The sequence below is a fragment of the Elephas maximus genome, chromosome 6 (assembly GCF_024166365.1).
Source record: "Elephas maximus indicus isolate mEleMax1 chromosome 6, mEleMax1 primary haplotype, whole genome shotgun sequence".
Classification (NCBI taxonomy): domain Eukaryota; kingdom Metazoa; phylum Chordata; class Mammalia; order Proboscidea; family Elephantidae; genus Elephas; species Elephas maximus.
This window is the reverse complement of record NC_064824.1, coordinates 41,015,276-41,087,364: the sequence shown is the minus strand read 5'-3', so window position 1 is coordinate 41,087,364 and position 72,089 is coordinate 41,015,276. Positions and strand designations below refer to the sequence as shown.

Here is a 72,089-nt window from a genome sequence, read left to right as displayed (position 1 = left end):
CTGTTTGGAGATCGCTACAAAATCTGCATGCAGCTGAACTCATTTGAGACAGAGCATTCACACAATTTGAACGTGGTGCAAGTAATATAATAAGTGGAGCACAATCTTCTGGGTAATACCAAAGTTTACTTAAACAGATTGATAACGTCCTCACCCAAAAACTAGCAGACATAGTTTTCACAGTTTGTTCCCTTCTCTATGACTTACCCATGAAGCTAGATAGCACAATTACGGAACTGCATTGTAAATGCCAGGACCCCCTGATGCGCTCTCCTAGGAAATCATCCAGTGATAGCAATGGCATTTCTCCCTGTATCACATAGCTTTTGTGGCTTGTCAGAAAATATATACACTTCATTAAAATTGAGAAATAAAGGGGATGCAGGTAGAGGAAACCAGGTTTAAAAAAAAAAAAAGATGAAGCACTTGATTATTTTCTCCAGCCTTAATTTTTTTACTTGTCCCCACAAATTTCTATACCAATCCTTCACTTAATACTCACTGATAAACCTGTTTAATTGAAATGTTGTAATCAGAAGTAACTGGTCCCGCAGAACCCAACATGACTTCCAAAGTTCTAGCTGTGACCTTTCACTTTTCCTTTTCAGTTCCAGAGCTGACTTAGTGGCCATTCAAATCATGAAAGTGTTAAGTGGAAATTGTCATAAATCAGTGTTTTAAAATCTGTTGCCAGCATCAACTCTCTATTTTTAAAAAAGCGAGGGAGGGGTTAAGACTACACTCAATAAAGCTTTACAGTTATTAAATTCAGCTTTTTGGTGATCTGGTAACTCTGAAATATTAAGGTCTTTTGCTGAAGTTGGCTATCCAAACATACAGGATACACTTATATACTCATACACTCAGGAATATTGGAAATAACAAGCATAAAGTGAGATACATTCAGAGTAAAATATCCTGAAATGAAAACCGTTTACATGTAATCCAAAACCAAAACCCATTGCCACTGGATTGATTCCAACTCATATTTAAATGCAACCAAACCCTACCAAAACCATTGCTGTGAAGTCCATTCCGACTCATAGCAACCCTATAGGACAGAGTGGAACTGTCCCATAGAGTTTCCAAGGAGTACCTCATGGATTTGAACTGCCAACCTTTTGGTTAGCAGTCGTAGCTCTGAACTACTACTCTACCAGGCTTTCCATTTAAAAGTATAGGACATTTAAATATAAAATTTTAGTTTAAAACACTCTACATTTTTGCTATATAAAATTATACATCAATGCCTTCACTTCTCTAATTATTGAAATTGGAAACAATAACAAAAACCAGAGGGATAGATCAAATTCACTTGTGACTTGCACAATCAGGTGAAACTCATTCATGCATTTCTTTGATGAATGCAAAATGTTTAAGAACATGTGTTCTGTGAAGACCCAATGTTCGTAGTACAAAGCTTGAAATAAATTAAAATGTGACTGCGTCTCCATGCAAATGAGTTTGGAATAATTTTTTTTTAAGTTAATTTGGCCAAATGGATAGTTTAGTAATTGGATATTTCCAAAACAATCAGTTCCTTAAATGAAGTCTACTTTTTTGGAGGACACACTTTATATTCTGTTTCAGCCAGTAGGAATAAGGAGCCAGATTATGGTGTCTATCACATTTTCAGACACACACACTGTTGAACATGGCAAACATTTTCAAAAACAGGGCTGGTCAGACATTTAGTAGAAAAGGCAGCCATCTACATGATGTGCACTGAGAAATACTGGAGTGCATCCCTGTCAAAAAATATCTGCTTCATTCCCAATGTTCTTATTGCCATTTTTCCTGTAGCATTTAGAATTCTAAGCACTAGCGATTATTTTTGCTCAAGTCATTAAAAATCTTTAACTGAAAGCAAACATTATGTAAGAAGCTACTACTAAGTCATTAGCGCCTTACCTTGAATTAAATCAATGAGATCGTACATAGTTTACTTAAAGGCCCTGGGGAAGCGTAACACCAAACAGGTAATTTTGATGAGGGTAGAGATTAAAAAATGTTGGGTCATTTTACCAGCAGGCCCCCAGAACACTTAGCAATGTGTCAGGGGAGGAAGAACTGCAGAGGGTCATACCTGCAAAGGTTAAAGGAGATGTGGAAGGGAGAAAAAAAATGACATCAATTCTCTCCAAACCAACAAATATAAAACCTTAGTGTGACTGGCAGCTTTGAAACGTGTGATTTGTACTCCTACTCTGAATAATATGGGCTGCAGTGACAGCTCTCAGCTCTGGGTTACTATTGATAATTTTGAGTGAGCTATATAATTTTCAGCACTAGTAGGTACCTGATCTCAGTCTGAACCAAAATATGTTGTTGTTAGTTGTCCTTGAGTTGCTTCCAACTCGTGGTGACCTTAGGTAGAACAAAACAAAAATGTTGTCCTGTCCTACACCATCTTCATGATCATTGGTGCGCTTGAGTCCATTGTGGCCACTATGTAGCTTGAGTTCCTTCCAACCTACGAAGCTTATCTAACAGCACTTTATCAGACAATATTCTACTATGAACCATAAAGTTTTCACTGGCCAATTTTCAGAAGTAGATCACCAGGCTTTTCTTCTTAGTCTGGGAACTCCACTGAAACCTGTCCACCATGGGTGATCTCTCTAATATTTGAAATACTGTTGGCTTAGCTTTCAGCATTACAGAAATACGCAAGCACCACAGTCCAACAAACTGGCAGGCGGATGGTAGAGACAAAGTATAGGGACTCAGTAAACATATCTTAACATTTTACAGTGAGACACAGGCTAAGTGTAAGGCTTGCATACAACTCTTTTGGACACATTATTCGTGAAAATCATATGGTCAATTATTGAATTAGTAAAGCTATATCCACATAAACCTAAGACAAGTGATTAATGTCATTTCCAGTGTGGGGGAAGGGAGTAGAACTTGACATAATTGATGTCTTGACGGAAGTGACTGAGTCAGGCAGGTGATCCGACAATCCTGACAGGTAATCCTGCTTAGACATATAGTCACACTCTCACTCATAGCTGCATGTTCAGAATCCCCAAGTCCTTTAGACTATTGGCCTATAATCACATACTTTGCTCTTATACTCAAAAGAAACTTCAAAATAAGAACATTTTATTGAAAATTACATGAGTGGAAATTCTCTGAAGTAAATTAACGATAAAAGAATAAAGCTGTTAAATGAATATATTTTTCATGCTTCGGGGCTATGTGTTTAACAGTTTTCTAACTGTTCATTCATTTATAAAAAATACTTCAGTTATTATCTCCTTGAGTTGAAATTAGATATTTAATTGACTGGAGGGAATGAAAGTCGCTCACTTTTAAATAAGGCAACTATTTTAAAATATTTCCATAAAATGCTTCATAAGACCACCATCAGCCCAAATTCTTGGCAAACGTTCTTGTGTGTCTATATAGTTGTTTTTATAAATGTCATGCTGCAAGAGCTAACTCCTTCAGAAACATGTTTATCTTAATTAGGAAAGTCAACAGACTTCTAATGGGAAGAAATGGGTATTTTTCTCTGTGGTATCGAAAGCATCAAAGGCCCAGTTCTCCTGCCAAACCAATCTTCCTTCCTGCCTGCCTTTCAAACCCAGGTGATTGCAGACAGCTGAGCAGGCATTTTCCCCAAAGCCTCTGTTGACCTGGCTCCAGTCTTTGCTCTGTCTCCCCATCTCTGTCTCTCTCTCTCTCTCTCTGTCATTCTTTCTGTGTGTTTTTTTGTAGTTTTGCCTCAGGAAACCTAGGGATAGTCATGGCACTGAGGCAAATAATGTGGAATTAAAAACTAAATTCTTGAGGCCTTATCCTAGCAACAAGACCATCACCATCTGTTCGGAGGACAAGCCTGCCATTATCTGCCGCATTCTTTATACAAACTCCATCACCTGTGAGGGGAAAAACACTGCCCTGTTCCTGAGTTCTCTCTTTGTCACAACAGAAAGTGGCCTATTTCCCTCTGATGCACTAAAGCTTAAAGAAAGCAAATACAATGAGCGAAGGCGCAGCAAATCTAAAGAGCTATATCACAAGGCCTTAAATGGGCATTCCAAAAGAAACCTGATCACTAAAATAGGTGCATAATAAAACCACGCAAAAATATATTGTTGTTCTCTCTCTCAGTAGCCATTATAATTTGTAAATTATTTAAAAAAACAAATGGAGTGCTTGTATCTGTATTTTTGGTGATCAAATCACGGTCATATTCTTTCTTTTTTTTTTTTAACTTCAAAATTTTTATTCATCTTTCAAAACCACATCAAAATTTATATTTTGAAAGTAGCATTAAGATGTACGTCAGTCAGTGACTTTGAGGTGAGAATTACTCTGTTTAGGCATCCAGTTTACCCCAGGATAAAAACTGTTTTCTTGGCAAAATGTTTAAAACAGTAAAGACAGTGGCTAAGTTATATTCTATGCAGTAAAATTTGTATTATTAGGAATAAACAAGGTCTGTTTCCTCTCCCAAAATAGTTCAGTACAAAGGAAGTGAGTATCTGTAGATAGAGCATTTGAAAACCCCAGACAGATTCTGATGTTCAGATAAGGAAAAATGTCAGACAGTTCTGGAATATTTTCTTCCTAGAAGGAAATACATATGGAGATGGGATTCAATAAATTAAGAAAGATTTTATGTACTGAATATCTACTATGCACCACATAATACAATGTGCTGGTGAGCAATCTTAAAAATTGACATGATTTTTAATAAAATACACTTTAAAGAGGAGCCCTGATGGTACAGTGGTTAAGGGCTTGGCTGCTAACCGAAAGGTCAGCAGTTCAAATGTACCAGCAGCGGCTCCATGGAAACCCTATAGCGCCCCTCAAAAAAGCATTCTAGAAGATATTACACAGCTCTATAACTGATATTTGGTTATATTTCATTTGGTGTTTATTATTATAAAAGTACTTTTCCGGACATTCTGTCGTTTGATCCTGATGAATTTCCAGCAAGGTGGACTGAGCAATCATCACTGTCACTCAGTCAAAGATGAGGAAACCCAATTTCAGAGAGATCCATGGCTCCCCAGACTAAGAACCTAAAACCTACTTAGTCCAAATTTGACTTTTAACTCTGGTTTTAAGAAAAGATATTATTTATATGTGGCCCATCGAACAGTAAATATTAATGAATGAAAAGACTCTAACTCAAGCAACAATAGCTCTTTATTTTCTTGGGCAGATTACTGACATATCTGTTGGCTGATGTTCAAAAATATCATTTGTATCCTACACAGGCCCCTCTTTTCATGAGTCAATGTGCCTAGAATTATTTGCAAGTATGAACTGAAGTGACCCATGTGGCTGTTAATTACCTTCCTTATTAGATTGCACCTTCTATTACTATCTTCTGATATTGGACACTAACATTTTTCTACATATTTCCCACATGAATTTTGCTGAAATTTGCCTAGCCACAGTCTCAGTTGAAAGTCCTTGCCAATGAGATAGGAATTCCGAGAAACAGCTCAATCATTCTCTCATCCCCCGTCTGTGAATATGCTTGATCTGGAGGTGATAAAGCCCCAGGGAGAATGTTTGGCTAATGTTAATAATAAAAAGGATACATCTATATGGTTACACCAAATAGAGTAGGAGAAGAGCATGCACAGAAACGGTAACTAACACTTGCCTTTGAATTGATTCTGACTCATAACAACCCCACAGGGCAGAGAATACTGCCCCATAGGGCTTCCAAGGAACCCCTGGTGGATTCGAACTGTCAAACTCTGAGTTAGCAGCCCAGCTCTTCACCACTGCGTCACCAGGACTCCAAATGGGAACTAAAAAAACCCATTGCTGCGTCCAGTCCATTCCAACTTACAGAGACCCTGTACAACAGTGTAAAAATGCCCTATAGATTTCCAAGGAACACCTGGTGGATTCAAACTGCTGACCTTTTGATTAACACCCCTAACACTTAACCACTATGCCACTTAGATAAGATACATTGTGAGATTATGGGAAGGGAACCTCTCATAAAAGGAAAACTCTCATGCCAGAATAATTGTCTGTACCCAGTTAAGGCTACTTGGTTATAAGAAAACATTATAAAATAAAATATTTACCAAGATCTTATTCAAAGATACTAGCAGGACTGTGGTTCCACAGATCTGAAAAGTGCCATGAGAACTCAGTGACATTATCTTTGGCAATGCAGTCAACTCCGTTTCAAGCCTAAAACAAAACAATTTTGCAGAAGATTAATTTTTTCCCAGCAAGATATAACTATTACAAACACCAAAACAATTACGCAGAAATCATTATTCCCAACTCTCATTTTCAGATTAACTTAAAGTAGGTGTTAGTGAAACCAATAGATGTGTTCTGATCCCCATATGGCCTTTGGCTGTATCCTCTCTGTTCTCTGAAAGCAGAACACAGCCTTACCTTCATGGTCCTTTATAAGCATGTGCTGGTGGTCACAAAGAGAAACAAATCGGGGCTGAAGAGGGAGATGGGATGTATCAGGAAACTAATGAAATCTATTTGTACTCTTCTATTGTAAAAAAAAAATGAACATGAGGCATAAATAACTTGTAAGTTAAAGGATTCCTTTAGCTAGGGTGACAAACCATCCTGGTTTGCCTGGACTAATGGGGTACCCAGGACACAGAACTTGCAGTGCTAAAACTGGAAAATTTTTTAAGAAAACCCAGATGAGTTGGCCACCCTACTTACCTATGAGGTAAGTTGGTTTTCAATTTAATTTGCTACCATGATTCTCCGAATCAACTTGACAACAACAGGTACTATGATTCTCAGGTCTTAACATTTCTTCATAAAAATTTTTGGGAAAATAGGACTCAAAAGAACTGGGTTTCTATTTTGAGAACCAGAACCAAGAGCTCCAAAATACAGCAGAGCAGCAGGAATTTGGAGTTCCACACATCTTAATTTATGCAAGCGATTTTTTGTGATTTTCCCAGTACCAAGACCACTGCCCTCCTTTCCCCATTGACTCACCTTGTGCTACAAACTGAAGCCCGTTTGGCCTTCCTCATCTTACACTTGTCTTTTGCCTACTGTTGAATCCTTCATTGATTCGTCTATACCTCAACTCCCATTCCCTAAGCAGGAATGCCTGATAATTGGTTAATAATGGAAATAACAACCAAACTAACCACATTCCACTGTTCATTTAAATAGCATGGACATGCTGCAGTACTATTCAGGGGTAGAAATAAGATTCAATGAATTGCATCAAAGGTTGCCAGGGTGCCAATTTATTACTCCGAAAAATGAATTTTTAAAGGGGTGAGGAGGAAACATAGTAAGAAGTTATCCTGCCTTTCCCATATCAACTGGTCTTTAAGATAACCAAATAATTGATAAGGAAAAGTTCTTCTTTTAGAAGAATTCTAACTAATGCACACAAAAAGTATGAAGGAATTAAAAAATCTCATCATGTTGCAACCCTGAACAAAATGACAGTTACAGGCAATGATCATCAATGAATATTAAAATCATTAGATGGAAAGTTGTCAGAGACCACCATCCAAACCCACTGGTCAAGCTCAGAATCATTTAAAGTAGAACAACCAGACATTATATGTCTCATGCAATGACTCAATAGGACGTACACAGAACCACATATGAAATGTTCTAACCTCAAACAAAACAACACAAAAAAACCCTGAAACTGATAGGAGCAGGTCCCCATGGTACACACACTTCACATCCCTCTACCCAGCTCCAATCTCTGCTGCCGTTCTGGGGAATAGTTACAACTCACTGAATGTATGCAGCAGCTAGCAGGTTTCAACCAAAAAGAAATGGGAGCCAGGGGATACATTTGTGAGTTATTCTCTAAGCTTCTCAGAGGTCTCTAGGGAATTCAGCCTTGCTGTCTACAGTTGTCATTTTGACAAAACAAAACAAAAACCCATTGCCATCTAGTCGATTCTGCCTCATAGCAACCCTATACGACCCACTCTTAAATGGACTTTTCGTCCTCTACTGTCTCACTCTACTTTCTCATTCCTGTCCTGTGGACCTTCCAAGTAAAGGACCTGCAATGGGACCCTTGGATCTAGTCCTGCTTTCATAAAAATTTTAGCTAAGTCATGAATCAAAAAAAAAAAAACAAAACCCAAACTCACTGCTGTCCACTCTAATAAGACGCACAGCAACTCTATAGGGCAGGGTAGAACTCCCCCACAGAGTTTCCAAGGAGCGCCTGGTGGATTCAAACTGCTGACCTTTTGGTTAGCAGTCATAGCTCTTAACCACTATACCACCAGGGTTTCCAAGTCACAAATCAAGCCCAGATCTAATTACCAATTCCAGGAAATGCAGGAGATAGAAGGACAAGCTAACTGAAAGCTCAAGGGAAGGGAAACCTCTCAGGACAAATGACTGGTGTTTGCAACAAAGTAATAACATGAAAAAAAAGAGAGAGAGAGAAAGAAATGTAAGGAGTGAGAGAGGAAGGGAGAGACAGAACATAAAAGTCTTTTATAGGATAAGAAATAACTAAGACACAGAAAACCAAGTGTAATACCTTGCTTGAATGCCTTTTTTAAATCCCAGTTTGAACTAACCAACAGTAAAAAAGACATCTTGAAGAAATTTAAATGTAAATTGGATATTTTTGTTAATTTTGTTAGATACAATAACAATAAAATGGTTATTTAAAAAATAAAATCCTTATCAGAAAAAATGCCTACTGACATATCAATGGATGAATAACATTTCATCTGGAATTATTTAAAAATACTCCCGCAAAACAAACAAACAAAAAATTAAGAATACATTAAACAAGACTATCAAAATGTTGATAAATGTTGAAGGTGGTATTAGTAATATGGAATTTTACCATTATACTTTTCTCTCTACTTTTGTTTATGTGTGAAATTTTCTTTAATAAAAATTTAGAAAAAAAAGATGCCATGGATGGTAAAACCATGTCCTAAATCTAAATGCATAAAATAAGATCAACTCTAATTGAGTTGACTCAATCAACTAATTGGGGTGTGGGAGGGAGGCAGTGCAGTGATCACAATCATTTCATTACTGGTTAGCACACTCTGTGGGTCTTCTCAATCTCTGTATACTCAAGAAATCTATGCTTATCTAAACATTAGCTGCAGTTAGATATAATTACGAAACCATAAAAGAAATATTACTTCAGGTCACCGTGAGTTGGATTCGACTTGTTGGCAACTAACAACAACAACATATTTGTGTTTATATTTTGAAAGTGATTTCAAGCTCATTATCTGTTGATAATTAAAGAGTCCCTATGAGTAAGAAGCCATATAATGCACACCAAAGTCAAATGAGTAAGTGAATATATGAGCACAGAGTTAACCAAACTTGGGAACATCACAACTTCTTGAGGGAAGGGTTTTTTTATCTTTTTTTTTTTTTTAACATTCATTTTTTTTAATTCCTACACCATAAAGAACATTCAGCACATTATAGGTACTCAATAAATATTAATGCTTGAATGCCTGTAAATTCTCTACTGAAGTGATAATTTGGCCACTGTCTGCTTTTCTCATTGTCACTGCCACTGAGTCAGTCAAAACTAGCATTTTTGCTGTTTTCTAGACATTCTGACTTGTCTCCTTGCATCCAATACCAATTACCAATTACCAGTGCCAATCGCCAATACCAATTACATTACAGGTAGAGTATTTTATAAATATGATCACATGAAAACACCCTACCCATCCACATATACCCAAAAACTTTTCAATTACATTCTAGGCTCTAAGGCTATTATTACTACTTAAATACGTTATTATACATTTATAATAATTCTTTCATTAATATACATCTTTGATTATACTCAAATTAATGAATCTTTTTTGTTTGCTAGCCAATCATTACAGCACCTGTAAAATTGCAGCACTGAAATTGTCATGGATTTCATTTTACTAGGACTTCATTTCACTTGGTTCCACAATCAATGCCCACGGAAGCAGCAGTCAATAAATCAAAGGACATGTTGCATTGGGCAAACCTGCTACAAAAGACCTGTTTAAAGCATTTAAAAGCAAAGATGTCACTTTGAGGACTAAGGTGCACTTGAACTAAGCCATGTTATTTTCAGTTGCCTCATATGCATGTGAAAGCTGCATAATGAATAAGGAAGACTGAAGAAGAATTGACACCTTTGAAAAATGCTATTGGTGAAGAATATTGAATATGCCACGGGCTGCCAGAAGAACAAACACATCTGTCCTGGAAGAAGTGCAGATAGAATGCTCCTTAAAAGTGATGATGGCAAAACTTCATCTCAGGTACTTTGGACATGTCATCAGGAGGGACCAATCTCTGGTGAAAGACATCATGCTTGGTAAGGAAAAGGGCCAGTGAAAAAAGAGGAAGGCCTAACAACAAGATTGCAAATGACTATTAACAAAAAAGTGGTAGCTAATTATTCACAATAGCCAAAATGTGGAAAAACCAAAATGTACATCAACAGACGAATAAACAAAATGCATACGTGTAAAAATGGTTGGATTAGCAAATCTTTTTTTTCTATACATATTTTTACGATTTTAAAAAGGCAACAACTGTATCTCCTTTCTGAAGAGTGTTCCTATCTGTCAATTCAAGGGAGGCCATGAGAGAAAGCCATAACCCTGCCTTTACCTCTAATGGTTATATAAAAATTGAAACTATAGTTGACAGCTTTCAGGAGCACAGACAATTCTACATGAGCAGCAGTCAGTAAGTGGAAGCAGTAAAAATCCTCTTTCTATTCCAAATTTGAAAGAAGAGTCATTTGATTTTTAGCTCTTTGGCAAAATCCACCATATAGAAAAATATACAGAAAACTCGAACTTACTACCAATAAATTTCAGTATATTGGAAAAACAGAGGAACTTAGGAAAGTATTCTTAACCTGCTTCCTTTTAATGTCAAGCCCTAAAGTATCTTAAAGGTCACCATACAACCTGTATGTTGTATGCTGTGATCTAATTTATAAAAAATCAGTGTACACTGAAGATTTCTGGGGCAACATCCGTTGCGTCAAGAAAATGGCACCAATGCATATGGATCAAAGATAGCTAGTTGCCTTTGAGTTGATTATGACTCATGGCACCCTTATGTGTGTCAGAGTAAAACTGATGGCTGATTTTTCGAAGGTAGATTGCCAAGGCTTTCTTTAGAATCATGTCTGGATAGGCTCAAACCTCCAACCTTTCAGTTAGCAGCCAAGCACGTTAAACGTTTGCACTACTCAAGGACTTCATGGAAGAAAGATGGCAGGCTAAAAAAAAAAGAAAAAACAGGCCCACTCAGGCTAAATGAAATGGTGAAAGAGGCTGAGTTTTCTTTGGAGAACCTCTCCCATGTTAGCGCCTCTCCCATGTTAGCGACTCTGAGCTCCAAGCTGGTACTTTCTCAGCTCACCCCCGACATCCTTGCTTCCTGCTGATTAACGTTTGATGTGTTTTACCTGCATGTATTACTGTAATGAAAGATATAAAGCATTTGATTAAACTTTATCATTTCAAAGTAAAACCTTATTTATACGAAATGTTATCAAATTATAGTAATTTAAGACATGGTGATGAAAAAGAATCTTTGAAAAGTTTTCACTATCTATAAAAAGAATAGTTCTGCTTAAGATTCATAGAATATTACAACAGGGAAGGCCTGCAGATTTCTGGCTTAACATCCTTAGACTCAGAGAGGTTAAAAGATTTCCTTAATTAGCTAATTTTGTTTTTTTTGTTTATTGAGTTTCTCCTATACATGGCACTGGGCAAGGCCCTAGAAACGCAAACGTGAAGACTGAGTTGTTCACAATGAGTTCTCAGTGTAGTAAGGCATATAACCTCTGAAATGAGGGATATTGTGGCTATGTCTTCTGCATGTATAGGAGATATCTGTAGAATCTCAGTATTTAGAGAAAATGTGACTTCTCAATGATCATCCTGATGAGCACATTAGTATTCATGGGGTCCTCATGTCTCTCCATAGGTACCATTGTTCTGGAGTGTATTTTATCTGAAGAGAAATAACCTCCTGAAGGGAGCACATTTTAAATCTAAACAGTACCCTTTCTTTTTGAAATTTTAATTTTTGGAACTTAATATAAACTCTAATGTTACCAGAATGGCCACATCCACCAAAAATCATCATAAAGTAGCTGTAGAATCCCAAAAGGCTAATGAGTTCTTCCAGAGTTTCCCTAGTTATGGAGAGGAAATCATTAGTAACTTAAGACAGAAATAAAGAAATCATCTAATTAATGTATTCAGAGATGAATCTTAATGTCCAATTATTCTCTTGATTTGGCACAACCTAGTAACAACATAACATAGTCAGCAACATTGTATTAATATTGGAAGAATTAGAGCAAAGGTAGCCAAAAGGGAGGAGGGAGAGGTTTTTTAATCTTTTTTTTTTTTTTAATTTTCTAGCATACTATAAGTAAATCTCCAGCTTAAGTTTATCATATGTGAAGAAAAACAAAGAAGTAAACCCACAGAATTAACCTGAAAAACATACTGTGTTCAAAACTCTGAATTCTATTATAATTAAAGCTTATAAATATCATATAAACAAAGGTTTGTTCAATTCATTAAATACTAAGAAATTATTTTTCTATCATTCAACGTAGTCTTAGTTCAGCTTCATTGACTGATAAACCAACGTCTATTTAAACACATATGATTTCCATATTTTATAATTGGTTCAATATTAAATGATACTCACACAGGGCAAAAAAGTTGAAAGTGCCAATATTATCATACTCCACATTCATGCTTCCATTTCTTGAAGGGATGAAAATCAAGGAAGATGTTTTTTCAATATTTTAGTGTTTTTATTAAATAATTCATGCTAGTGGTTAAAAAAAAAAAACAACAGTATACAAAAGTATTAGAGCAAAAACCTGTACCATCTCAACCCCCAGTCTCCCAGTTCCTCTCTACGAAGAAAAAAATTTAAATAAAGAAAAAATCCACTTTCCAGTTGTTTTCAATTCTTCCAAAATGAAAAGGCCACATCTCTTAAATAGCAATAATTTATAAAATAAAAATAAGATTGTCATAATCAATAGCTAAATATATGTCAAGATCATTTAACCACATTCTACTTCCCCCCCCCATTAAAACATAACAGAATCAAATAAATGTTTTAAGCAAAAAAATTTCAAAATAGGAATATGGATACAGTTTTAACTTTTTTTCAAAAGTGAACATAATTTTATTCTTTGGCTATTTTGAAATTCAGCATAGTTCCATTGTTCTAGAAGATATTGTTGAATTGCTTTGTTAAATAATTCCTTTTTATGGTTTCCCATTTTTTGGACACTTTCATTTTTTCTTCCTCTCCCATTGGTAAAGTTTTAAAGAAATGCCTACCTGCTTTGCTCTTATAAGTCAGATAAAAGCTTTTCTGTATAATATGAAGTTCTCTGACTATCCAGAGCTAAAGGTGTGTTTGAAATGAATGATGTGTAAGCAAATATCATCAGAAATATTTTGCACTTGCAAGATAAACAAGAACCTATCCTAGAAACTAGATTAGATACCCAGAATTGCAACTTCACCCCCAAGTATAATTAAGACGTAGAACCTGACCTCAAGGAATATAGACCCTAATTGAAGACATACAGTACGTGCAGATGATATACACAGGGCACTGTCATTAGTAATCATTTGGATACAAACACATTTAGGAATTCAAAGGAGAGAAAATAACCGCTATAGGTCAATTGTCAGAAAGGTCTTCTTGTTCTTTTTCTTTTAAATAGGATTTACACAAGGCCTTGAAATATATGTGATTCATACTTTAAAAAAAGGGAAAGGAAAGACAGAACAGTGTGGCCAAGGCATAAGGACGGAAAGGACAGTGAGTGAGCAGTCTGGTTAGAGTGAAAGATTGATACACGGGGCAATGGGTAATCAAGTTAGAAAAATGTTTGGGATTGCATTATAATAGTCCCCCCCCTTATCCATGGAGGATACGTTCCAAAACCCCCAATGGATGCCTGAAACCACAGATAGTACCAAACCCTATACATAGTGTGTTTATATAACATACATATATATATATGTATATACATATAACATACCTATGATAAAGTTCAATTTGTAAATTAGGCACAGTAAGAAATTAACAATAACTAATAATAAAACAATTATAACAATATATTGTAGTAAAAGTTATGTGAAGGTGGTCTCTAAAATATCTTATCGTTCTATACTTACCCTTCTTGTGATGATGTAGAGAACTTTCACCATTTCACTTAAAAGAAGCACTTTACAGCTTCTTTTTGGCATATTCGAATTGCCGCCATTACTACTCTTACACTTTGGGGACATTATCAAGTAAAATAAGGGTTACTGGAACACAAGCACTGTGATACCTTGATAGTTGATATGATAACTGAAACAGCTCCTAAGCGATAAGTGGAGGGGGCGGGGGGTGGCGTATAGAGCGTGCATATGCTAGACAAAGAGATGATTCACGTCCTGTGCAGACAGAGTGAGACAGCACAAGATTTCATCACACTGCTCATTTAACATTTTCTGACCGTAGTTGAATGGGGGCGACTGAAACCGCAGAAGGCAAAACCATGGATAAGGGAGGACTACTGCATAGACAACTTAGAAATTCAAGTTAAAGAATGTCATCATTATGTGTTAGCAAGGTAGAGGTAATGATTTTTGACGAAAAAAAATGACATGATTAGAAATAACACTTTGGAAAGATTGATCTGGAGGCTCCATTTTCTTCTATTCGTTTATGCCTTCATTTATTCAATAAACATTGCCCACTCTCAAGGTGTTTTTATTCTAGGGACAGAAAGATAGTAAAGCAGTAAGTGCCATTTAGTGATATGTAGAATCCCTTGCTGGCACAGTTAAGCACTTGACTACTAGCCAAAAGTTTGGCAGTTCGAACCCCTCAAGAGGCACCTCAGAAAACAGGCCTGGTGATCTGCTTCCAAAAAGTCACAGCCTTGAAAACCCCATGAGCAGTGCTACCGATGCACACATGCAGTCACCATGAGTCAGAATCTACACAACAGCAACTAACAACTGTATATGATATGCGGCATGGTGTAGCACCACCCTGAATGCGATGGCAGTAGAAAAGAAAGACAGTCAGGTAATACTGATGATCAGGGGATAATTCCTAGCAGGGCTACTTCTGGAACTGAAACTTGAGGGATCATATAACTTAAGGATATGAATTGGGAGAAGGTGAGACATATTAGTACATGGGAATAATTCATGAAAAGCACAGAAGCATAGGGCAGTATGACCATTCTTTCATGTTCACTGCCATGTCCCTTGGCCCATCAGTGATTTCAGCTACAGCTGTGATACCCAGTTCTGTGCAAGTTCAGAGTCAGCATCCCACTCAAGCACTTCTCACTTCAAGCACTTCTCTGAAGTTCTTGAAGCACACTAGCCCCTGCACAAATACAGCTTGGAAGTGTTGAGTGTTATACCCAAAGCCATCCTTCAACCAGTGGGGATGATAGATGAACACCTCAGCTTCCTATCCTTCTGCCGATCCTGGTGGTACTACAGGTTCCTCAGAGGTTTCAAAGAATGACGCTCTATTGCCCGTTGTAGGAACTTCAGTAACATACTCTGACAAGAACATACCTTATCTTCTCTATTCCTTTCTATCATCACCCAAATAAACTGCAACCGTATCCTTGCCTCGGGCTCTGCTTTTGTTAGAACTCAGACTAAGACAAACAGTAACGTATTCGGGGTGACTGTAGAGAAATGTGTGGTGGTAATGAGAGGTGTCAGGGTGTATGTTGTTGTTGTGTGCCATCAAGTTGATTCCAAATCATAGTAACACTATAATGTAATCTTTACGGGAGCGGATCACCAGGTCTTTTCTCCCACAGAGTCTCTGGGTGGGTTCGCATCACTGACTTTTAGGTTGGCAGATGAGTCCTAACCATTGTGCCACCAGGGTTCCTTCAGTGTGTATATATAAAAAAAAACTAAACCCACTGCTGTCGAGTTGATTCAGACTCATAGCAACCCTATAGGCCAGAGTAGAACTGCCTCATAGAGTTTCCAAGAAGCACCTGGTGGATTCAAACTGCTGACTTTTTGGTTGGCATCTGTAGTGATTAACCACTACACCATCAGGGTTTCCTCAGTGTGTATAGAGAAGAGTAATAAATATTGAAACCAGAGAGAGCTTGAGTATCATGCTAAAAAGTTTGAATTTTGTCCGGTAGGTTATAGGAACCTTTGAATGATTTGGAACAGAATAACATGAACAGATTTTTATTTTTAAAAAGATCCCCCCGTGTAAGGAGTATGAATTGCAACATCCTAGACTGAGAAAAAGGAGCCCTGGTAGTGCAGTGGTTTACCACTGGGCTGCTAACTGAAAGGTCAAACCTATCAGCCATTCCATGGGAGAAAGATGTGGCAGTCTGCTCTTGTAAAGATTACAGCCTTGGAAACCCTGTGGGGCAATTCTGCTCTTACAGGGTCACTGTAAGTCAGAATTGACTGTATGGCCATGGCTTGGTTTTAATCTTTTTTTTTTTTTTTTTTAAGACTGAAAACTGGGAGGTTGATTTAGAAATGACTGTGATGCAAGCAAGGTATTTGAGTTTTAATTAAGGCATTGACTGTAACAATGAATATAAGAGGCAAAATCCACTGGCTCTCAGTGCTTGGTTGGATGTGAGAAGTGAGAAATAAAAGTTTCTGACTGAGGACGTATTTGAGTAGCAATGTCATTCATCCAGAGATTAGAATACAGGAGAGGTAGGTTGGGGGGTGAAGGGAGAGGATGAGTTCATTTTCAGCTTGTTGATACATAGGGCTTGGGGAAAAAACTAACACGGAGGAATCAGGTAGAAAGTTATTTTTTATATCTCTCGGTAGAGCTTTGGATTGTAGATATAAACATATGTTGAATTGGTTTGTGTCAGACCCTGCAATTAGTTCTTCCAAATATCCATTACATCACTCAACCTTCATAGAAATTCTAAAACATGAGAATTATTCTCATAATTTTGCATTTAAAAAAATAGTTTCAGAAAGGTCATTTAATTTGTTTAGGATCACAAGCGAATACTGGTGATGGAATTTGAACCCAGGTCTGATAGACTGAATACTGTCCTTTATACTATACCACTCTGCTACCTTCATACTCCCGGTAACATCACCTTAGTCTTGAAATAGCCGAATATTGCAAAGCTAAAGTTTTCAACTATAGCATATACTAAAGCTAACTGGTCCCACAAGGCTCGTACCTGAAAATATGAATACTTGACATTGCAATAAACCATTGAGATAACCTACTACTCTACCTGCAATGCAACTCTCTCTTCATGTAGGTGTCATATTGTTATAAATGGCTTTACCTAATATGTTGGACGTCCCTTTGTGAAGTATAATTTTTATGAGTTTATAAAGCATGTCACCAGTTATAATTTAAAAGCAAAGAAAGAACAAAAGTACTCGTCTTAAATAATACACTCAAGATCAACAGGATGAGGGTGAAAAGATAACTGTATAACAGCACAAGGTGGTAGGTGGTTATTGTCACTGGAATGCTTCACAGAACAGATGGACTCCTAAGAGTAAAAGGGTGAGGTATCCTGTGGTGTGTTCAAGAAAAGGCAGTTCCGGGTATAGAGTGATGACTTGGAAGAACACACGTGCAGTTCTGAGTGGGCGAAGATTCAAGGCCATGATTGTACTAAAAAAAAAAATGAGATATAATTGTGCTAATAACCAAGATTTAATAAGGAATAAGGAGAATAAATAAATGCATGGAGTAAAATTGGAAAGACCCATATATATCTTGTTGTTGTTTTTGTTAGTTCAGTTCTGACTCATGGTGACCCCATAAGTGCAGAACAGAACTGCTCCATAAGGTTTTCAAGGCTATACCTTTTCAGAAGCAAATTGCCAGGTCTGTCTCCCAAGGTACCACTAGGTGGGTTCAAACCACCAAACTTTCAGCTGGTAGTCGAGTATTTCATCATTTGGATCACCCAGAGAGAGAGAGATTATATGAATACATGCAGACTCCCAAAGATAGAATCACAAAGTATTTAAATTGGAAGAGATCTAAGAGAGCACTATCCCTCCCAAACCACCATCTCCACCTTCATATCGTAAAAGAAGAAACACATGGAAAGTTTCAGTGATTCTTTTCAAGGTTTAATTCCACTAATTAAAAAAAAATCATTGCTGTCTAGTTGATTCGGAGTTATAGCGACTGTATATGACAGAGTAGAACTACCCCATAAAAAAAAGGTTTCCAAAAAGCAGCTGGTAGATTCGAACAGCCAACCTTTTGGTTAGCAGCCAAGCTCTTATTAAACATTTATTTACCTACCACCATAGTAGACTCAAGATTATGGCATAAGTAGGATGGTGACCTTTCCTTCCTTATAATACACAAATCTATTTTAAAGGATGGTCCTGGTCTATTCATGAAACAAATGGGCTCACTGAAGAGATGTAGCAAGAGCCATGGGATTTGTAAGATTTTCATTAGGCATTTTTAATAAATCATGTGAAATTAGTCCATGCTCTATACTCCTTGGCTACAAACCTAAAGAAGAAGTATTTATGGAAGCTTTGAAAATCTGTGTAATTCTAACTTTCTTAAATGAAAGTATCCTCTTATTTTGCAATCATTTTGGATATAAGGCAAGATTTTATTACTAGTTGAAAAGATTTTAATTTTTCCATTCATCTGGTGGTTCTCAAACTTTAAAAAGCACCAGAATCATCTAGAGGGCTTGTTCAAACAAAGATCACTGGGCTCCACCCCAGGGTTTCCGATTTAGTAGGTCTGGGATGTGACCTAAAAAAAATCTGCGTTTCTCACAAGTTCCCCGGTGATGCCGACGCTGCTGGTACAGGGGTCCACTTTTAGACCATAAACACCTCTTGGGCAGCAGAGGCAGATGACCCAGCAAACAAGGTAAGCATGGGCTTACTTGTGCTTACTGACTAATCTGTAGATTGTTCACTACAGGTTAGTCAGTAAGTACAAGTAAGCCCGTGCTTACCGTGCTTACTGGGTCACCCGCCCATGTCAGGGATTATAAATTTGAAAAGAGACTGATTCTGTAGGAAGGTGCTGTGGACTTGGGAGAGAGACAGATGCTAGCCATACCTAGAAGCAGAGTCTTTGATGTGGTGAAAAAAAAAAAAAAGTGAAATTTTTCACTACAGATTAGTAAGTAAACACAAGTAATTATATCTAACTGATTTCTGTATTCTAACTGTCTACCTTATAGTGAAATCTCAACAAATGTTTATAGGGATGAGTAAATGGTCATATGAATGATGTAGCTAAAAACTATAGCTAAATTGCATTATTAACTGCCCAGTTCAAGAGTCTTCTTGTTACTCCTACTTATAAAGAAATTAATAAATCAAGAAAATATTAAGTAATTGCTGTCCCATTTGCTGAAAATGGAAAAGCTGAACTCTATGTTGTCATGGATACCGTATTCTATTTTCAGTACTAGTCGTGTCCTACTTGTTAATGACTGTTACAGTAACCAATAGGAAAATAACATTTCACTCACTACATTTCATTAAATTTAACACCTCATATTAAGCTTAATGGGACAATAAGAACAAAGTTCTGCTTGACAATTGTTGACAGAATTCTACCATTTCCGTGTAGTTAGTGACTTACAGAGCATCAATCTTTATGAACAGCTCCCAAAATAAAAAGGAGATAGGAAAATAAAAGCTTTCTATTTGACTTAATAATAATGACCTCTGGGCCGGACATTTCCTGACATTTAACCAATAGTTGAATTAAAAGACTCTTCTGTCTTTGATTCAGGATCTCTGCTTCTCTCATAGATTATTACCTCGCAGGAAATGCCCTTGCTTTCCAACATTATAGCTTTAATAGCACAGAAAACAGAATAATATGAATCCTAAGCAGAGGACCTTCAAATCCTAACATTTTACAGTGGTAAATAAAAAAAAAAAAAAAAAATTGGTGGAGAGTAGCCAAAATCCTTTAACTTGAGTGAAACTATTCACAGTTTGATCTTGATGCCAATCACAATGAAATAATCACCTCCACTTTTGAAACCTGGAGTCATGTTACTTTATTTCCAAAAAGACTGAACCATGAGGATAAAAAGCTTAATAATTCATAGGAGATATGACAGACTTATAAACAAACAGTTCAGACTCCAGAAGAAAAAAATATATATAATTAAATACATTTAATGATGCACACATCTGAAAAAAAGATCAAGGAAATATGGGAAAATACAACATCATTTAGAAGTCAAGGGAAATAAATGGGGAAGGAGAAAAGGACAGATAACTCAGAGGGACTGAATAAATCTCAGATAGGATATAAAAGACTGGAAACAGATGTTTATATTAAACTGCCAATGGAGTGATGAAACCATACAGATTGTGGTACCAATTTAACTGGAAAAAGCTATGGCGAGCAGACAGAGATTTGAGTTGGAGCTCTATTTTCCACCAGTCAACTAAAAGAGGTGGCTGCTGCCGCTACTGCTAATGATGAATACCATATGCTTGCAAGAGACATAGCCAGTGTGCTCTGCTGTGTGTGTTGGTTGGTGAAGATATGTGTAATATCTTTATCTGATACAAAATTAGTGCAACTTCGAATAACTGCATGTAAAATGTCTGAGGAAGAGTCCATACTGTTTTCCACTGAAAAAGTCAAGAGTGAGTCTTTTTTTTTTTAATTTTATCTCACTTCAATAACTTAAAGAAATTCTACGTAATTTAGCCATGATATTGCCCTAGTTGCATATTTTATGTTTATAGTGAAGAGGGAGCTTATAAAGAGAAAAAACCAGTAGACAGTCAATGAGATAAAAAATACTTCATTGCTTATGGTCTTCTTTAAATGAATATATACTTTTCTCCATACATATACTAAACAGTTTAGTTTATCAGCAAAGAAAGGATCCAGACCTCATGTTCTAGACATAAATTCTTTTACTAAAAAATGTCAATTGTTCAGTTTAAAAAAAGAAAAATATTAGAATTGGTAATTTGGGGTTGGTTGGTTTGCTTGCTTGCCTGCTTACTTGTTGCTTTTTTAAGAAAATGCTGAGATCCAAATTCAAGTTTAAAGTAACTTGGTCAAAGCAGAAGAAAATAAAAGGATAATGAAGAGAATCGGTATTTAAATCATCTTGTTTTATTTTTTAAACCAGTTGTAACTGCCTTAATTCTGAGGCAAAACCAAAACAAAGGCCATTGTCATCGAGTCAATTGTGACTCATACTGACCCTATAATACAGAGTCGAATTGCCCCATAGTGTTTCCAAGAAGTGGCTGGTGGATTCGAACTGCTGTCCTTTTGGTTAGCAGCTGTAGCTCTTAACCACTGTGCCAATTCTGATACAAGTACCTAGTTAACCTGATCAGTTCAGCCCGGGGGGGGGGGGGGAGGCTTTTTTTTTTAAAGAAAGAAATGCCTGGTTATTTCATTTTTCAGACAAACAAAATGACTGTTTATCCAAAATTTTTATGCCTCCATCATTATATTAATGTTATGTAGACATAGCCTAAATGTTCACTTTTTTTTTTTTCTCCAAAACTCATTAAAATATGGAGAAGAGAAAGGGAGAGCCACAAAATTACTGCTTAAAAATATTTTGGTAGTCCTCATTAAAAAGAGTTTAAGTACCTTGGATTTTATTTTATTACATGGTAATAAAATTCAGCCGGAGGAGAGATATTCAATCTGGAACTCAAAAGCCAAATATAAGTGTAGCTAACTCATAACCAATGAGTCTTTGACCGAGTAGACTCGCAGCTGAGAAAGCCTGTTGCCCCAGAAAAACCATCTGCAGTATTTAAGCTACTACATTTTTTTTAATGCTCTCTGCCCTACCAGCTGAAGTTCCTTTTACACCCATTAGTAAGAGAAGAACAAACAAATCTGTCTTAGAAGAAGTACAGGCGAAATTCTCCTTGAAAGTAAGGATGGTGAGACTTGTCTCCCATACTTTGGATGTGTTATCAGAAAAGATCAGTCCCTGGAGAAGAACATCATGCTTGGTAAAATAGAGAGGGTCTGTGAAAAGAGGAAAATCCTCCACGAGATGGACTGACACAGTGGCTGCAACAATAGGCTCAAACATAACAAGTATAAGGATGGCGCAGGTCCAGGTAGTGTTTCCTTCTGTTGTACATGGAGTTGCTATGAGTCAGAACCAACTTGACGGCACATAACAACAACAGCAGTACAGAAAGGAAAAAAAGGGGGGGGGACTTCTAACAGAATGTGAACCTCTTAAATATTATCAGATAAACTTTAATATGATATGTTTCCTGATCTATTTCTTGCCTGAAAAATGAAATAAAAAGACAAACACAAAGTAAGAGAGAAAACTGAGGGAAATAGTCAAAGGAAAGTAAGTGCAGTGGAGATAGATTAGGCTCCCTTACAAGTTACTGCCATTTCATCGCTTTTTATAGGCCAGGGACTTATTTTCACTTCTGAAATAGCCTTTTGGATCTCTGCTATCAGAGACAAACATGTATTACTTGAGAGTTTTCCAAACTTGTCTGTTGTGGAAGTTTTAAACCATCCTGTTCTGTCTTCTGCTCCTGTTCTAATGCTGTCACGCATCACAAGCCTAACCGTGTAGCCCCTTGAAGAGACTGTGCGTGATCAATCCCAGAGGCTCCAGAGAGTTCATCGTCAGAACACCCCTGAGGCATGAATCCCCTTAAAATTCATAGCAAAGGTTTACATTCCTAGCTAGGAAAGGCAATTGCTCTTTCCAAAGAACTTTGAAAATGTTGCCTGAACTAACAAGGGACCTAGGGGCTTGCTTGAGGAAGACAGGCAAACACCAAGCATTCCTCCATCCTCCTTTATACTGCTTGGGTTCCAAGAACCAACAATGAAAGACAGTGTGGAAAGAAATTAGAATTGTAGAAGTGCCAAAGGTATCCCTTGGAGCTGTGTGTATATTGTGTTGTCATGTAAAAGAGCCCTTGAAAGATAAAAGAACTAAGTCCAATTATACTGCTGGTTCCACGTTCAGCTGAATCGCTGTCTACCTTCAGACTTCGAACGATATCGTAGTGCCTGCAATAATTAATTCACATCTTACTTCCAAAAACATGTTGGAAAATTAATTCCCAATGCTAAAATGAATTTGGCAGTGGAACATATTACAATTTTGTAGGTTACCTGGCAATCGTTTTGAACCGTTGTCTTCAGTAAAATGTACCTTTGTATCTTCCCCACAGATGCAGTCTGTCTGATCTGTGGGCTTTACTTCTCATTCGTTAAAGGAAACATATCCCTATTTGGTGTTTTTGTAAAAGAATGCAAGTTATCTTTCATAAACCTTTGTACAGGTGCTAAAACATATTTTAAGAGCAACAATACAAATTCTTAATTGTAAATAAGCAAGGATAAATATTTACTTACATGAAAACCAATTAAAATTAAACCTCATGAGTAAATTTTGTTGTTATGGTACTGTCACGGGAGGTACCTATGTAAAAATTTAATCTCAGCTTGAGGGCAGCCAACACTCCAGTGAATTAATGTGCTTTAGTCAGAACATACATTCCTTGATTTCTATCTCAGAAGCTAGGAACGGCCATTTAGACACCAGCAAAATCTCAATCTGTAATTTGTAGGTCTGTCAACACCTGAGAAAATCCCTTGAGACATAAAGATAGTTACAGAGTTTGAAATACTAGGTATAATCAAGTTGAAGTACAGCTTCATCATTTTAAAGAGGAGCCCTGGTGGTACAGTGGTTAAGTAATATGGCTGCTAACCAAAAGGCTGGCAGTTCAAATCCACCAGCTGTGCTTTGGAAACCCTATGGGTCAGTTCTATTCTGTCCTATAGGGTTGCTAAGGGTCAGAATCGACTCCATGGCAACAGGTTTGGTTTTTGTTTTTTACTAATAAGAGAGGCTTCAGAAAGCACCAACTTCGAGGGAACCCAGATTCTCTTTGATAGGCTCCCGACTGGACCACTCCAGTCCAAAAGAAGAGATTATTTTTATGAACATTGCAGTAGGGAAAAAAAAAAAAAAACCAGCACAGCTGGCTACTCTTTCCTTTGGCAAAGAACAGCAGTGGTCTTACCATCCTTCTGTTTATGGCAACACAAACGATGTTATTTGAAAAGTCACTCATTTCTATGATTGCAGTGGACATGTTTTCATCAACAGAGTGGTTCAGGAGGAAAAAATTATTTTATTAGCTAATTTTCCTTTCATGAATTAGGGATTTTTCTCTGCACAGAGAAAACTTCAAACCCCTCCAGAAATGGAAGCATGCCCATGGATTGACTACTACAGATCAAGTTTCCAGTGGGCTAATAACCTGCTCCAGTGAAAACATATTTTTAATTTGCTTTTAGAGTTATTTATTTTTTTTATTATTACGCTAAGGGTTTATAATTTAATGTCAAACATAATTCTGCACGAATTATGTGACTGTACTATGATGCAGTAGATAAGCTCAGTGCGCCTGGTTGGCATGGTCTCAAACGATGTTTTTAAGAAAATGGATCACCATTTGGCAGGTTGCCATTCCATAAACTGCTCGGTACAACTTTCAAAGGAAGAAGTTGCAAAGAATTTTTGTGTTTAGCAAAAAAATGTTCCTAGTGATATTAGAAGCAGAAAAAAATAATTACCCTCTTACTGCTTTCTACCAGATATAACATAAATTGTATGAAGCTAATTAAGAAATTAAAAGGTTTCCAATTAGAAATTGCAGTCATATTTATTGTAAATTGTCAACCAGCCATGTGGAATAAAATTTTCAAATGGGATTATTTGTTTAAAAATATAGTAGCCATCATAGTGTCTCCAAGCTTTATGATCAGTTTCATAAACATTTAGGAACATCTATGTTGAGCCAAGTAGAAGACGAGATACAAAAATAAAAACTATATTGCCACTGTTCTCAAGAAGCTCACTGTCTAGTGCAGGAGACAAACAGAGACACAGCATGTGGATGGAACATGGTAAATGCTATAATGCAGTTAAGTAGAAACTTCTCTGGAGCTTACATAAGCATTTGGCCAAGATTTAGGGGTGGGTGAAAGGTTAGGAAATGTCTCCAAGAGGAAGCTGGGGAACAGATTTAGGTTCAAAGTTGGAAAACAGAGCCTAGAATATTGGCTTGCCCAAATAAATGGTTATTTGTTTATATATCCTTCTATGATTTTAAATAAACATAGCATTTGTATATGATTAAGAAAATATCATTAAGTTATTTGCATAAGCTTTGACTAGTGTGATCCTTACAATAACTCTATGAGTTTAAGTATGGAGGATATTAGTATCTTCACTCTACAGATAAGGAAAATAAAGCACAGAACAGTTATGTGGTCCATCCAGTGTCACTCAGATAACAAACATATTCATAATAAAACCAAAAACCGAAAGCTGTCAAGTCAATTCCAACTCATCCATAATAAAACCAAAAAACCAAACCCATTGCCATCGAGTTGATTCCGACTCACAGTGACACTATAGGACAGAGGAGCACTGCCCCATATGGTTTCCAAGGAACAGCTGGTGGATTTGAACTGCCGACCTTTTGGTTAGCAGCCCAGGAGTAAATCACAGGTTGCTATGATGCAGAACAGAATTCGGCAGAGCTTTCAGGCTAAGACACTAGGAAAAAAGGCCTGGCAATTAATTCCTAAAACCAGTCAATGAATACCCTGTAGATCACAACAGTCCAACCTGTAACCAATCACGGGGATGGCTCAGGACAAGACAGCATTAAGTTCCATTGTACACGGGGTCACCATGGGTCAGGGGCCAAACCAAGAGCAGCTAACAACAACAATAGAACTAAATCCCGACTTCCAGTCCAGTAGTCTTCCTGGTACTCTACTTCTGCCGTTACTCAGTTCATTTATCATATCATCACTAACAAAATAACAACTAAACCTCTAGGCATAGAAATGTATAATTAAAGAATAATTTGAAATATCATTTTTGGCCTTTCCAATTAAAACAAAAACTTCATCAAATTAACTTAATAGATAAGCATACCACATACATGTTAAATGCCATCCATTTTCCAATCACAAACTCTAAATCAGATCATACAGAACATGAAATCAAAACTTAAATTCGCATCTGTGCCTCCACACTACCAAACAAACATTTTGGCAGAGAAGTAAGTGAAGTATATGGAGTCAAAGACATTCCACTATGCAACTAGCCTACTGGACATAGTAGCAATGCAAGCTATCCAATGAATTATAGGGCAATTGCTGAGCAGTTGATTGGATTTCTGGGTCATTGTTCTGATTTTGTCATTGCGGTAAGTGAAATAATTGAATTGTGAGACTTTCATGAATCATTTTTTGTAAATTCAGTTGTGTTTGTACAGTCTTCATGTAGTATACAGTTGTACTCTTGTATTTCCATTCTTACTTTAAAATAGTTATTCTGACAATATAAGAGATGTAGATCCTGAATTGAACAGAACATTAACCTGACCTGGTATGATAAGATTTGTCCTGTGGTTTTTTTTTTTTTTTTTCATCCTTATTGAAGAGTTTTATATTAAGCGTAGACTGGTCTGAATCAGTCTTAAATCCCGCAGGAAAATGTTCCGTGTGACAAAACATTTGCTTAAAAATGTTAGGGGTAGGGGGTCAGGAACTCGTCTATAAATACAACCAGAGAACTAACAACTAGTCACATGACTTTTCCTATTAGTTGCCTGCTTAGATTAGCTAGATAATCTGGGGCATCTCTTCTTCATATTTTCTAGTTACCTAAATCCTTTCCATGTAAAAAATGAGATTTCTCCAAAGACTGCATATATTAGACGTGCTAGGTTAAGTCATGCCACAGTAACAAACATACCCCAAAATCTCAGCTGAACTCATAAAGGTTTAATGATGTCTTGTACAAGGCCTTCTATGAGTCTGGTGGCTTCTAGCTGATATTGCAGGGATCCAGGCTGCTCATATCTTATAATCATGTCAACAGAAACATTTAGCTTTCAGGTCACTGCATCACGGAAAGACAGCTAGAAGGGCAAACTAAAAAAACAGCTAATAAATGCTTTTGCTGGAAGGGACCCATACTACTTCCCCTCCCAGCCCATTGGCCAGAAGTCAGGTGGCACTGCCTAACTGCAAGAGGGGTGGGAAATGCAGAAAGGTGAAAGCACTGGAGTATTCTATGAGCTAAATTTCTCTGCTACCCTGGGCATGGTTCTAGAGGTACTTACATTTCCAATATCCTCAGAAACTCTGACAAAGTCCCCCAAACGCACCACCACTTGTATTATGCATCTAGAGCTAGATGAGATCAGAAGTTAAATAACTAAGGAGATAATATTTTACTAATAGTGGTAAGAATAAAATTAAACAATTGCTTAAAACCAATTGGGTAGAAAGGAACCTAACTTTTCTGACTATTTTGTTATATATTCCCTAACTAAATCTTGCAGAAATTCTGTAACTTTGGTAAAGGAAGGTTCAGAGAGATTGTAAAATCTGCCTGAAATGCTGCCACTGCACGTTCTGGAACCAGGATTTGATCCTCGTTTATTTTGATTCTACTATCTATGCACGTTGATGCTTAGTCATACTGACTCCCCAAGTATAAGTCTGTCAGGAAAATGATCACTCTCTCCAAAATAACCCATGTGAAGAAGGAGCCACTTATACAAGTGCCAGGAATCTCCTGGAGGGAAACAAAGTTAGAGGTGGATTTAAAGGTAAGGAATCAGACTGCTAATTCAAGAAAACTAAATGAAGAATGGAAGTTTACCCACGATGCCAATTAGTAGTAAAACTGAAGAAGGCTAATGAAATAGGACGGTTTGAAAAGGGAGAGGGAGTTAAGGCTAGACACTTGTAACATAGGCTAATGAAATGACTAAGAACAGGCTTTGGCATCAGCCTGGCCTGGGTTGTATCCTGACCAGGCCACTTGTAAAGAGTGTGAACTTGTGCAATTTGCTTAACCTTTTCATGCCTCAATTTCATTTTTCTATAAAATGGGAACAATGCCTACTTGGACTCCTTGAGTAGAGCAAATGGTTAAGTGCTTGGCTACTAACGAAAAGGTCGGCAGTTCAACACCATGCAGAGGGACCTTATAAGAAAGGCCTGGTGATCTACTTCTGAAATAAAAACTCTATGGAACACAGTTGTACCCTGCACACATGGGGTCACCAGGAGTCAGATACAACAGCGAGTGTCTTTTGGTTTGGTTTGGTTTGGTTTGGTTTGGTTTGGTTTGGTTTGGTTTGGTTTGGTTTGGTTTGGTTTGGTTTGGTTTGGTTTGGTTTGGTTTGGTTTGGTTTGGTTTGGTTTGGTTTGGTTTGGTTTGGTTTGGTTTTGCAGGATTATTATGAAGATTATATTAAATGAATTTGTATTTGAAGTGTTGATCACTGTGATGGCTAAGATTGTGTGTCAGCTTGGCTGGGCCATGATTCTCAGTGTTTATATGCAATCACTCCCCTGGTGGGATCTGCTGTGAGTAGCTAAACAGTTGAAAGGGAGTTTCCTTGGGGGTGTGGCCCGCATCTGAATATAAGCAGACTTTCTGGCTTTTTGCTCCCTCTGGATGTCATGGTTGCCTCTTATTCACCTGACCTTGGGTTCTTAGAACTTGAGCTATCAGCTTATCTGCTGATCTTAGGATTCGTAGATCTTCACAACCCGTGAGGGGAGTCCTGCTCTTCAATCTGCCAATCTTAGGTTCACCAGCCCCTGAAGGTATGTGAATCACGAGAGGCCTTGTAGTCTTGCCTGCCAATATTGGGATGCGTCTATATTCACAGTCTATGAGCAAGAGCCTTGCTTTCTGACCTGCTGACCTTAGGTTCACCAGCCTCTGCAGCTATGTGAATCAGGAGAAGCCTCTATCCAAATACATGGACTTGGGACATTCCAGCCTCTACAATCACATGAGCTGTACTGGTTTTCCTTCTCTAGAGAACCCAGCCTGAGACAATCACCAAGTATGACAATGCTTTTTCCTGGAAGAAGAAAGGCCTGGAAGGGTCTCAAATTATGTATCTACTATTGTGAATAATACCCAAGCCACTGTGAGACTGCTTACAACAGTTTTATATGTGACTTACTGGATCTTTTATGTGGATTTGTTGGTCCTGAAATGAGAAAGCACAGTATTTCAGAATGCAATGTGCCATATGAAACCTGCATGGCATTAAAAACATATTCTAGAATAGCACAACTATATAAAGTAGTATCAGCATACCTCGCAAAATAGATAAGCACTCAAAAGTTATTGACATAAACTCCATAGGACAAAATTACAACTGATCTCATTTTCTACTATCTTCACTAAAAAATTGCCCCATTCTCTTGTCATAGTTGCTTATCACTCTGTAGATCATTAAGATGGGTAAAATAATTCATGCCTCCAACATGTGACTAAAATTATAGCTTCAGGATATTAATTCAACTTAAATAATTTGGGTGACTTCAATAGTTTGGTTTTTCATAACACCATTCAGCGCATTAATCACTGTTCATCTATTCTCTTAGTGTAAATAGCCAGGTACCCTGGTTTATATTTTCTACATATTCAACCAATTTTTTTGATATCATGTCAACATGAAATTAAGTGATACAACTGAACCCAAAATTGGTTGCATAACGCCTAGTAAAATTTCAGAATTGCGTGTCTACCCTATCTATAGACTTCTTATTTTTAGCAGTTGACACTTAAATAATTTTTCCATTGTTTTTCAGTTCTAGGAATATGAAATTTTGTGTTAATTCATTTTAGGCGCTAAACTGGAAACTCAACTTTACCATTCATCCTATGGAGGTACCAAAAAACAAAACCAAACCCAGTGCCGTCGAGTCAATTCTGACTCATAGCGACCCTATAGGACAGAGTAGAACTGCCCCATAGAGTTTCCAAGGAGCACCTGGTGGATTCAAACTGCCAACCCTTTGGTTAGCAGCCATAGCACTTAACCACTACACCACCAGGGTTTCCCCTATGGAGATAGACCCTGGGTAATAAAGTTATGGCAATTTTATCAGTGAGCTGCGGTGTCTGGCCACCTCAAAGTGTGCTGATGAAACCATGCTTGATGGCAACCTCAAGACATTCAGCATCCTCTAAAGTACCGAGTGGCCAAGAATGATATAAAATGTAAACTGAGATGAGGGAAATATTCAGGAATAACCCAAATAGGAGCATCAAGACTGTAAAGAAGACTCTTTTGTTACTAAACATTAAATCTTCCTTTAATATGAATTTATAGTCAAACAATTGGTCCTAATATTATGGACATTATCTAAAGTGCTTGAATACCCCTAGTATGCAGCCCATGTGTCTTTTGAAAATAGCATTCGATATTAGAAATTTTCATACTGTGCATAGTTAAATAGATGTTTCATTCATTCCTCAACTAAATAAGAAATGGAAAGAGAAGCAGTGTATCACAGCACCTAAAGTCAAGAGTCCTAAATTAAAGTTACAGCTCTAGCCATTTTAGCAAATCATTTAACTTCTCTGAACTTCACTTATATCACTCTTTTTTAAAGAAGAAGTTTGCATGAGATAATCCTGTGTGCCCCAACTCTTTCCTTCCATGTAAATCTCAGTTTAGACCAGTATGTCTTTCCACTGTGTACAAGATGTTTCCCAAAATATAGTAAACACCAATTACACAGCCTATAAAAAAAAAGTCTAAAGGAAGGATATACCTTAAGAAAGAACTACACCATACCCCTACCCGTTGCCGTCCAGTCAATTCTGACTCATAGTGACCCTATAGGACAGAGTAGAACTGCCCCATAGAGTTTCCAAGGAGTGCTTGGTGGATTTGAACTGCTGACCTTTTGATTAGCAGCCGTAGCAGTTAACCACTGTGCCACCAGAGTTTCCACAGAACTACACACTATGGATAAATTGATAACAGTCCAACATTGTCCAATGATAGCCATCTTAAATCTAGTCTATGTCTAATCACTCATACCAAATTCAACCAACCACTTTAAATAGAAATATTTTGAATTGCTTTGACTTCACAGAATGGCCATTTCCTATTTCAAAAAAAAAGGCTAGGAACTTTGTAGGAGCCTTGGAGGTAGACAGTTTCAGACCTAAAACAATTCTAATTGCACTAGTTATTTTCTTGAATCCTTACTAAATGTCAGTAGTGTGTTAAGAAATGGAATTATCATATGTAATCCTGTCAACAATCCTAGGTGGTGGTGGTGTTGGGTGCCATCAGTCGGTTCTGACTCATATTGACCCTACGCACAACAGAAAGAAACACAGCCCAGTCCTGTGCCATCCTTACAATCGTTGTTATACTTGAGCTCATTGTTGCAGCCACTGTGTCAATCCACCTCATTGAGGGTCTTCCTCTTTTTCGCTGACCCTCTACTTTACCAAGCATGATGTCCTTCACCAGGGACTGATCCCTCCCAACAACATGTCCAAAGTATGCAAGATGCAGTCTCGCCATCCTTGCCTCTAAGGAGCATTCTGGTTCTGCTTTTTCCAAGACAGATTTGTTCATTCTTTTGGCAGTCCGTGGTATAGTCAATATTCTTCACCAATATCACAATTCAAAGGCATCAATTCTTCTTCAGTCTTCCATATTCATTGTCCAAAGCAGTAGGTAATGTTATTCACATTTTACAAAAGGAAAAATAGCTGTATAGGTTTCCCCCAAGGTCATGTTATTGGTATATATGAGCTAAGATTTGAATGCAATTCTATCTCATTCTATGCCTATCTTCCTAACTATTGTCTTATACATACCTTTCATGTCTGAACCATAGACTGGATTCTATAGTGATCTAAAAGACTATTTTATTTTAGGAGCAGAAGCCACGGAGGAATATATATAATTCTGTTGTTGTGCATGGGTTATTTTTTACAGCCATGCACCTTTAGCCAGGACATTCTATTTGCCGTTTTGAAAGTAAAAGAAAAAAAAAAAAGAGCAGAAGCCAGGGAGGAATATATATAATTCTGTTGTTGTGCATGGGTTATTTTTTACAGCCATGCACCTTTAGCCAGGACATTCTATTTGCCGTTTTGAAAGTAAAAGAAGAGTTATATTATTTGATAAAAGGGGACTAATTCACTGAAGGATTCTAAAAGAAAGGCGAATAAATGTGATGACATATCTCTTCCAAAATATTCCAAACTTAAATATATTTGCAATTTAATTCAAACTTCAGATTGTAATTCTTAAAACTGCCTTAAATAGAGGTAGATTTAAATGTAAGAATTATGATAGGTATTTCTGGCTTGTATATTTTTTTTCTGTAGAAAAACACACATCTACATTCAGCTTTAAAGTAAAAGCTTTCTGAGCAAAATTTTCTCTCCTAAATTTCTTTTTCACAGTATGGCCCTTCACCAATTCTAACACATAACCCACAAATCTAATTAAGAATATTTCAGCCAGTAAGGGAACTGTGTAGGTGATTTTCTCCCGCAGTTTTCCTTTTCATATATACAGACACTATTTCTTTTTCAATATAGTCAGAAAATCTTTATCCTTAAAAAAAAGTGTCATATTCTAGAAATGTTCACAAACTAATTATACGCTTGTTTTCAATGAGCTCAACTAGGATTTCATCATGGCAGGAAACACAATTGTACCTCTTGTGGCTCGTAAGGGTAATGGTACGCTTCTGCATCATTGCTTTGACAATCTGCCACTGATTCTTGTGGTCTTCGTCTTGGTCTCCAAACACTTAAAAACAGCTGGCAATCTTGATGGAGAATTACATTCTCACTTGTTGGTCCTTGAGCTTCCTAACAACTTTAACTATTGTCATAATGATGTGGCCATGCCCTTGGGCCTCAATCTGATACAGACACCACAGTCAGTGGCTAGAGGGTCTGAGTATGATCCTGAAATATTTCTTAGATTTTTAATCACCTCTGCCAAGAAATCTGTTATTTTGGGGATATTTATGTTCACATAGCAAAATATACTTATAAACAATGGGGGTAAGGAAAATTACCACCAGCAACCAAAACAAAAACAAGCCTGTGATTTTTTTATGAATGTTCTTTTGTGTCACACCTTGAGAATTGTCACACATAGTGAAAATATATGGCACTGTCACAGTTAGAGTGTTATAAAATAAAATTGTATTGAAGTAAATAATATGAATAAACACGGGTGAGGGAAATAGTAAAAGAGAACAGTAAATGAGGAGGTAATTTGAGAATATTGTGCAGAAAACTGGAGCAAGGAAAACAAAATCCCCAATTTAGATAAACAACACCAAAAACCAAAAAAAAAAGTAATTAAAAAAACTATCATATATGGTAGAAGATTGTAGATTATTATAGGACTCTGCTGAATTAAATTACAGCACTACGATACCGGGATAAAATGATGAGTCTACCACAGTTGTATGAGTCAGTTTAAAAAAGGCCAAAATCATTATGTGAGTTTCAAAACCTGGGATATAACTTGTGGTCTGTGGGTTATTTTGCCTGAGTGAGTGGTTCTAACCTTATTGGTGTAAAGCATACATTTTTTAAAAAATAAAACAGAACTTTATTGCTATTTTTAGAATTTACTATTATATTGTTGTTGCTCATAAAATCAAGGTTGGCTTCTTAAACTCCTTTTTCCCTAAATCCAGAAGCAAATAGGTATAACACTGGTTGATTTTGTTGAAATGCTGTTGACGGTGAAAAGAGATGATAACATTAATGACCAAGATTATACTTTCCGTAACAACTGGTTTAACAAAAGTATTTTAAAATATCCTAAAAATTAGCTGGCTTTTCTCTTGACATCTGATTTATGGATTATAGTAATCTCAATGTTCAGTCACAGAGTTCCAGTAGCACTAAGTTGAAATGAAAAACTAGACTTGACTCATCAAGTCAAGAACTTATTCCCTTTAACATTGCTCTAAATAAAATCCTTATTGTTTCTAGTAAATTGACAAACCTACAATTCTTGGTATTGCAGAACACGTGACTATTGTGTGAATACTATAGGAATATGAAATGAAAAATTCAAGTACTTCTACATTACTAGATTTGAAATGGTAAAGGCTTATACCAATGAAAAGAAGAAATGATTTACTTAACATTTGATGTGCCAAAAATTAACATAAATTATTCTTCTTAAGTGGTTTTTATTAATACTGGACTACTATTAGCATTCACACCTGTCTTTCCATGTTATAAGCCTAAGAGCAATTATTACTCTTGGAAAAAAAAAATTATTGGGCTTTGTTTTCAGAAGTAGAGACGCTAATAAGAAATGGTTGCTGTGGAGTTGATTCTGATTCATGGCAACCTCACGTGTGTTAGAGTAGAACTGTGCTCCATAGGGTTTTCAGTGGTTGATTTTTCAGAAGTAAATCACTAGACCTTTCTTCTAAATCTCCTCTGGCTGGACCAGAACCTCCAGTCTTGTGGTTAGCAGCCAAGGGTATTAACCATTTGCGCCACCCAGGAACTCCGTAAGAAATTGTAAGGTATGAAAAAGAGAAAGGAGAGAGAGAGAAGCAACATAAGAGACCATAGTCTGCATCCTAGAAAAAAAGCTGTAATATATAGAATGGGGAAAGCACACCATAACTTAGAAAGGAGAACAACTCATAGGGAGCACTATGAACGTAAGTTTTTTTAGTATTTTCCATAGTCCTTAAACAATGAGATCGCAACCATATCTTTCTACCAAAGCTGTTCTAGTACAAGAGCACAAGATTTATTTTTCCTCATAGAACCCTCTGATGAAGAAGACGAGTGCTTGTTTTGGACACAGCTTTTTGTAGCCTCTAACCACAGTATTGAGACTTACTGAAATTATTTACCCCTAAAATTAGAACAGTAACAACAAAGCAAAATTAATTTTTCCATACAATTTATTTACGTATCATTTTTTCTTGAGTTTTGTTTGAAAATAAGCCAGAATTTGAAATTCATTTAATTTGCCGGCTCTTCTATCTTTTTTTTTTTAACCCAGGATGTTGTTTTCAATGTCCCTTTTTTGGGTACAAATAGATGAAAAAGGCTTTCTCTACCCTGACCGTGAGGGTTTCTGTTCTCTACAAATGGACAGCTAAGGATAGCCAAGGGTGGCATGGTGGCCTGCCTAATAAGCAATATTAACCCCACACAAAATATTAAGTTAATGCTCTCAGGCCTATCTCTTTTCCAAAGAGTAAGAATAAGACACTAATAAGCATTGCTCCCATCCCTCTCTCATCTGCTCTTGCTTTAATTTCTTCAATGACCTCCTCATCACTGGACTCACCAGTTCATCTAATGTACCTTATCTTAAAAAGAAAAAAAAAAAGGACTCAACTTTGCTTTTCTGTTAAACTTTCATTATATTCTTTCCCTTGAGCCCCCAAATTTCTTGAAAGAGTAAACTGCCTCCTCAAAGCAGATACCAGGTTACACTGAAATAATCTAGATGTGTGTCTTGTGCCTTCCAGATAGCAAACTCTCCGAAAGCAAGGCCTATGTCCTGTTGATCTTTGTAACTCCAGCAGCTAAAACAGTTTCTCATTATACAGTAGGTGTCCAATAACTAATACATGAACTGCACTGAATACGTCACTCACATACTTGTTGTTGTGTGCCTTCAAGGCAATTTTTGATTCATAATGACCCCATGTGACATAGTAGAACCGCCCCATAGGGTTTTCTAGGCTGTAATCTTAACTGCAGCTTATTCCCAGGTCTTTCTCCCAAGGAGCCGCTAGGTGGGTTTGAACCGCTAACCTTGCAGTTAGCAGTCCAGTGCTTAATTGTTGCACCCCCAGGGCTCCTTAACTCACATATTGTGTTTTATTTTCATAAACTATGGCTCTGCTCACACAACTCTACTGGAGGTCAACAAACCAAACAGCTCTTTTCCCTACTCTTACATGATTCAACCAAAAGCATCAACTTTGGAGTAGAACAGACCTGACTACAAATTGCAGCTCAGCTATTTGCTGGTTGTGTAACCTTGGGCGCATGACCTAGCGTCTCTGAAAATCAATTTCTGTCTTTGTAAAATTAGGGTAAGAATACATATCTAATAGAATGTCTGGAAAGACTAGATGAAATTGTGTACATCCAGGTCTGACATGTAGTTGATGCCCTGTGTATGCCAGTTCCTTTCTCCCTTCCTCTTCTACTCTGTTTTCTACAATGCTGCAAGGAATGGTACTCCTCCTTCCTTACGTTATACTTTTTGTAGCTTCTCAAGCTCTTCCTTTCACCCACTAATATGGACTCCAACTATCTGTTCTTGCTCCTCATTCTTTCATCCTCTGCATTCTATCCAGTCCTTTGGATTTAACCATTGCCTTTACCCTTGTTTGGTTGACTTCAAATCCCTATCCAGCCTTCCCTGTCTCATGATCCCCTTCTAAGAAACTAGTCATCTGAAGGATGTCCATAAATTCAAGCGTTGTGTTTTCCACACTAAATTTTCCAATTTCCATTCTCCAAGCCTGCTCGTCCTCTTGTGTTTCCCATTTTGTTTATGATACTGCCACTTATGCAGTCAAAGAACCCAGGAATCTGGGAACCTTCTCTGACTCCCTCACCTCCTAAAACACAACTCTGACATTGTAAGCTCCCCTGATCAATGACTTTCAGTAGTTCCACGTAGCCTACACTCCTTAGCTTGGCATTTAAGACTCTGTAGCCTAGTTCTTATTTGCCATTTTAACCACCTTTTCTAAACTCTCATGGGTTCATCTATGCTTCAACTAAATTGAACTAGTCTCAGCATTTTGTTAATGACGCGAAATATTCCTGCCTCCCTCTCATTTCTCCATGCCTTCCTGAATGTTTATCCCCCATTTCCTATACTTCCAAACCTTACTTATCCCTTTAGGCTCAACAATAGTGTCCCCTCTCCATAAAGATTTCCTTGGGTTCCGGAGCTCAGAACTATCTTTCCCTCTTGTAAATAGTTGAGACAATTTAGCTATTTTTCTTTTAGAATATTTACTATTGTCTTTCAAATAGTATTGCTATCTATGTATATTTATTTTAAGCCTGCTAAATTTCCTTTCCTTCTCCCTTCCCAAAGCATTTTCACCCTCTCCCTATCCTCACCTCCCACTATAACCTAGGAAAGAATTTCAAGTGTCTTAAAGAACCCAGACACCAAGATATATGAAATAAGCAATCTTAAATGTCTGTGCAAAATTAATTCAATAATCCTTCCATGGGATATTCAAACACCTCCAACAAAGAAAGTTGTTCCTGCATGGCCAAGGTTTTGAGAGGTACAGTTCCAGGATCTCAGCTGTATTCTGTGTGGCAAAGATTGCTGGAAATCTGACCGCCAGATAAGTGGAGTGTTACTGTATAACCAAAGGCTTCTTGCCAAAGATTTATAATTAGCAACAGAATCAGCTGGCACTACTAAACTATATTTCATTTCTTTAATCTCCTTTTCCTCCCTTTTGTTTTCCTTCTCCCTGTTTGTGCCTGATACAGCCAGATGATCAATATTCTCTCTTTCACCAACTCTGATCATCATCTTTGCTACTGCCTAGATGCTATTATTCACTTTAATACATTAATCCTTGGGTTGAAATTCTTAAACCACAGTCCTTTATTAAAGGACCATCTTGGCATCGACGTGCTGATAGCAGCTTGTCTGATGTTTCAAAAAATAAACCTGAATGAAGCTTCCCTCTCCCCGCCACCAAAAAAAAAAAAAAAACTACAGGGAGAGAAAGATTTCAGCTCATTGACACCATCAAAGATATGAAAAGAAAATGGAATATTATTACATAAATTAGAGAAGAGGAAAGTTTCACCTTGGGGTTACAATTAGATGTCAAAGTGTCATTTTGTGACAGAGCACTGGGAAATATTGTGGCATTTTATTGAATCTTACGCTGGTTATTATTACAAGGAGAAATAGAACACACACCGTACTGGTTAGCAAACTCTACCTTGGTATGATCGCTGTAACTTTTGGTGGAGCCCAGTGATTTTTGTTCCTTTTCCGAAAAGACATTAAAGTGACAGTGTGGCAGGCCATTTTTTTTCCACCACACACACTAAAGCTAGTGTGCGTGCAGCGGATCCCTGCCAAAGCACGTTGCATTCATACAAAGATCCATACAGATCTTAATCATAAAATAATCCATTCTGTCCTCTGTTTTTATGACATTTATATGAATCTGGCCACAGCCTCATCAAGCAGTTCACAGAGGAAAATTGTTCTATTTATGTGGCCGAGACAGGGTGGACTTGATTTTCAGGCAGAGAGAAAAAGAAAGGAATGCCCATTTTTTTTGTAGTCACAAATCTGGGACTCAAAAGAACTATTTTACGCCATTGTGTAACTATATTTGTAACAGAGGGTCACAAGAGACGAGATTCTCTTTCTTTGTCCCCTGTCAGTAGGAAAGTCATATATCGATATTTTTGCAAACGCAGAAACTGAGTGAAGACACCTGGAAATAGTTTTCTCCTCCTTTTCTATTTAATTGCAAGAGGCAGAGAAATGGACGTGTGGGTAAAGTCGAAAAGAAACTTTTCATTGTGCATCTGCTTTAATTTATTCTTGCCTCTGCATTGTAAAAACGAATAATTTTTCAATTCGTTTCCCCAGCTTTTGCTTCTTCAGGTATCCCACATTCATGAAAAAAGGTGACCGCCAAGAAATTGTACAGACTCATCACCCTCTCTTCTTTGTTTATAACGATAGCCAAAGTGAATCTGTGTGTTCACTAGCAGAATCATTTTCCGGACTCTATTAAGACATACAGAAAGGAGGACAACTGTTTATTTCCTAAAACATCTCTTAGAAAGCTAACTTTCTGGGTAAGCTGTGTGAATTCTTATTCTGGGTAGAACTGTCTCACTGATATACTGACTTAATTATACTTCATCCTTTCATACCAGCCTTCACTTATTTATGACACAGTTTACCTTTTCAGTAAGTTTTGAACTCAAGGAATAGAATGAAAGGTTAATGGAAAAGCAAAATGGAGGGTTTTTTTTTTTTTTTAATTTTTTTGTTTTGTTTTTAAGACAATGTCCTCTGCACTGACGGAAGGGTCCCAAATAAAACCCAAACTCATTGCCCTCATGTCAGTTCTGACTTATAGCTACCCTATAGGACAGAGTAGAACTACCCCACAGAGCTTCCAAGGAGCGCCTCGTGGATTTGAACTGCCAATGTTCTATTTGGCAGCAGTAGCACTCAACCACTACGCCACCAGGGTTTCCCCGGAGGGTCTAGTGGTGAGGAAATCATGGGAGAAGTTAAAGCAAGAGCAAAGTAGAGAGGGATGGGATCAAAGGCAAAAGGGAGGGGGGTGCATTTATGCTACCTCACTAATAATGTTCCCATGCAATTGTGGTTTTATATCCTCACATACAGCTCTCTTTACATGCTGCGTTCATTCCCTCCAAGTGAAAAACTGGGCTCTGATGATTGGAATCTTGCATTTATGAGAAAGACATACGTTCAAGTTTTCTGGCTTCTTTAAAGACGCTGTTACTTATCTGAGTGTCGAATAATTATAGAAAGATCAAGATCGTGTGTAACAATAACACACCCTATGACCGACCCTATGAGTCACATCAAATGTGGATGTTTTTGTACAAGTTTCATCGGAAAATAAACCTTTTTTATTTTTCCCTCTTAAATAATAGAGAACACTGCTCCCTTCTTTTAGAACAAAGAGGGGAAAAAGAGGAAGTGCCAATAAGTGTAAGACTGTTGTAAGAAACTGAATTAATGTGAATAATTATATAATGATTGCTCCTAATTAAATACGGATAATGTTCAGGGTGTCTTTTTTTTCTCCCCCTTTTTCTTTCAGAAACCTCTGGTATTTAGGTAATAGGCAATACACTGCTTTCTTTCTCTAGCCACCCCTCCCCCAAATAAATGACAGCATAAATAGACACATAAACTCCAGATGAATCATTAGCGTATGAGATACTCTTACCCTGGGGCTGCTGTAACTCATATATCTTCCCTTCTTTCTATTTCAAATCTTTAAAATATTTTCTTTTTTCAAATACTTATAAAAGCGCGTATGGTTGAAATAAAAATAAAACACATGCAGATGATATTTTCAAGCGCAGCACTCTCAAATATGAGAAGGAAAGTATTCAGACATATTCTGTTTCTCTGAGTCCAGCATGTACGTAGAGAAACCAAAGGCTTAAAAGCAGTGAAGATCAAGAATAGATAATAGAACTACTTTAGGGTGTGGCAGCTGTCGTTTAGAAAAGAAGTGGCCTCTTTCCCACAGTTAAATGTTGAAGTTTTTGGAAGAACATGCACGCCATTGTTAAAAGTGTATTGTATAGAAGCATGTGTTTCACATGCAATCACTGTGGGAAGATGAGAGGATTTAAATAAATCTCAACCATTTTAAACTATGTTATGATTTTGAAAAATCCCCTTCATCAAAGAAAGAATTCACTAGTTTGACCTGAGAATATCTATTTATTAATGCTCCACGTTATCTTATGTTTTAACCAACCCTAAAATATTACAGACAATTTTCAAGGTAACAGCTGCCATAAACCCTACAAATCCAACACCTGGAAGTCTATTTTCTGAAGATAGAGGACCTCCTACAAAGTGTGAGACTTCTCCCATCCTAGGTTTCCCAAACTTTGAGGCAGCCAGTTTTCTTGTGAGAGTTAGGAACAGCAAAGCTGGGAAATTCATAGAAGTTTAACACAAACCTGGTTTTTGTTGTTGTTATTGTTGTTTGTTAATTTTGTAGAATAGTTAGGAAATTCTACAAGATTCCTTGAAGACAACTTGAAACCTCATCATTGTTTTTTTTTGGTTTTTGTTTTCTGATCTGGTATGTGACCATCTTCTTAATCTGCACTTTCCTTGACAAGATCGGGATTTAACCCTTTGATGACCCAGCTATTTTTCTGCTTTGAGTTTTTCATTGATACCATGTGTTCGCATTAATGGAAGCATGCTGAATCACTGAGTGTGTCTGAATTTTTGGTAGGTAATATAGATTTTTTTTTTTCTTTTCTTTTTCTTGCCCCCTCCCACAAGCTTACCCTAAATATTTAGTGGTACATATGAAGTACCACCAGTTACACCCCTGAGTCCCCACTGGGGTCTATTGGTGCATATGTGTAACAAATGAAAATTTTCAAAATCTCTATTTTTCCTGCCAAAAATTCAGACACCCCATACAATACTTTGTGAAAATAGTAATTTGCAGCACATGCCTGTTTCTTCAGTTTTAAATAGGCATAAAGGCTCCTGCCTGGTGGCAGCACTCAAAGTCAATGGTACAGCAGCTTCCCAGTAAACCCCATAGGCAGAAAAAGTGTACGATCACTAAATGTACCACCAGGCACAAAATTAAAGGAGTGAAATACTTTCCATATGAAGGACTGTGTTTCAAAATGTAGCTTGACCGCACGTGGAAGTAGCAGTAATGAAGATAAAAGAGTGCAAAGAAGATGCCATGTTAAAAAAAAAAAAAAAGGACCCAAGTTTGCATTTACAGGCTGAGTCCATGCACTGAACACATCCTTGTCACAATGCAGCACAGAGAGAAACAAGAGAGAAATTGCACGATGGAACCACATCATGACGTACATTTATGTTCTGTGATCACAACTATACCTACTTGGCCCAAAAGATAAATAAATAAATGGGAAAAGATCTATTTATGTAGTGACGCATTTCTGCCAGCTATTTCCACAGAATGCGCATGAAATAAGAGCTATGAAACCTGTCTTCCTTCAGCTGGTCCCAGTTCTTGAGTGTCTCTCATATATTAAACAGCTTTCAGCACTGAGGGTGACTCCACTGTTTAGAGAGAACCACTCTTTTCTACAACATAGACACTAAATGCAAGACAACTACTTTGATCCTTGGGTTGAAATTCTTAAACCTTGCTGTTTTGGACTTATTAAGAAAATAGAATCCATTGATCTCCAATGTGGCAGCTTCCTAAGAAAGGGTTCTTAAGGTAATTTTGTCTAATACAATTTTTTTCTTATACTCTGACTTTATAACTAATCTCAGCTACATAAGGTCAAAGTCCCATAAGCATCTTAGGCTTTCATTTTACAAAAATGTTTAACACTGTCAATAGAATTTTTCCCTGGTTCCCCCTAAATAAACCAATTGACATAGCAAAAACAATTTAACTAGTATCTAAAGTAGTAGATAGATGCTATGAGCAGTAAAAGAAAATATACTACATGATATCAATCCTCAAGTAATTAAAAGATCACACATGAATAAAGTTGCAATGGCCAGACCAAGGCTTTTTAGTACATAACAATCACCAAACTTTGTATTCCATGAATTAAATACTAGAGGGATGGGAGGGGGTGATGTTATGAGTGCGAGATGGTAAAATCTGAGAAGACTTTATGTAGTGGTCCTTAAGATGAGTATCGAAAGAGTAAGCGTGGCTCAGAGAGAGTGAATAAAGTTCAAAGTTCTAAGGCTACTGCTACATGATTAAATGACTAATAAGACCAAACTAGGTAAGGACAATTTCCTACCACCCTGCAAAGAAGCAGGGTGACAAGTTCATAGAGAATAAATTGATTGTCCACTATATATGAGATTCAAACAGGTAATATTGAAAAGGATATTGGAATATGCTTTGGATCTCAGAGAAGCCATTGGCTTGACACATTACTTATATCATCAACGGCCTTTAAATTTTCACCAGTGAATTGGAAACTACTCCAGCTTACACAGACAAAAAAACGGATTTGATCAGAATATAAAGACAGTACTTGACTGTGGAAGTCTTGAAGCAGATCAAGGCCACGCATTTATGTTTACCATGAAAATCTCATAAAAAGTCAAAGATCCTAGCAGAAATTATATCCAAAAGCAATTACTAATGTCTATTACTTTGGAAGGAGCTTCAAAAATGATTAAAAACACATAAAAAAAAAAAAGCATAACAAGACGTTTTTGGGAAAATTTTTACCAACAAAAATTACAACCAAGCCAATGATAAGAATAAGCATGGTCATGGCACAACCGGCAACATTTTTTTCAGAATTTTTTTTTACAACACACTGAAATTCACCATTCATGTACAAAGAAATGTGTTCAGTTTAACATTGCTTTATATGTGCGTTAGTCCAGGCTCTAACCACTATGGACATATAGAACCCGGAAGACAGTAGAGTTCACGAATGTTGTTGTTGTCGTTAGTTACCAACGAGTCGGCTCCAACTCACAGTGACCCCATGTACAACAGAATTAACATTGCCTGGGGTTTGGGATTCCTGTGCCAAAGAGCCCTGGTGGCCCGCTGTTTAAGCACACTAGCCATTCCATGGGAGAAAGATGTGGCAGTCTGCTTTCGTAAAAATTACAGCCTTGGAAACCCTATGGGGCAGTTCTACTCTTGACTTGACAAGGAATTGATTTGATAGCAACAGGTTTGGTTTGGTTTAGTTCTGTGCCATTTTCAAATCATTGCTATGCTGGAGTCCATTGTTGTGAAAACTGTATTTTGAGTGCCTTCTAAACTAAAGGCAGAAAAAAGTTATGGTAGTCAGCTTCCATAAAAAAGATTTATAGCCTTGGAAACCCTATGGGGTAGTTCTGTTGTATCCTTAGGGTCACTATGAGTTGGAATCAACTGGATGGCAATGGGTTTGGTTTGGTTTTTTTCCAATGTATGGGGTTCATCTTCTAGAATATTGGACAGTATTCTGCTGTGATCCCTAGAGTTTTCATTGGCTGATTTTCAGAAGTAGATCACCAGACTTTTATTTCTAGTCTTAATCTAGAAAGCTCCACTGAAACCTGTCCACCATGTGTGACCCTGTTGGTTTTTAAATAGCAGTGGCATAGCAACATGCAAGCTACCACAATACAACAAACTGACAGATGAGTGGTGATCACTAATGTATGTTGTTGTGTGCTGTTGAGTCTATGCTGACTCATAGCCACCCTACAGAACAGGTTAAAACTGCCCCATAGGGTTTCCTGGGCTATAAACCTTTATAGGAGCAGATCGCCAGGTCTTTTCTCCTGTGAGGCGGCTGATGGGTTGGAACTACAGACTTTTTGGTTAGCAGCTGAGCTCTTAACCATTGCACCACCAGGGCTCATTTACTAATGTATAGTCACCTCCAAAGGAAAAGCAGAAGAAACTCTGCAAACATCAACTGTAAGAGCCTCTGGTTGTTGTGAAATAACAATATGTGGAAAGGAAAAGGCCATTAGTGATGTTGCATCAAGGAGAGATGGAGGTACCTCATTTGGAGCAAATCTACCATGATACCCAAGAGGCAGAGAGACAGACCTGCAAACAATAGACTCCATAAACAGCAGCAAATCACAGAAAGTCTTCAGAAGCAAATAGTTCTGAAAGGATTGATTGCAAGAGCCTACATCTCTCTTTCTGGGATTAATGCCCACAAAGATAGCAACGCCATCATCAGTGTCGTCTTCCAAACAAAGGACCACAGTATAGACAGAACAATATTAATTATTGTCAAAATCACTTGGGCACTCAGCGATTTCAATAGGAACAATCAGTTTAAGTGGCGGTGGCAACTTCTCTACATAAAACACAGTTGCTGCCATCCAAACTGGATTTAAAGAAAGGGGACCAACCACTTTAGTTGTTTAATCTGGTTACATTTGAGCTAAAGTAGTTCACATTTTTTAGAATGAACGAATCAAAGGCATAATTGTTTTTGTCATCTGCACAGCAATTTTACTCCTGAATGCATTGTTTTAGGCAGGAATTAATAAAAATTGCATGCGCTTCAGGTGCTGAGGAGAGCACCCTTTTCCACACAGCCCTGCCTGGAGCTGTGAATGCTCCTTTTCTTATTATCAGTTAATAATTCTCTCTCATTGAGGCAAATTAGGAACTTGACTGTGTTAGAGAGTCCAGAACACTGCTAGAGGCAAAAGGGGGCTAAATGGCAGAAATTCCTCTCTGAGCAAGATGCATGAAGCACGACATTGTGTCCACCACAAAAGCCGCTCTGTATTTTTGATCCTTTCTAATTTAATTAGCCCAAGAGGTAGCGCATTAATTTGCCAAGAATTCTTCTGATGCGAAAGCTGCCCTTATTGCTGTGAAGGGAAAAAATAACCTGCCTGCTACAGTGGCACGCCAGTAATGAAAGGGGGTTATTTTTGTGTTACAAATGGCATTGCAGGGTTACAAGAGACCTTTAAACCTTTTTATCTCTGGTTAGGTCATATGTAACACAGTGCAACACAAAGCACTAATTAACCAATTCTGGTCCAGAAATCTTTTAAAACACTTAAGAGAAGTTATGCAGTTAGAACCCAGGTCAGATGCACTGCTAGGTTTGCTTTTTAAAAATGGAAAACATCTTCTGGTGTGTATATCAAAAAAAAATAGAACAAAAAAATCATCAATCGGCAGTTAAGTTCCTCTATGGACTCAGCACACTAGACGTTTATTCTGGTCTTTGTTTTCTTTCTGTTTAATGATATTCTTTATGTGGGCAAGCTGGAGCCTTGAAGTCCCTTAGAATGTCTCTTGGCTCTTGATGCTGTATTTGTTTGGTAAATTGTCTCCATGTTAATCTTCTTCATCAAATACTTGGAGTCAGTTTTGAAAAACTTTGATCAGATCTACCACCACCGAGCTTCTTCTTTGCCATGTGCTTCTGATATGCACTTGTGCACTGGAACGGGTCATTTACTCATTAAAGAAAGAAACATGTATCCTACCATGATAAGCCCTCCGTAATACCTTCAACTGTTAATTAAGCCTATGTAATCATGTCTCCTGTTTGTGGAACTATTTCTTTTTGAGAAATTACAAGATCCCTTTTGGGGACTTTCAACAACCCTGTCACTTTCCCTCACCACTTTCCAACCCTGCCGCCTGAATGTGGTGAGGCAAAAACCCTCCCTCCTAGAAAATAACTCCAGAAAACCTGGGAGTGTTACATTGTATTCTCCTGTCCCTTTAATGAAAACCAGTGGAAGACAATGGCTTTAAAGTAAGACACTGATATTTTCCTCCCTCCCTTGCTCCTGGCTAAGAATCCGTGAATAAGGAGCGGTGGCATTTAGAGTGTTTTCGGCTATGCATTATGGATACCCAGAGGCATTGCAAGGAGCCTGTTTATAGCGGAGTGTAAGATTTAGTAGCCAAACTGCGAAGAGGAAATTAGCATTGTCAAGAGGTAGGGCAGGATGGATCTGTGAGGTGCGAGGGAGTGGCCTGAGGTGAGAGGGCAGGCGGCTGAGAGAGAAAAGAGAGAAGAGAGGGATTAATTTATTATTTTTTTTTTTTTTAAAGCAACTCTATGGCCAAGAGAGGGGTTTTAAAAAAAACAGTAATTGGGTGTTAATTGCAAGGGAGGAATAGGGATTAGAAGGAGGATTAAATTCAAAGAATCTCTTAATCTAACAACCTTTTCTCATGGACAATAGTAGCAAATAATCTAGTTTCTTAAAGCAGAGAAGATTGTCCCTTCCAAATTTTTTTTTTTTTTAAAGGGAATGTATTTTTTAAAAAGGAATATGTTTTAAAGGGAATATTTGGGCCCCAAACAAGAAATACTTTTGAGATTGATAATGTACAATAAAACAAACCAAAAAAAAAAAAACACCTTAATTCATTTTTGTTCCAAGCTAAAAGTCTTTGTCTGTTATATTTTTAGCAGATTTCATTTAAAATCGCCAGTTACCTAAGTAGTAAAATGGCAGTTTTCTTACACAAATTAAAAAATTCATATACACCATTCTTAATAGTACCAGATAGGAACAAAATAACTCAGCTAAGAATGTGCTTTTGTAGATATGTGTTAAATGGTTCTGAATCTTTCCAGGTTGTCCAAAAGATTTGCAAGGGTAAAGAAAAGATTTTTTTAATACACAGTAAATACTCTGAAATAGTGAATTAAAATGAAAAACAGATGACACATTTATTCAGCTCTTGGCTTCTGTAACATCAAACAGCACATTTTCTTCAAATGGTTTCATCAGTGGACCGGTAACCTCTTAAACTGATTGACTCAAACATGTCACTTATTTGATGATTGGAGGTTTATAAACTATCCCCCATGTTTTTCATCTGTCAACATGTTACATACTTCTCACAGTAGATTAAAAGGTAACATCTATTCCCATGCTTTCTCTACAGATAATTTTAATTTTTTCAAGTCATATGAAAACACAGGAAATGAATGGGCTGCTTGATTTTCATTAAAAAATTGTCTTGGAATTTGGAGTTAATTGTTTTTATTAAGCATTTAAAAAAAAAAAAGATAAATGCTCTTAAAAAGAACTGAACAAGTTACTTTTGACCAGGATGATATGCGAGCATGCAAACTTATTCAAAGTAATAGACAAATGAAAAGCAAATGATGCCCTCACTGTCATCCAATCGATTCTCACTCATAGTGACCCTATAGGACAGAGAACTGCTCCATAGGGTTTCCAAGGCTGTACTCTCTAAGGAAGCAGACTGCCACATCTTTCTTTCGTGGGGCTGCTGGTTGGTTTGAACTGCTGACCTTTTAGTTAGCAGCCAAATCCTTTAGTTAGCATGTCCAAATCTGAGAGAAAAACAATAGCAATTGAGCCAACGTTTAATAAAAAGTAAGGAACTATTCTCAGTGACTTGACAAAATAAAAAGATGGATGCTTTCCCTGAATTCCAGATACCTTTCTAATCTCAGAGAATGCACAGCTGAGCAGAAACAATTTACCAACATTTGCTTTCAAGAGTGGGAGGGGTAGTAAACACAGAACCCTCAGCTCTGAGTCCGCACTCCCTAAAGTTCACATGGGCCTGCTTAGTTCTGAGAATGCATATATTCCTTGATATCCTCTGTGTCCCTGGAAATCTGTTAATATTTAAATCATGGCACTCTTGGTGGAGGAACATTGAAGAGAAACTGGAACTGTAAAACCCTCCCTGGAGAAAAAGGGACAGTAAAAGGACAAGCGCAAGTAACAGATCTCTCTCCCTAAACACACCATGGGTGAAAAAGGGTATTTAGTCATCTATATACACCTTGACCACTTAATGTAAAAAATGGGATAAATACCCCAAGATGGTGTATCAGGCAGGGTCACAGCCAAAACAGATGTCTCATTTGAGCTTGGCGATTAAGAAGAGTTTAATAAAAGGATTAATTACAAAGATGTGGGCAAGGAAACCACCTAGGGTTGGGGTGCACCAGGGTTAGGGACAGCTGAGAGCTATTACACCTTGAGGCCTGAAGAGACAAGGGGAGGGCGGTTCTCAAAAGCCAGAGAGGAGCTGCGTGCAGAGGACCATCCACGGGAGATCTAGAGGGCCACTGAGTACCCACAGCCACTCACCAGGGAGAACTTACTGGAGGAACAAATACCCTGACTCCACTCTCCTCCCACCATCTGCTCTACCACTGCTGTCTGTCTTGCTGGAGAGGGCAGAGGCAGCCCTTGGAATCAGCCTCCCTGGGAGAGCGTGTACTGGGAAGGCAAACGTAAGACAACCAGCATGGGTGACTTCTAATATTTAATCGTGGAAAGGAAACATTTCCTAACATTAATACAAAATGTTGATGGCTTTGTTGGAAAAAAAGCATATGTCATTTTCAAAAAGAACATTTAACAGTACTCCCATGAGTTATCATTTTATATCCTTCTCTTTACCTGGTGCCTAGCATATTGGTGCTAAATAAATGTTGGTGAAATGAATGCATATTAAAAAAAAGGAGGAAAGGAAGAAAGGTGAATTTAAGGTGGAATTGAAGGCGACAGGACAAAGAATAAGTAGATGTCTTCAGCTGTGTTGGTAGCTATCCTCTGCACAGATTCTGTGTTGCTGGGGTAGTGAGAATGCTTGGCTAGTACAGGAGGTGAGAAAAGAGGCTATACAGCAGAAACTGTCCTTGAAGTCACATATATAAAGGCAGAATCTGGAAGGCCCAGAAGTGGGAACTCTCATATCTCCTAATGAACCCCATCTATCCACATGGGAGCAGCATACCATATAGTGAAAAAGAAAGATGCATTATCATACTGTCTTTTCCTGCACCCTGTAACATGGTGTAGCACACATGGTATGTGTATATATATATATATATATATATATGTACCGTAAGTATAAATAGGAGCCCTGGTGGCACAGTGGTTAAGAGCTCGGCTGCTAACCAAAAGGTCAGCAGTTTGAATCCACTAACCGGTCCTTAGAAACCTTGTAGGGCAGTTCTACTCTGTCCTTGGGGTCACTATAAGTCAGAATCAACTCCACGGCAACTCCACGGTAAATATATATATATATATATATATATTTTTACTTACATACACAGTCTGATCCTGAAATAGCTCCAATTCCTTGAGAAAAGATCCTCCCCTACTTCCCACACTCCTCTGGCATTCATTCCTATATCTCCTGATCTTGTATTGAATTTCAATAGGTTTTTAAAAATTGAACATATGTAAGTATGCAAAAGACCCCACTCAGAAGAGTAAAGGCACCAGCGTTTTCCTGGATGAGGGTTCACAGCGGTAGGAGTTGGTAATCAGCTCCAGAAGAGACCAAAGGATATAAAAGGATGATATATGGAGAGAAGGTTGTAAGGGCGTGGAAGAAAGGAAGTGCCAAAATTCACTTCTAAAATATTTTTTTCATATCTTATTTCTTTAGAACCCACCCTAAATATAATCTTTGGTACAAAATCATCTAAGAACAAATAATATGTAAAGGAAAAAAAAAAAACTTTTTTGTGTAGAATTCTACAAAGCCAACTGCCTTAGGATAGAACATATATCCCTCTAGAGCTCTTAGAATCACTTGGAGAGCTTTGAAAAAATATTTGAAATCCATAGGTCCAGGTCCCAACCCAAACAAATTAAACTAAAATCTCTCGGGGAGTTGAGCCAGACATCTGCATGGTTGAAAACTTCCCATTTGATACGAGTGTGCAGTCACAGTTGTACGAAATAGATATCTATTTAGACGTATGACTTTTAGTTGCCTGTCTATCATCTCTTGGAAAAAGGAAACTATTCTAAATAATTTTTGTTTTTGATAAAGTCATCGTCAAGAATTTATTAGAATAATATGTTATATAACTTCAAGTCTTCTAAAAATAAAGGTGGATATTTAATTTTTAAATAGCACCTGTTGTTTAATAAAGTACAGATTTTTTTAACACTTAATAATAAAATGAACCTCCTAGTAAAATAGCCAAGTTTTGGTACCATAGATGTTGCATAGCAGATATTACCATAGCAGATGGAGTTGGTGCCAGAATAATAATGCAAAATATTTATTCAAGCGTCTTCCCTCCCACCCACATCCCCTTTTTTCCTCCTCTCTCCTGTATCTGGGGTCTATTGCACAGAATTTAGATAGCTTAGCAAATTGCAATACAATTTAGTTTGGGTAATGCTGACTTAGAGGAACTGTAAAGACTTTTTCCTCTAAATATTTAATAATTTTATAAATACATCTCTTTTGGAGGTCATTTCAATCAGTAATAGAGGTCATAGTTCTCGAGTGCCTTCCTACAACTTAAAAATCAGTGGCCAGGCAAAGGTTGGGCTATGGGTACAACAGCTTCTGAAATTAAGAGGGGCTTAGTCTTTAGAAGTATGCTTATAAGGTATATAAACCCAGATTAGCTCTGGCATATAAACTACCAAAAATATTCTTGTTAACTGGGCAACATGTTTTCTAAAGGTGCAGAATCTACTTTGTTTCTATCACTTGTCAGAGTTAAGCATAAATAATGTACAAACAAACAAACTGTGCCAGTATAAAATGTAGTATTTGTTTATGAGACACATCTAGAATCTGACAGTGGCCCTCTGTTAACAATATTTAGGCCATAACTATATTGGCCAAATTTTACAAAAAAAAAAAAAATTCTTAAGCTTCGGGTAATGTTTAATCACTTTAAAACTTCCCCTAAATCTGGTTTCTAATCTCCCATAAAATCAGGCCAGGGTTACCAATTTTAGTGATCATAATGTCACAGTAAAATCTAATCAAGAAGAAGCATAAAGAAGGACCTCTTTTACAGCAGGCTACCCTTCTCTTAATCTGGACTTCCTAGACTTTGGCGTTTTGTAAACCAGTAAAGCATCTCCCCAAAATGTTAGAAATTTTGTCAGTCATCATTGAATTTTTAATTTTGCCAAGACATTAAATGTAAGAAATAACACTGTATGCACTATCATCTTTATATCATAAAAGAAAGGACATTTTAATACCAAAAAAATAGGAAGTGCAGAACCTCTCAATAAGGGATAATTCTTTTTATAAGAATGCACCTAATGAAAAATAATTTTTTTTTCTTAATCTTATTTACTGCAATTCGGTGAAATCATCGCAGACCGTCCTGAGTCCACGGACCCCTGTTCTGAGAGTGTTCATTTAGGCTCCTGCCAAGCTGCCAAGAAAACTCAGTAATCTTATTTGAGACCTAACCAAGGAAACCTGGTAGTGCAACAGTTAAGCACTCGGCTGCTAACCAAAAGTTTGGTGGTTCAAACTCACCCAGTGCGATCTGCTTCCATAAAGATTACAGCTTAGAAAACTCTATAGGGCTGTTGAACTCTGTCATATGGGGTCACTATAGGACTTTTGACAGCACCCAAAAACAACGACAGTGTGTTCACCTGGGCTAACACACTTGGCTACTAACCAAAAGGTTGGAAGTTCAACTCCATCCAGAAAGACCTAGCAATCTACTTCCAAAAAATCAGCAGTTGAAAACCCTATGGAGCACAGTTCTGCTCTCACATACCTGGTGTCACCGTGAGTTGATCTACTCATTGGCAACTGGTTATTTTTTAGCAAACTCATGACAGATCTGAAAAGGGTATTTTTCCAGCCTTTCAGAACTCATGGTTCTATCAAAAATCTTACAGTTGCACTGAAAGATTATAACCAATAATAATGCCAGTTTTGCTTCCTTGTTTTTAATTTTATATTTTGTTTTCAATAAAACTTCAGGCAGAAACTTTAAATCTATCAGCTGACCCCGGTGATTCAGAAGAAGAATCCAGGGCTTAAAAGTTTTGCAAGCTTACAGTTTTCCACAATGTTTTGATTTTATAAATTTAGCTAAGCATGGCAAGATTCCCTTATTTTATAAGACTATTTATTACATGATATTCAGGAGAATGGAAATAAAAAATTGTCTTGTTCATATTCTGCAACCCATGCAATTGTAAGCCTCTATCTGCCGTGCCTGAGATAAACTTACCAAAAAAAAAAAAAAACTTACTACTACATGATAAGTGCGTGGTGCAAGCAGTTTGCAACCAGCTGCTAACCTAAAGTTTAGCAGTTCAAACCCACCCAGCAGCTCTGCGGAAGAAAGGTCTGACAAACTGTTTCCATAAAGCTTATAGCCAAGAAAACTTTATGGAGTACTTCTACTCTGTAACACAGGGGGTCACCATGAGTCAATTAGCTAACAACAACAACAAAACTAGGCAGCGTGTCTGTAGACTTACTTTATGATCTTCTTTTCTGTCTTCCCAGTGACATGCAGATTGTTTTTTCTAAGGCAAATCCTTTCAAAAGTTGGAAAAACAATCATCAGATTCAATTTAAAACACTGAAAATGTCCTGCAAAAGAGCAACTCTAGATTTAAACTATAGAGTTTAAGTTAATTGCGAATGTTCTAGCTTTTTATTTGTTTGTTGCTTGCTTTTGTTACAGTACGTTGCCCTCTAGTAAAAACAGCTTTTTTGGTTCTGCTAATAAATATCTCTTCCCTAACTGCTCTGATTTCGCTCCTTTTCAATGATGCATTTCAGGAATGATTGTGCAAACACCCACGTGAATTTGCCCCAGCTTTCCAATTCTACTTCTTTGAATTCATTTACAAAGGATAGAAGATGGTTCAGACTGGAAGGAAACCTGGCAGATTATTTTTCTTTCCTCCAATGTTAAAGACACAACTCACAATGATGAGAAGACAGGTGCGTAAAAAGAAATTTCGAACAGGGACTCCATACAGGTGACAGGAACAACTATGCAAGCTAAGAGTGTCAGCTAAATGACATTTGAATCTAGTAGGAGTCCCTGGGTAGTACATACAAATGGTTAAGTGCTTGACTACAATCGCAAGGTTGGCAGTTCAAACCCACCCAGGGGTACTTCGTATGAAAGGCCTGGCAATCTGCTTTCAAAATATCGCAACTGGCAACTGGTTTTGTTCTTTCTTTGTTTTTTATATTGTTTTGCTTTTTCGCTTAGCTAGCTAATAACACCAAAATAATAAAGGCATAAAAATTAAACTCAGGCCATTTAAATTTTTTTTTTAATTTCTCTTCCGAACACCAAACCACTTGAATGTTTACTATAAATGTAGTTTACCTAGAAAAGAGTAGTCTAACTTCACGAAATACAGTAAACAAGGACCCTGTCTACTATCCAGACGAAGCAGAAAGCAAATTACTCACCATCAATGTGCCCCGATCAAATAGAACTTATGAGGAATTTTAACTTCAATATTTTTTAGCCCACTCCACTCTCTACTCCCTTTCTCTTCTCACTTGTTACTCCCACCATCCATTCCTTCCTTCTGTGATTGGCCAAAATACAATTTTAACTTCCCTAGCCTACAAATACCAGGAGCCCTGGTGACACATTGGTTGAGTGCTCAGCTGCTAACTGAAAGGCTGGCAGTTCAAACCTACCAGCTGAATCGTGGGAGAAAGATGTGTTAGTCTGCTTTCGTAATGATTTACATTCTTGGAATCCCTATGAGGAAGTTCTACTCTGCCCTATAGAGTTGCTATGAGTCAGAATCGACTTGACAGCAATGAGTTTTAGCCTGTCGTTGTTGTGTTGTTGCTAGGTGCCGTCGGTCGGTTCCGACTCATAGTGACCCTATGCACGATAGAACGAAACACTGCCCGGTCCTGTGCCATCCTTACAATCGTTGTTATGCTTGAACTCATTGTTGCAGCCACTGTGTCAATCCACCTCGTTGAGGGTCTCCCTCTTTTCCGCTGACCCTGTATTCTGCCATGCATGATGTCCTTCTCCAGGGACTGATCCCCCCTGACAACATGTCCAAAGTATGTAAGACGCAGTCTCGCCATCTTTGTCTCTAAGGAGCATACTGGCGGCACTTCTTCCAAGATAAATTTGTTCGTTCTTTTGGCAGTCCATGGTTTATTCAATATTCTTCTCCAACACCACAAGTCAAAGGTGTCAACTCTTCTTCAGTCTTCCTTATTCATTGTCCAGCTTTCACAAGCATTTGACGTAATTGAAAATACCATGGCTTGGGTCAGGTACACCTTAGTCTTCAGGGTGACATCTTTGCTCTTCAACACTTTGAAGAGGTCCTTTGCAGCAGATTTACCCAATGCAATGCGCCTTTTGATTTCTTGACTGCTGCATCCATGGCTGTTGATTGTGGATCCAAGTAAAATGAAATCCTTGACAACTTCAATCTTTTCTCCATTTATCATGATGTTGCTTATTGGTCCAGTTGTGAGGATTTTTGTTTTCTTTATGTTGAGGTGTAATCCATACTGAAGGCTGTGGTCTTTGGTCTTCATTACTAAGTGCTTCAAATCCTCCTCACTTTCAGCAAGCAAGGTCGTGTCATCTGCGTAATGCAGGTTGTTAATGAGTCTTCCTCCAATTCCGATGCCCTATTCTTCTTCATATAGTCCAGCTTCTCAGATTATTTTTTCAACATACAGATTAAGTAGGTATGTGAAAGAATACAACCCTGACGCACACCTTTCCTGACTTTAAACCAATCAGTATCCCCTTGTTCTATCCAGACAACTGCCTCTTGATCTATGTAAATGTTCCTCATGAGCACAATTAAGTGTTCTGGAATTCCCATTCTTCGCAGTGTTATCCATAGTTTGTTATGGTCCACACAGTCGAATGCCTTTGCAAAGTCAATAAAACACAGGTAAACGTCCTTCTGGTATTCTCTGCTTTCAGCCAGGACCCATCTGACATCAGCAATGATATCCCTGGTTCCACATCCTCTCCTGAAACCAGCCTGGATTTCTGGCAGTTCCCTGTCGATATATTGCTGCAGCCGTTTCTGAATGATCTTCAGCAAAATTTTGCTTGCGTGTGATATTAATGATATTGTTCTATAATTTCCTCATTCAGTTGGATCACCGTTCTTGGGAATAGGCATAAATATGGATCTCTTCCAGTCAGTTGGCCAGGAAGCTGTCTTCCATATTTCTTGGCATAGACAAGTGAGCACCTCCAGCCCTGCATCTGTTTGTTGAAACATCTCAATTGATATTCCATCAGTTCCTGGAGCCTTGTTTTTCGCCAATGCCTTCAGAGCAGCTTGGACTTCTTCCTTCAGTACCATCAGTTCCTGATCATATGCCACCTCTTGAAATGGTTGAATATCGACTAATTCTTTTTGGTATAATGACTCTGTGTATTCCTTCCATCTTCTTTTGATGCTTCCTGCATCATATAGTATTTTCCACATGGAATCTTTCACTATGGCAACTCAAGGCTTGATTTTTTTCTTCGGTTCTTTCAGCTTGAGAAATACTGAGCATGTTCTTCCCTTTTGGTTTTCCATCTCCAGCTCCTTTGCACATGTCATTATAATACTTTACTTTGTCTTCTCGAGAGGCCCTTTGAAATCTTCTGTTCAGTTCTTTCACTTCATCAATTCTTCCTTTCGCTTTAGCTGCTCGACGTTCGCGAGCAAGTTGCAGAGTCTCTTCTGACATCCATCTTGGTCTTTTTTTTCTTTCCTGTCTTTTCAGTGACCTCTTGCTTTCTTCATGGATGATGTCCTTGATGTCATTCCACAACTCACCTGATCTTCGGTCACTAGTGTTCAATGTGTCAAATCTATTCTTGAGATGGTCTCTAAATTCAGGTGGGATATACTCAAGGTCATATTTTGGTTCTCATGGGCTTGCTCTGATTTTCTTCAGTTTAAACTTGAACTTACATATGAGCAATTGATGGTCTGTTCCACAGTCGGCCCTGGCCTTGCTCTGACTGATGATATTGAGCTTTTCCATGGTCTCTTTCCACAGATGTAGTCAATTTGATTTCTGTGTGTTCCATCTGGCGAGGTCCATGTATATAGTTGCCATTTATCTTGGTAAAAGAAGGTATTTGCAATGAAGAAGTCGTTGGTCTTGAAAAAAATCTATGAATCTCCAGCATCGTTTCTATCACCAAGGCCATATTTTCCAACTACTGATCCTTCTTCTTTGTTTCCAACTTTCACATTCCAATCACCAGTAATTATCAATGCATCTTGATTGCATGTTCGATCAATTTCAGACTGTAGCAGCTGATAAAAATCTTCTATTTCTTCATCTTTGGCCCTAGTGGTTGGTGCATAAATTTGAATAATAGTCTTATTAACTGGTCTTCCTTGTAGGTGTATGGATATTATCCTATCACTGACAGCGTTGTACTTCAGGATAGATCTAGAAACATTCTTTTTGATGATGAATGCAACACCATTCGTCATCGAGTTGTCATTCCCAGCATAGGAGACCACCTAATTGTCCAATTCAAAATGGCCAATACCAGTCCATTTCAGGTCACCAATGCCTAAGATATCAATGTTTATGTGTCCCATTTCATTTTTGATGATTTCCAATTTCCCTAGATTCATACTTCATACATTCCAGGTTCCAATTATTAATGGATGTTTGGAGCTTCTTCTTCTCATTTGGAGTCATGCCACATCAGCAGATGAAGGTCCTGAAAGCTTTACTCCATCCACATCATTAAGGTCGACTGTACTTTGAGGAGGCAACTCTTCCCCAGTCATCTTTTGAGTGCCTTCCAACCTGGGGGGCTCATCTTCCAGCACTATATCAGACAATGTTCTGCTGCTATTCATAAGGTTTTCACTGGCTAATGCTTTTCAGAAGTAGACTGCCAGGTCCTTCTTCCTAGTCTTTCTTAGTCTGGAAGCTCGCTGCAATCTGTCCTCCATGGGTGACCCTGCTGGTATCTGAATACCGGTGGCATAGCTTCCAGCATCACAGCAACACACAAGCCCCCACAGTACAACAAACTGACAGACACGTGGGGGTTTTAGCCTATAAACAATTATTTAATGTTTGTTCCCATAGTATTCTTAAACATTATTTTAGTATTTGATATTCAGATTTAACTTTGAGAAATTTCATTTACTATCATAATATGATGCATCAGAAGAGACATATATAGTCACCTTATAGAGAAAATTGCTCCTGTTATGCAAGATTGTATTGTATTTGTATTAACTGTATCAACAAAGAAAAAGAAAGAAAGAAAAAAACATGCACACCCAAAAATGATTTGGTTACTCATTGAAGCATAAAAAAAAAGTCATGGTGGCATTAATTGGCAGTGCTTATTCAACTTGGGGGGCCTTGGTGCACAGTGGTTAAGAGCTCAGGCTGCTAACCAAAAGGTCAGTGGTTTGAATCTACCAGTCACTCCTTGGAAACCCTATGAGGCAGTTCTATTCTGCCTAATGGCGTCACTATGAGTCAAAATCAACTTGAGAGCAAGAGGTTTGGTTTTTTGTTTTTTATTCAGCTCCATCTGTGAAAGGCAAATACTTAGCCAACAAACATTGAACATCCTGCTTCTATTGTGGAGATAGATATATTAACTTAAATCCATTTACTATTTGAGTCATGTTATGCTGCTGCTGCTGCTGCTGTTGAAGCTTCCTCTTCTTCTTGTAGGAGCAGCAAGCACACTTCTATTAATAAATTAGATGCCCTCGTAGGAAATATTTAGCTTTTATCACAAGGTAATCACTGTACATGACCTATTTAGATATACCATATATGTATACAAATGTTCCTATGTGTAGGAAACCTTTGTGGTGTAGTGGTTAAGAGCTACGACTGTTAACCAAAAGGTCGGCAACTCAAATCCATCAGGTTCTCCTTGGAAACCCTATGGGGCAGTTCTACTCTGTCCTATAAGGTCTCTATGAGTCATAATCAACTTGATAGCAACGGGTTTGTTTGTTTGTTTCAGTATTTGCTAGTTTATAAGACATAATTTAATCTATGGTTTGAATTGAGTTGTCTTCAAGGTAAAAGCAAGCAACACACAAATAAATGTAAAATGTTGATAAGTGCTATGAGATAAAAGAATAGAATATGACAAAAAGAGAATGAGAGAGGAAAAAGGGGAACCTATTTAAGATTGAATGGTCAAGAAAGACCTAAAAACCAATAGCCATCAAGTAGATTCTGGCTCATGGTGATCCCATGTGTTACAGAATAGAACTGCTGTATAGGTTTTCTTAGTTGTAATCTTACGCAAGCAGATCACCAGGCCTTTCTTCCTTGGTGCCAACCTTTAGGTTAGTAGTCAAGTGCAAACCATTTGCATCACCAAGGTACCTCAAGAAAGACCTAGAAGTGATATTAAGCTGAGCTGTGTAAGAGTTCAAAGAAACAGAGAGAGAGAGAGACTTCTAGGCATGAGGAGTGTAAGAAGGTCCTAAAGCAGGTAAATACTCAGCACTGTCAAGGAACTGAGTGTAGGCCATGAGGATTTCCAAAGATAACCAGAGTGTTTGAAGTGTAATTACTGATGGTGAGAATGGTACAAAATGTAGTTGGAAGATGTTGTCTGGCATCAGACCATAAACAACCTTATAGATCACAGGAAGGGGCTTGGATTTTATTCTCCGGGTTATAGGAAACCACTGAAGAAATTTAAGTAAGTAAGTGACATGATTTAATCCATCTGAGTGCTATGTGGGGAATGGATTTACAACAAACAGGAAGATTAGTCAGGTGTTTATCAAGTAGAGATAAATTCCAAGAAAACAGATAATAATTGATTCGAATGGGGTAATGGCAGTGGTGATGAAGAGATATGTATGGGTTCAAAAGCTCTTTTGAAGATAGAATTGATATAGGAGTTGGTTATTCAGTAACTGTAAAAATGACTCCCAGGTATTGAACTTGAACCATAGTGTAGTTGAAGGGACATCATTTAAGAAAAATCTTCAATTAGATAGCTACAACACAGTGGTACTCAGATTAAGCAAACCAGTTATTAAGCATCACTTTCAGAATCAATCTCAAATAGGGCCTTCTTCTATGAAGGTCCGCCCCTTTGAAATAATGTAATGAATTTCAAGAGCAGGCTGAGGTAGTATTGGTATTGTGTAGTTCTTTGAGGACTCTTGCCCATCCCTGCTATTTGCCATATTTGAATAATATTAACTTGGGATTTTAAGAGAGTTAAATATATAACTGTTTTATTTCTTTCTAGATTTGGAACTAAATGAAAAAGAAGACAGACAGAGATCAATAAAGCTGATTTGAGAACTAGGCCTCATATATGTGATCAAAATACTTGCTCACACTCTCCACACCCCCTCCCCCGACACACAGTTCCCATCCCCTAGTGTAGCCTTAGGAAAGCCCACCCGAGGGAACCTGTAGGTTTTAAAAGCAAACAAGCCTACCGTGGACGTGGCTTTGCACTAGCCCAAGGTATAGAAGAAGAGGAAGAGAATCCTCAACACTTATTATCTTTTAATTTTGCTCCATTCAATTTGGAAATATATACCAATGGAGGCCAATCCTTTGTCATTTTCAAATAAAGTAACCTGCTCCTGCTCCCTGGGGAGTTATGAGTAACCATATTCCAGTTTACTAAGAACAGAGCTGAAGAAGAACTAAGATTCAAAATGACTACCATTGTCATTTTGGTCTCATAGCTCATGAGTTGTGTGTTTTTGGGAATAACTTAATCCCTGCTAGGGATCAAACATGATAAAGAAAAGACATGCTTTGGAAATACAGTCATAGGTTGCTTAATGTCCACAATACATTCTGTGAAATAAGACATTATCTGATTTGGAGTTGTAGGAACACCATATTATATACATAGCAAAGCTATCTGGGACACTGTAGTATACTTGTACTGACTCAATAGCCAAGATGCTGTACACACCCAGTAATATATTTCAGCTAATATATCTGATAACATAATATAGGTTATATATGTACTGTACGAAAACCCTGGTTGCATAGTGGTTAAGTGCTATGGCTGCTAACCAAAGGGTTGGCAGTTTGAATCTGCCATGTTCTCATTGGAAACTCTGTGGGGCAGTTCTACTGTGTCCTGTAGGGTTGCTAAGAGTCAGAATCGACTTGACGGCACTGGGTTTCACTGGGTACGTACTGTACAGTTATACACGTGGCAGCTCGAGACACCACCTCCTGCTGGGACCCCTGGGTCCCTGCTCCAGGCACCTCCTGCCCGTCCAACCTCAGATGACTATCCAACCTTCCAAGCCTTCAGATCCCTGTGAGAATGCTCACACATGTGCACGTGTGCATGCACACACACACAGACACAGACACACATGCACATGCCCTGCCACCAGGTCCCCCAACTGATAGCTCTCAGCATCCAGACACTTGGGTCCCTGCCTGCTCACCTAGAACCTGATTCTAGCTCCAACCTCCAACCCTGGCCTGGTGCTGGGAGAATTCCACTGGCCAGTGCCCCAACATCCTGCATGCCCTCCCATATACCTGATGACGTCAGTGGAGCCCGTTCCTCACCCCTCAGGACCGCAGGAAAGCTCCACTCAGGTCAGGGCAGCATGGCATGTGGCTGTGGGAGAAATGGCATCCCCAACACTGGCTTCAACAAGAGACGTGAGATACATGTGTTGAATTGCCTATGCCTGGTTAAGTCCACTACGTCCCATTCTCCTATTGGAATTTCTGAACTCTATCATAACCTTATGGGACCATATATGCAGTCAGACACTGTCCAACTGCATATATGGTCCCATAAGGTTATGATAGAGTTCAGAAATTCCAATAGGAGAATGGGATGTAGCATATAACTATAGTAAAAGTATGGGGTATTATTCCTCCTGAAGAGTTTGCCAGTGCCCCTTCTCACTCGTACCTTGAAAAAATACGAGGCCCTTTAGCATTTTGGTGCCCTTCGTTAGGTCACTTAAACTTTTAGGCACAAGTTCATCAACTTTAAAATGACAAGTTGTATTTGGATAATTGCAGTCTTCAGATATCATCTAAATTGGAAGGCCAATATGTAAAACCTATTAAAGCTGAGCTGCTGATTGGGAGGTCTGGAGTTCTGAAGATCCTCAGAGAGCATCTTAAGACTCCAAGGAGCACCGTCTCTTTCGTTCCAACATTCTGTGTCCCTGTGGCAGCTACACAGTCACTTCTCAGTAACTGAGTGGCCACATCCAAAGAACCAGACAGTGGTTTTCCCCTTTGAAAGTGTGTTGAAAGGTGTACATCCATTGTGCATCCATGTCAGGAAAAAGAAGTCAAAACACAAATAGGTTTGGGGTTGGGGACGCCTCAAAAGACAAGAAGATGAGAAGTATCATGGGTGTATATTGGGTTGATAATAAAAACTCTAGCAGAGCTTAATTTCTTTTTTGCACAGATTTGTGCTAGTATTTTTACTAATTATCTGCTTGTTTTGATTTCTATAATTTGTGAAGTCTATTTGACTCTAAAGTCTTCTTGCTAGTCCACAGGAACAATTAGAAAAGAAAGCATAATTTTTGAGAGGGACATTGTAAACAGGGTATAGAGGCTACTGGTTGTTGGAATTCTCATTTTCTTCAAATGTTGGTTTAGTCCTGCATTAAATTAGGCTGCAATATTCCATTATATGATAAAGCATCATTTAACAGGAAGTTATCCTCTTTATATTATGTTTGCATTTCATTTCTATGCTACTTTTTAGGAAATACGTGATAAGTAGAAGCAGAACAGGTATTTGTAATTACTCAAGAGTCATTTGCTCTCATGTAATTTTATAGTCACAGATCTTTAATATTTATAGCACGTGGTGAAAGAATTTAACATATGTAGCGATCTTCACCAAGCAACTCCATTCTCTTCTTGAATACAAAGATGTAAATTTTGTCACCATTTATGCAACCTGCTAAAAATCTTGCTATTAATTCATGTGAATGAGTTTTTCCTCTAAAATTTTAATTAACACACAAATGTTTTGCACACTTCAGTCTGTAATATCCTACACGTGCTTTTTTTTTTTTTTTTACTACTGACTGTCAGTTGGATAAGAAAGATTACTTTGTAAGATGGTTTCTCATACCTGGTGATTCCCACAAAACAGATATTTTTATGTGAAAATATCATTCAAAAACTAATCATCCCACTACAATATTCTCAATGGCAACAGTATTCCTTCACTTCCGTCTTTGATCAAATATGCTGTGATGAGAAACTAAAACCCAAACAAATTTGTTGTCATCAATTCTGACCCACAGCAACCCTATAGGACAGAGTAGAACTGCTCCAATTGGTTTCTAAGAGCAGCTGGTGGATTTGAACTGCTGATATTTTGGCTAGCAGTTGAGCTCTTAACCACTGTGTAACCAGGGCTCTGTAATAAGAAAAGAGGAGTAGAAATGTACTTAGTAGGTAATTCTAGCCCACGCAACTAAACTTTAAGAGAAAACTATATCACAAGGAATAAAGTCAACCAGTAGCATCAGAAAATACATTATCACAATCAAGACTGCATATAACTTAGAATTTCAGCTAGTTTGTTAGTCAATGCAAAATACCTTGACTATCCATTATGGTGATATAAATAATTCTTTTTCAAACCCTAAGTCTAAATTATTCCAAACCTTTCTAACATAATGCCACTAATTCAGAATGTTGTAATGTTATTTTTGAAATTTTACAATCTAATGTAATTTTTATGCCAAAAAATTTGGAAGACAGCTACCTGGCCAACTGACTGGAAGAGATCCATATTTATGCCTATTCCCAAGAAAGGTGATCCAACCAAATGGGGAAATTATCAAACAATATCATTAATATCACATGAAATCGATAAAGAACAGTGATGAATCTGTGAAACATTTCATAACATGGAGGAACCTGGAAGGCATTATGCTGAGTGAAATTAGTCAGATCCAAAAGGACAAATATTCTATAAGACCACTATTATAACATCTTGAGAAATAGTTTAAACTGAGAAGAACACATTCTTTTGTGGTTAGGAGAGGAGGGAGGGAGAGGCTTATTTACTGATTAGATAGTAGATAAGAACTACTTTAAGTGAAGGGAAGGACAACACTCAATATAGGGGAGGTCAGCACAACTGGACTAAACCAAAAGGAAAGAAGATTCCTTAATAAACTGAATGTTTCGAAGGTCAGCAGAGCAAGGACGGGGGTTTGGGGACTATGGCTTCAGGGGACATCTAAGGCAATTGGCAAAATAAATCCTATTAAGAAAACATTCTGCATTCCACTTTGAAGTGTGGTGTCTGGGGTCTTCAAAGCTAACAAGCGGTCACCTAAGATGTATCAATGAGTCTCAACCCACCTGGATCAAAGGAGAATGAAGGACACCAAGGTCACAAGGTAATTATGAGCCCAAGAGACAGAAAGGGCTAAACAAATTAGAGACTATATCATCCTGAGACCAGAAGAACTAGATGGTGCCTGGCCACAAACAATGACTGCCCTGACAGGGAGCACAACAGAGAACCCCTGAGGGAGCAGAAGAACAGTGGGATGCAGACCCCAAATTCTCATTAAAAAAACTAGGCTTAATGGTCTGACTAAAACTGGAAGAATCCCGGCGGTCATGGTCCCCAAACCTTCTGTTAGCCCAGGAAAGGAATCATTCCCGAAGCCAACTCATCAGACATGGAATGGACTGGACAATGAGTTAGAGAGAGATGCTGAGGAGTGAGCTACTTGTATCAGGTGGACACTTGAGACTATGTTGGCATCTCCTGTCTGGAGTGTGGAGATGGGAGGGGAGAGGGGGTTAGAAACTGGCAAAATGGTCAAGAAAGGAGAGACTGGAAGGAGGGAGCGGGCTGACTCATTAGGGGGAGAGTAAGAGGGAGTATGTAGTAAGGTGTATATAAGTTTATATGTGAGAGACTGACTTGATTTGTAAACTTTCACTTAAAGGGCAATAAAAATTATTTTAAAAAATATCACATGCAAGTAAAATTTTGCTGAAGATCATTCAAAAGCAGCTACAGCAGTATATCGACAGGGAACTTCCAGAAATTCAGGCTGGATTCAGAAGAGGATGTGGAATCAGGGATATCACTGCTGATGTCACATGGATCCTGGCTGAAAGCAAAGAATACCAGAAAGATATTTACCTGTGTTTTATTGACCATGCTAAGGCATTCGACTGCATGGATCATAGCAAATTATGGATAACATTGAGAAAAATGGGAATTCCAGAGCACTTAATTGTGCTCATGAGGAAGCTTTATATAGATCAAGAGGTAGTTGTTCAGACAGAACAAAGGGATACTGAGTGTTTTAAAGTCAGGAAAGGTGTGTGTCAGGGTTGTACCCTTTCACCATACCTATTCAATCTGTATGCTGAGCAGATAATCTGAGAAGCTGGACTATATGAAGAAGAATGGGGAATCAGGATCGGAGGAAGACTTGTTAACAACCTGCATTATGCAGATGACACAATCTTGCCTGCTGCAAGTAAAGAGGACTTGGAGCAAATTACTGATGAAAATCAAAGACCACAGCCTTCAGTATGGATTACACCTCAACATGAAGAAAACAAAAATCCTCACAGCTGGACCAATAAGCAACATCATGATAAACGGAGAAAAGATTGAAGATGTCAAGGATTTCATTTTACTTGGATCCATGATCAACAGCCGTGGAAGGAAGCAGCAGACAAGAAGTCAAAGGATGGGTTTTCCGTCCAACATGGCACCAAAGACAGAAGCACCATGCCATTCCTCAACAGCAAAGACCCAAAAAACTAAGTAAAACAAAGGCAAACATCAAATCTGGAATCCGAAGTGTCAAATGAAGAGATAAAGAACTCAGCCAAGCACCGAATGGAATAAGAAACTGACAGAGGACAGAGAGCGAGGAGAGGTACGTGAGGAGGCCTCCTATCAGCTAATGCAGCACAGATTCACCATCTTGGACTTCTGTCAGAGATCAGTGGACAGAGAGCATGGGAAAGCAACTTCAAGGAGCCCCCAGCAGGAGAAGGAGCACCAGGTAACCAGTGATACACGCTTTCCACCCCCCATCCTCTCCCTGCTGCTCTACCTCTACATTTCCTGGCTGGCTGTGGTGGCTCAGCGCAGCATCCATACCACTTGGATTCACCCTGACTACGACAGAGATGGGCAGAAAGGGAGTATGGAAAAGCAGCTTCATGAAGTTCCCAGTAGTAGACAGAGCACCCAGTAACCAGCCATATACGCTTTCCTAACCCTATCCTTATTTTCCCCAAGCCCCCCACCCCTGCCTCTTCTGCTTCCCTCCAGCCACAGTCTCTTGGCCAGGGGACAACTGCTTTGGCCCCAAGCTGCTTGGATTTGCCCCTCCCACACTGGCCGGCTCCCTTAGTGCCATTTGTCTGTTGTTGATTTTGCTTTTTTCCATTTCTTTTTGTTTCTTCCGTGCCTCCCACCACCTCCCCCTCCTTTCTTTTGAACATCTGGCCCCGTGTCCCATCTTTCCTTCTTCTTGAAAAGCTGTGAAGCACCACTCAACTGGGGAAGGACACCCCTAGCCCATGACACCATGCTGATGGGCTTTTTGTTTTGTTTGTTTGTTTTCTTTTTCTTTTCATGGCTTGGGAGTCCCTTCTAGCCGGGCTGCACTGCACAGCTTAGGAGCCACTTCCCCAGTCTGCACAGCCACATCAGCGGGATCCTTATGGCATTTCTTTTTTTTTCTTCTCTTATTTCCTTTTTGTCTTGTTTCATTTGTCAACTCTCTTCTCTCTATACTTACCTTCTTTTCCTGTCTCCTGAATACCTGGTGCTGTGTGACATCTACACCCCCTCCAACCAGGCTAAAATGGGCACTCTGGGAGCCACTTCCTTGGTCTTCGCAGCCACACCAGTGGGATCCCTGGGGGCTTTTCTTTCTTTTATTTTTTTTCCAAATTTTTACCTATTTTTTTTTTTCTTTTCCTTTCTGTTTTTCTCCATTTCTTGGTTTCCCATCTCTGCACTCCAACAGTAAGCTCCCTTAGCACTTTTTTTGTGCTTGTTTGTTTGTCTTTGGCTCCTGTTTCTCTCTCCTCTTTCCCATACCCATATCAGCTCCATATATCACAACAAAATCAACAAACCACTGGTCAAACTGAAAAAGAAAAACAATAGAGGATACAAATAACTCAAATAAGAAATGAAATGGGGGATATTACAACAGATTAAACTGAAATAAAAAGAATCATAACAGAGTATTATGAAAAACTATACTCCAACAAATTTGAAAACCTAGAGGAAATGGACAAATTTCTAGAAACACACTACCTACCCAAACTAACACAAAATGATATTGCAAATCTGAACAGACCCATAACAAGAGAAGAGATTGAAAAGGTAATTTTAAAAAACTCCCAACAACAACAAAAGAAATCAAAAGGCAAATTACATTGGGCAAATTGACTGCAAAAGACCTCTTTAAAGTATTGAAAATCAAAGATGTCACCTTGAAGACTAAGGCGTGCTTGACTCAAGCCATGGTATTTTTAGTCACGTCATAGGCATGGGAAAGCTGGACAATGAATAAGGAAGACAGAAGAAGACTTGATGCCTTTGGATTATAGTGTTGATAAAGAATACTGAATATACCATGGACTGCCAGGAGAACAAACAAAACTGTCTTGGAATAAGTACAACCAGAATGCTCCTTAGAAGCAAGGATGGAGAGACTACGTCCTATATACTTAGGACATGTCATCAGGAGGGCTCAGTTCCTGGAGAAGGATATCATGCTTGGTAAAGTACAGGGTCAATGAAAAAGAGGAAGACCCTCAACGAGATGGATTTACACAGTGGCCGCAACAATGGGCTCAAGCATAACCACAATTATGGGCATGGAGCAGGACTGGGCAGTGTTTCATCTGTCGTACATAGGGTTGCTATGAGTCAGAACTGACTTGACAGCACCTAACAACAACAACATTGTAATTTTTAAAAATCTATCAAAGGTACTTCTTTAATTGGTTAATTTTTCTCCAAAACAATAACAAAACTACTAAGAGTAATAAAACATAACACTATTAATATGTTCTTCAGAGTCTTAAAAAAGCACATCCTTTGTTTTTTTGATGTATTCTTTCCAGGCAATTTTCAGCTATGTCATTTTTGTTACAATTATAGTGCTACATACTCTTTTACCATCTAGTTTTCTCAACACTACTAAGAGTTCATCAGTACTCGTGGCCTATTAGAAAGCAAAAATAAAGATTTTTCTAATCCATTTTTCAAAAGTATGCATTTTCCTGAAGAGATGAAAGAGAAATGTTTGATTAACTGACACTCAGAAATCATTCCTGAGAAATCTGTTAGAATTTCTTTCCTTTTACGATGTTTTCTGTTCTATGCTATCAAGAACTATGAATCATAATTTCTGGCAGCTAAAACCAGAGAGGGTGAGAGTCTCCATTGGCATCCTAAAAATATGCATGTCCTAATGCTCTCTTAAAATATATCTTCTCAGAGATGTTTCAGATTTTCTCAGCCAAACAAAATGGCATTAGCTAAGACCCTGGCATGGATATTTACTTATTTTAGTTTGCTTAACAATGTAGCCACAGCACAAAAATATTGTTACTCTATGGCAGATAAGTTATTCTTTCACATTACTTAACATACAGTTTGTTAACATCAAATGATAAGTGATCAAATTACTTATGATCACTAATTACTTTGATCATTCACTTCTGAAGACAAAAAAAAACTAAAGCTATATTAAAATTAATTCTTTTCAGAAACACAGAACATCCTCTCTTTCTCTTTTGAAGGAGCCTGGTTAAAATCATTTCAGCTCTAAACTAAGAATAATTGAGGACAATTGACAATTTATATCAAGACTGCATAACCTGTCTGCATCGGTAGCTTATAAATTTCTGGAAAAGAGTCAAAAGGATACTAACATATGTCTTGTATTCAGCATTCCACAAGGAAACTTGACTTTTTTTTTTTTTTTTTGCCTTTTCCCACTGAAAGTTTACTACAGGATATCAGGAGGAATTTCCTAAAAAAGAACAATATCTGGCAGCCTATTTAGCTGACTCTAAGTAAAGGATGAGTAGGCTACAAAGAAGGTCGGATTTAAGTCAAAAGAGGATGTCATTATTCTGGTGTTACACCTTTGAGGCAAAGGCCTAATACCTTTATGGAAAATAAAAAGCAACAAAATGAATACTTTTCTCTGCTAGAGACAGTAAGAGGACAAGGGTCAAGCAATTGCATTTCTTGTTTGCATTGTTTCACCCACTCTCTTTTTTTATAATAAAAGAAACCAACAAATTGATCAAAGATAATTGCCAACTGCTTTATTTCATGTAACTAGCACATTTACATACTTCAAAAATATAGCATACTTTAAGCAAGATAAAATTTTGGATAAATTCAGTGAAAAAACCTAAAGAAAATAATTTTAAAAGTAGCAAAGATTACAAAGACATCTGGAGACAACTCTAACAGTGGTATCAGGGAACATGGATAAAGAGAAATGGGAACTTTGAACCAGGTCTAGAGGATATAATATTTTCTCCATTTGACAGGTGGGGGAACAGGAACAAAATAATGGACAACATGTCTTACAGCTACTTAATGTTGTCAATGTCATGCCTAGAAACCAAGCTTTTATTCATTTCGTTAGACTAGCATCATTCAAACATGTTTCATGAAACATGAATTCTACTGTGTGTTGATAAATTATTGCCAAAATAAAAAATCTATAATCAAAAAGTTTGGTAACACGTTTAATGTGTTTCTTTATTGCAGGACTTTTCAGTCTTTAACGTGCTAATGAATTTCATGACTCTGCAAAAGAAAAATATCCCAAGTTTCCCAAACTTATTTGAAATTTTAGATATATGGAACAACTCTAGGAATGATAGACCATACAACTCAGACTGAGACTGCCCAGAAATTTTTCTCTTTCATTGTGTAAAATGGCAGACATCACACTAATGAGGATAAATAGTTTTGGTATCTAATTCATTTATTTAAACACTTCCTCATCATTTCCTGCATGAACACTTTAAATTATCATTATTCTACTATAAAACTCATTGCTATCAAGTCGATTCTGACTCATGGCAACCCTATAGGACTGAGTAAAACTGCCCGCATAGAGTTTCTACAGAAAGAAATCTTTATGGAAGCAGACTGCCTCATCTTTCTCCCATGGAGCAGCCAGTGGGTTTGAACCACCAACCTTTTGGTTAGCAGCTGGGTGCTTAATCACTGCACCACCAGGGCTTCTTTATTCTATTATAGCACCTCCAATTCAACTTCTTCAAAAATAAAAACATGAAAAGTGGTAAATATGCTAAGCTGTGTCACACTTTTTTTATGATATTGGTACCAGGAAGAGTGACTTGGGAATATATCTCCCCTTTTTGCTATTAACTCCAAAATTTATAAACTTCACTGAAGATGGTAGACAGAGCAAGTGAGTTAATTCTTATTCACCTGAGACTGCATTTTTCTGAAAAGTAGTATATACGTTTATCTATTCTAAAACATCGTTATTATAAGATACATTTTGATTTAAGAGAGATCAAAATGGGGGGGAATATGCACATCCAAATATTGACAAAATAATGTATATATAACTGCAACAATAAATAGAATAGGATGCAAGCCATATGGACAAAAGCCACATCCTACAATGTGCAGAAAAGGAGCTATCATCTAGAAGGGAGTCAGTCTGCAAGGCTCAGTTTGGACTCAGAAAGGTACAATAGAGAGGAGGACAAAGAGGGTAGTAGGCTAGAAGATAGGGAGCACTGATGAATGACTCGTCTCCCCAGACTATACACAGAACTTCTAGCAGTGGAAGTTTTCCACGCAAAACAAACAAAGAAAAATAGTCCTTCTCAAAAGAAAATGAAGACGGTAGCATCTAAAAAAAATAAAGTACTTAGGTATAAATTTAACCAAGATGATGAAAGACTTATACACTGAGAACTATAAAACATTGCTGAAAAAAAAATAAGACTAAATAAATGCGTAGATATTACATGTTCATAGATTGAAAGACTTAATATTGTTAAGATGTCAATACTGTCAAAAATGATCTACAAATTCAACACAATATCTATGAAAATTCCAACAGAACTTTTTTGTAAGAAATGGAAGTGACAATCCTGAAATTCCTATGGGATTGCAAAGGGCTCCAAATAGCCAAAACAATCTTGAAAAAGAAGAACAAAGTAGGAAGACTTACACGTCTCAATTTCAAAAGTACTACAAAGTTAGGGTAATCAAAACACTGTGGTACTGAAACAAGGATAGACATATAGACCAATAGTACGGAGTTAAGAGTTCAGAAATAAATTCTATGATAAACAGATTTTTGACAAAGGTGTCAAGTGCATTTACGGCAGAAGAAATAGTCTCTTTGACAAATGATGACAACTAAATTTCCACAAACAGAAGAATGAAGCTGGACTACTACCTCATACGATATATGAAAATTAAGTCAAAATGGTTCAACAATCTAAATACGAGCTAAAACCATAAAACTATTACATTAAAAACTGGAATATATCTTCAAGACTTTTATTTGGTTTTGGATGCTTAAGTGTGGCACCAGAAACATGAGAAACAAACGAAAAACTAGATAAATGGGATTTCCTCAAATTTTTAAAAAATTGTGTAACAAAGGACATTTTCAAGAAAATGAAAAGACAGCCAATCGAATGGAGAAAAATATTTGGAAAACATATACCTGATAGGGGTTTAATATTCAGAATATATAAAGTACTCTTACAACTCAACAGCAAAAAGACAAACAACCACATCAAAAAATGAAACAAGGCCTTGAATAGACATTCCTCCAAATGACCAAGAAGTGCTTGAAAAAATGCTCAACATCATTAGACATTAGGGAAATGTAAATCAAAACCACAATGCAATACCACTTCACACCCTACTAAGATGGCTATTATCCAAAAAAGCAAAACAAAATTTACTCCATGGCACAAAGTTTTTTTTTTTTTTTTCCCTCAAGTTCACTGACTCTTTCCTCTGTCATCTCCTATCTACTATTGAGCCCCTCCAGTAAGAGTTTTTTGCTTGTTTGTTTTGTTTTTCTGGGGTAGAAGGGATCATTATATTTTTAGTTCTAATATCTATTTGGTACTTCTTTAGAAATCTGTGGAGAAATATTAAAAATGAAGAAAGAAAAGATGAAAGAGAAAAAAGAGAGAGGACATAGAAGGAAGAGGAAAAGGAACAAAGGATGAAAGGAAGGAAGGAAATAAGGCTGGGATGGGAACAGGGAGGGAGGTAGACATCAATCTTGAACGTCTGATTGAAGGGAGATGAAGAATAACTTCTTTAAGACTTAGACAAAATTGCTTCCTTTATTTGTGGAAACATATTGCTGTGAGAAAGCCAGACTCCCTAAATTCATGTGTAGAAGACTATCACATAGATTTTTCCACCAACCAGAGCAGAAATATCAGCTATTTTCAAAAAATAAAAAAAAGCTAAAATTTAATGCAATATTTATCCTGAAAAACCTAGAGTTTTGAGTAGGGAAAGCCTTCCTTGAAAAAGATTTCAAGAAATAAATTCCCAGGGGTTATTAAATTGAGGGAGGAAGCATAACAGAACCTCTAGGGAGATGGTGTCTTTGCATACACAATTTAAAAACATCTCCCCAGATTTTTGTGATTGAGTCCAGTAGACTGAGAGAAGCGTTTTAACTTTAAGAAAGAGTTTAACCTGAGTGTGAATGAGAGGATGTCAAATGTTCTAGGTGTATGAAAATTGAAAAATAAAACAAACAAAAAAAAAACCACTACCCTCAATTCAGTCCCAGCGCATAGTGACCCTATAGGACACAATAGAACCGCCCCATGGGTTTCCAAGGCTGCCATCTTCACAGAAGCAGATTGCCACATCTTTCTCACATGGACCGACTGGTGAGCTTGAACCCATGACCTTTTGGTTAGCAATCAAGTGTTTAACCACGCAGCCACTAGGGCTCCTTCTAGGTGTGTGAGAGTATACCAAATGTTTCTAGGTATTTATACATTTACATCCTAACCTACCATTTTACATAAAGTAAATAGAGATTAGATATCTCTATTGTTTAGGAGTTATTTTAATCTTACAAATATATTTAAATGGTAAACCTAACTAAAACACAATTTATACTTAGGAGATTAACTATTCTGAA

At 37.7% G+C, this 72,089-nt stretch overlaps 1 long non-coding RNA gene across 1 annotated transcript; it reads right to left on the bottom strand.

Moving 5' to 3' along the window:
* Positions 1-17,418: 17,418 nt before the first annotated feature.
* Positions 17,419-53,493, bottom strand: LOC126077672 (uncharacterized). Its single transcript, XR_007517824.1, has 3 exons — positions 53,335-53,493; positions 52,380-52,439; positions 17,419-17,670 (listed from the first exon to the last, which is right to left on the bottom strand). It is a non-coding gene; the product is annotated as an uncharacterized LOC126077672 (long non-coding RNA).
* Positions 53,494-72,089: the final 18,596 nt, after the last annotated feature.